This window comes from Nicotiana tomentosiformis, chromosome 3 (genome assembly GCF_000390325.3).
Source record: "Nicotiana tomentosiformis chromosome 3, ASM39032v3, whole genome shotgun sequence".
Taxonomy (NCBI): Eukaryota; Viridiplantae; Streptophyta; class Magnoliopsida; order Solanales; family Solanaceae; genus Nicotiana; species Nicotiana tomentosiformis.
The window spans coordinates 13,718,476-13,790,564 of NC_090814.1; the positions used below are offsets into that span (position 1 = coordinate 13,718,476).

The window sequence follows — 72,089 nt, forward strand, 5'->3', positions numbered from 1 at the left end:
ATTTCCTGGATCTGCACAAAAAACAATGTGCAGAAGAGTAGCATGAGCACACCACAGCAGTGCCCAGTAAGTATCAAGACTAACCTCTGTGGAGTAGTGACGAGGAACAGTCAAGACACCCACCGGTCTAATAAACTGAACAGATATAAGTACATGAACAACAGAAGTATGATGTCTACATAAAGACTATGCAATATGGCTCACAATACAGTAATGGCAATAAGGAAGGAAACAACAAGTATCAGCGGAATATCACGAAAATGGCACAGAAAGGTGAATGGAACACAACCTAAATCCGGAATCACAAATACAGCAAGGACAAATAATAACTCAGCAACTACAATCGCTTTTACATTAGGTTTTAGTCAGCAACTCCACGAGGTACCGAACCTCAGACAAATCACAACTTACGGGTCTCAATACCTGAATTCTAACACTTGGCATCATGTGCCCTCATAACATCTCATAATCGCATTGACGACTCACGTGCCAATAGAGCCATTCTCACATAGAAGGCAAGTAAACAAGGGTGAGCATCTATGCTCAGCAATATCAATAACACCTCTTATCCGATAAGAGTGCTTAACTACGCGTATGCTTGTGCAAGTGTCCTACCATAGTCCATATCAGCAAATAAGCATAAGGAAAAAGAACGGACAACACGTAGAATATTTTCTCACAGCTTTCACAAGATAAAGCTCACACAGGTACGTATACCACTTCACAAATATCAACAACAAAAATTCCCCCAGGCCACAAATCATCATAAATTAATCCCTAACACAGCCCACCTTGTCTCGCCATGTGTGCAATAATAAAGTAAGTGCCCGCCTTATCTCGCTACACGTGCATAACAATGTTCCCACCTTGTCTCGCCACATGCGCAACCCCCCCCACATATATATATATATATATATATATATATATATATATATATATATATATCCCACCTTGTCACGCCGCATGTGCAAATATCAATAGTAATAATATCACGACAGAAACTTCGTGCAACCCCATAACAACAAACGCACGGCAAAAACCTCGTGCATCACCACAACAAATACAACAACAACAATGGCAATAATACAAAGTATGACAAGTAAATCAACTCAAGAACTTTTAAATCACAAGAAAATATAGAACCAATTCACAAGGAATAACCACAGTCTGGAATTCTAGGCATAAAGAGAACAACTCAACGTAGCAGAGAGGCCTTTAGCCTTGGATGTTCAGGCCTTGGCCAACCAGTTTGTTATACTGGATGTTTTCGAGCCGAGCCGAGTTTTGGCTTGTGTGGTTTCTCAGTCTTCTCTTTATGATCGCATCAGGGAACGTCAGTATGATGACCCACATCTGCTTGTCCTTAAGGACAAAGTTCAGCATGGTGATGCCAAGGAAGTCGCAATTGGAGATAGAGGTGTATTACGGATGCAGGGCAGGCTATGCGTGCCTAATGTAGATAGTTTGCATGAATTGATTCTCCAGGAGGCTCACAGTTCGCGGTACTCCATTCATCCGAGTGCTGCGAAGATGTATCAGGACTTGAGGCAACATTACTGGTGGAGGAGGATGAAGAAAGACATAGTGGAATATGTAGCTCAGTGCCTAAATTATCAGCAGGTGAAGTATGAGTATCAGCGGCCAGGTGGGTTATTTAAGAAGTTAGAGATTCCAGAGTGGAAATGGGAGCGAATCACTATGGACTTCATTGTTGGACTTCCACGGACTCAGCAAAAGTTTGATGCCGTTTGGATGATTGTGGATAGGCTGACCAAGTCAGCTCATTTCGTTCCTGTGATGACTACCTACTCTTCCGAGCAGTTGGCTCGAATCTATATTCGTGAGACTGTCAGACTTCATGGTGTACCGGTATCTATCATCTCTCACCGGGGTACACAGTTTACCTCACGGTTTTGGAAGGTTGTACAGCGAGAGTTGGGTACTCTTGTGGCGTTAAGTACAATATTTCACCATCAGACAGACGGACAGTCCGAATGCACTATTCAGATATTGGAGGATATGCTCCGTGCGTGTATGATAGATTTTGGGGGTGCTTGGGACCAGTTCTTACCACTTACTGAGTTTGCTTACAACAACAGTTACCAGTCGAGCATTCAGATGGCTCCGTATGAGGCCTTGTATGGTAGGCGGTGCCGGTCTCCAGTGGGTTGGTTCGAATCGGGCGAGGCTAGGCTATTGGGTATAGACTTGGTTCAGGATGCCTTGGAAAAAGCTAAGTTGATTCAGGATTGACTTCGTACAGCCCAATCTAGACAGAAGAGTTATGCGGATCGGAAGGTTCGTGATGTTGCATTCATGGTTGGTGAGCGGGTATTGCTCTAGGTTTCGCCTATGAAGGGTGTGATGAGGTTGGGGAAGAAGGGCAAGTTGAGCCCTAGGTATATTGGACCTTTTGCGATTCTTGAGAGAGTTGGAGAGGTGGCTTACAGACTTGCACTACCACCTAGTCTCTCTGCAGTTCATCCGGTATTCCATGTTTCTATGCTTCGGAAATATCACGGCGTTCCGTCTCATGTGTTAGACTTCATTTCGGTTCAGTTGGATAGGGATCTATCTTATGTTGAGGAACCAGTGGCTATTTTAGATAGGCAGGTTCGAAAGCTGAGGTCAAAGAAAATTGCTTCCGTGAAGGTTCAATGGAGGGGTCAGCTGGTCGAGGAGGCAACTTGGGAGACCGAGCATGATATGCGCAGCTGTTATCCACACTTATTCACCAGCTCAGGTACTTTTTCTAACTCCGTTCGAGGACGAACGTTTGTTTTAGAGGTGGAGAATGTGATGACCCAAAATGTCATCTTTAAAGTTAATAATTAATTATGTATTCTAAGACCTCCAAAAGTACTATTTATCATTACTCGTCTTGCGTGCGCAGTCCGTAAAATTTTTCGAAAAGTTTTTATGTGAAAAATGGATTAAAATATGAATTAGAGCTTTAAAACTCAATCAATCCCACAATATACACTTCAACAACAGGGTAGCTAACACGAATCAAATAATGCCAAATAAAACAAGTCGACTAAGATATAGGATATCTAAACTTCTTTTAAGGTTGAGAAAATTACGAAGGATATTCAACAATTCAATTAAGGATAAGCAGCGAAAAAATAATCATAACCTCAATTAAGACTGAACAATTATAGGATGAAATAATATAAATTCCAAATAAAGATAAACAGTTATGAAAAGATAGCATGGCTATAAAAGAGATAATAGTTTCAGTTAAGGCACATATGAATCAAGTAAAAATAATAGTGGATCATGAAGCAATTGATTCTAATTAAGAAGGTAGATGTGAGTCTAGTAATTAAGATATATAATCATAACAAGAACAACTGCATATTCAATGAATACAAGGATCTAAGAATCCTAAAAGGCTAACATCCCACAAATAAGTTCGTGCACGCACTCGTCACCTCGTGTACACGGACTACAATCAACATAAAAGACTCAAATCCTAAGGGGAAGTCCCCCACACAAGGTTAGGCAAGATACTTATCTCGAACCAAGCTCAATCAGTCCGTAAGAATGCCCTTTCCTCGATTATCAGACTCTGAATGGCCCAAATCTAGCCAAACGCAATTTGCATATCATGAATACAACCATAATAGACTCATCTAATTAGTGAAATCAATATTTTCACAAAAATTCCGAAATCCGCCCTAACAAGTCGACCCGGGCCCACGTCTCGGAATTGGATAAAAGTCACAAAATACGAACACCTATTCACTCACGAGTCCAACCATATAAGAATTACTCAGATCCGACCACAAATCTCCCTTCAAAACTCAAAATCTTTATTGAAGAAGTTCTTCCAAATTTTTTCCCAATTTCAACCCCAAAAATCCGAAATTAAATGGAGAAACAACTATAGATAAATGCAATAAACCAAATTCGAGTAAGAAATCGTTACCCACAGGATTCCTCTGAAAGCCCCTCAAAGAATCGCCTTCTCCCAAGCTAAAAATAAAAAATAGAGTGAAAATGAACTAACCCTCGATTCCAACCCCTTTTTGCCCAGCGATCCTCGCACCTGTGCCTACCGCACCTGCGGTCTAACCAGTCGCACCTGCGGAAGTAACTAACTCCCACAGTCTCCGCACCTGCGAGCCTTTTGCGCACCCGCGGGCATCGCAAATGCGAAACTTCCTCGCACCTGCGACCGAAGGCCAACTCTCAATTCTCGCATTTGCACTTCCATCTCCGAACATGCGAGTTCGCTGATGCGCATAAATTCTCCGCACCTGCGGATAGGGGTGTCAATGGTTCGGTTCGGACAGTTATTTTCTAACATTTGTACCATACTAATTTTTTGGTTATTCTATTATATATAACCAAAATTAGACTTTTCGAAACCGTCCCAATCATGTCGGTTTCTCTTTGGTATCGGTACAGTTCGATTAATTTTCGGTATTTTTTTAAAATGTCATGTAAAAGGCACTAGTAGAAGTAGAATGCAATAACATACATATTTTGTAGAACTTAGCAAACTCTCTAGATATTTTTAATCTTTAAAGGGTGATGAATTAAGAAAATATTAAAGATGGCCAGAGTATAGATCCATCAAAGCGTAAAAGAAACTAAACAAAGATATTAACCGAGTGAAAAGATATTAACCAAGTTGGAACTCAAGAATAAAGTCTATAGAAGATTAAATATTCGAAAAGATAAATCTAAAATCATATGAAAGAAAATATATTCAATACATTATAGTTTGCTACTAATCGCTAGAATAGCTTGTGTCTTGCTAGTGAATATGTTGAAAATAATTTAGTTTCAATAGAGTAGCATTATAGGTTTGTGAATTAAGATTTTGAGTCTAATTACTTATTTGCTTGTAACCGTTTTCACAATTCCAAGGTCCAAAGAAAATTTTAATACATTATTATTCTAAACTTAATATATAAATATATTTTTCACATGTAAATTTATTCGAGATGGTTCGGTATTTTTTCGGTTTATTTTTATAAAATAAAAAACCTACCCTAATTATCGGTACAGTTAAAGATTTATATAAAAACCTACGGTTTTATTAAAAGAAACCTAGAAATCGGTATGGTTCGGCCGGTTTAGTCGGTTTTTAAATATCCATTGACACCCCTACCTGCGGAGACTGCCAAGTCCAGCTCTTCTCGCACTTGCGCCTCCATCTTCGCACCTGCGACCATCGCACCTGCGACCATCGCACCTGCGCCCAAGGTCCGCAGGTGCGATTACACCAGAACTCAAACCTCCCCAAAACCATGGAAATCATCCGCAACTTGTCCGAAACACACCCGAGCCCCCCCAGGACCTCGTCCAAGCATACCAACAAGTTCCATACCCTAATACGGATTCGCTCGAGGTCTCAAATCACATCAAACAATATCGAAACTACGAATCGCACCATGAATCGAACTTATAAATTTTTAAATCTTTCAACTTCTAAAACCCGTGCCGAAACCTATCAAATCAACCCGGAATGACGTCAAATTTTGTAGGCAAGTCCCAAATAACATAACGGAGCTGTTCCAACTCTCGAAATCGCATTCCGATCCCGATATCAAAAAGTCCACTTCCGGTCCAAATCTCCAAAAATTCGACTTTTGCCATTTCAAGCCTAAATCAGCTACACACCTCGGATTTACAGTCCGGAAACGCTCCTAAGTTCAAAATCACCCAACAGAGCTAATGGAACCGACGGAACTCCATTCCAGAGTCGCCTTCACATAGTTCTGACTACGGTCAAAATCCTAAGACTTAAGCTTCCGTTTTAGGGACTAAGTATCCCAAATCACTCTAAAACATTCGATAACTGAATTTAGCCATGCACGTAAATCAATACACATAATATGAAGTTGCTAAGGGCCTTATGCCGCCGAACGAGACTTAAATTCTCAAAACGATCGGCCGGGTCGTTACAACTTGCCCGACCCAATTCATTAATTTCAAGGCCTGCATTGACTGGGCCATATTGGATGGGTCAGGCCCATATGTTAGCAATAGTTATGGGATTAAATTTATACCGTGTTTGGTTGACGGTATAAATTTATCCTATTTATCCAGGATAAATTTATACCGCCAACCAAACACGATATACATTTAATTCCAGACTTAATTCAGGATATCCCATCTTATCCCACTTTATCCCACCTCCATGTGGGATAATTTAGTCCAGAGATTACAATCCCAGGATTATAATCCCGAGACTAAATTATCTCGGGATTATAATCCATGACTAGATTATATCATATGGGAGGTGAGATAAAATAATCTAAGTTTAATGGGATAAGATAAGATATTTTAAATTAAGTTTGAGATTAAATTTATCTTAATGTCCAAACAAATATAATATAAATTTAATCCACATGTTATCTCACCTTATGAATGGTACCAAACGAACCCTAAAGAATTAATCCAAGCCATTGGTCAAGGACTCCTTTCTCTCTCTCTCCCTTTTTTTCAAACTGTCATCAAAAGGCTCCCACTGCCAGTGTCGGTGAGTCTTGACAGCCATATTATTTTATTATATAGTTAAAAGTTACAACTTCTCCCACCACCACCACCATTATCATCATCATCACCACCACCATCAATATTCCACCATTATTTTAGTGTTCCCAACTGTTTTGCCCAATTAACTCCGTTCACTAATATTTTCACCTTCATAGCAATTTCTCTCATCGATTGTGTTCTGAGGCTTATTGCGAATTTTAATTTAACGAAGTTCAGCTTTGAGCTCATTGTAGTGTTAAAAATTTTGGGTTCAGATCTAATACATATTGAGACTTTAGTAGGTTTTACATATATATTCATATTCCGTTTCGAAATTCTGAGTTACCTTTAGCCAAAAAGGCTACATTCGCCTCTGAATTAGTGTTGGGCTTCTTTGCTTCCCATTTTTTAGACTAAAACAAGATCAACAACCACTGATCTGACTTCTGAGCTCAGGCTATGTGGTTTTGAAGAAATTCCCAATCGTAAGATATTGTAGTTGGAAATTGCGTCCACAAATATGCACGGCCTAAGCAGGCTAGGGAATGGTGTGTCTCCGCCATCGTCCCCTCGTTTGCGTCATGGGCGGAATAAGAACAGTGCTGCCTTTGGAGTTGGAGGTGGAGGAGGTATTTCACTAAAACTGCAGGAAAAGTTAGGTTTTATGATAGTATCTGCTGTATATAGACGAAGAGGAGTCTTACTTTTTGCTCCTTTATTGTATATATCTGGAATGTTGTTATATATGGGTACTTTAGGCTTTTTTGATGCATCTGCTGCTACAACTGAGGTGTCTCCACCTGGATCACTTTACCGTAGCCCACAGGTTTTTGATAAGCTCTGGCCATTCATGGATTCCCACAACAATGGATCCTCCAATTTGTTAACAAATGTGTGGAATCCCAAGTTGCATCAAGTTTGGAAGCCTTGTACTGTTTCTCAAGAAGGTTTCATTGATCAACTCCCAAAGTCGAATGGCTACCTCATAATCGAGGCGAATGGTGGACTGAACCAACAAAGGTTATCGATATGTGATGCTGTAGCAGTTGCAGGATTACTGAATGCTACTCTTGTGATTCCAATTTTTCATTTAAACAGTGTTTGGCGAGATTCTAGCAAGTTCGGCGACATATTTGATGAGGATTTCTTCATATATGCACTAAGAAATCATGTGAAAGTGATCAGTCAACTCCCTGAAGATGTACTGCTTCAGTTTGATAATAATATAAGTAGCATTGTTAACTTGAGAGTAAAGGCATGGTCCAGTCCAACCTATTATCTTCAAAAGGTCCTGCCTAAGCTGAAGGAGTTGGGGGCTGTTCGCATTGCGCCTTTTTCAAACAGATTGGCCCACTCGGTTCCTCCAAATATACAAGGGCTGCGATGTTTGTGCAATTTTGAAGCGCTTAGGTTTTCAGAGCCCATACGCATGCTTGCAGCAAAGATGGTTGATCGAATGGTAAAAAGGAGCTTGAAAACGAGTGGGAGGTATGTCTCGGTGCACCTCCGCTTTGAAGAGGACATGGTTGCATTTTCGTGCTGTATATATGATGGTGGGGAAGAAGAAAAACATGAGATGGATATTGCCCGTGAAAGAAGTTGGAGAGGAAAATTCAGGCGAAGGGGAAGAGTTATTAGGCCAGGTGCAAACCGAATAGATGGGAAGTGCCCGTTAACTCCACTTGAGGTAGGCATGATGCTTAGAGGCATGGGGTTTGACAATAACACCTCACTTTATGTTGCCGCGGGGAAAATTTACAAAGCTGAGAAATATATGACCCCACTCAAACAGATATTCCCGCGTCTGGAATCAAAAGATACATTAGCTTCCCGAGAAGAACTCGCTCCATTTGAGGGACACTCATCTAGGTTGGCAGCACTTGATTATACAGTTTGTCTTTATAGTGAAGCCTTTGTCACAACTCAGGGTGGCAACTTTCCCCACTTCTTAGTGGGTCACAGAAGATATCTGAATGAAGGACATGCAAAGACAATCAAACCAGATAAAAGGAAATTGGCTCTTTTGTTTGACAGCCCGGATATTAGATGGAACGAATTCAAACGCCAATTGCAAGACATGCTTCATCATAGTGATTTAAAGGGGGTCGAGTTAAAGAAAAGTAGTAGTTCCCTCTACACATTCCCAATGCCAGATTGCATGTGTAAGCAAGTAGATGTTAAGAGTGCAAGTGGTAACAAGACAAGGATACTATGATACTTTAGGATATACAAATAGCTATAAAAAAGGTTATATATATTTGCAAAGGGAATACTCAGTAGCTATAGTAAACGTTCTATACTTGTAATTTTTGTGCCTTTCAGTAATCCATTCTTTTGGACCTGAGTGCAGTGTCCTATAATTCATTAGATATTTCGGAAGTCTATTGGCTGTGCTATTTATACTGAAATTCTCAAGTTCATTGTAAACAGATGCAATGCATAGGAAAATGAAGAGAAAAATCATGGAGGCGGAAGACAGACTTAGTGATTTGCCAGAAATTTCATGTTGTGCTATCAAAATTCATTCTATGATTAGGGCAATTTTTCTGTCGTCCTTTTGTAATTGTAGGAAAAAGATGTTTAAAACGGAAGTAGGCGACCATCTTGTTGTTTGCACGCATCAACTTGTAAAATTTGCTAAGCACTTGACATGTTCCATGAATCTATATATTCATCATATTCTTATTTTATCCACAATCATCTCCTTGATTCTCTTAACTTCTTTATAAGGAGAATAACTGGTTATAGCAGATTCTTTTCCTGCAGTACCTGTTCTCAGGTTTCACAATTGAAGATGGATACAATAGGAGGATTCGGAGACATAATTTTAACTGCTCGTTGCTAAATCTGGCCGTCAAGATCATTCACTTACATGGACCACTAAGTGCAAGTAAGTTTGTATGACCATTGGTACCATATTTGCTCTAGAATGCTAAAGTGCTAGAGAAGTTGGTCATTGTTGCCAGGTCCGAAGGGAGTGATGTGTCCCGGAATTATGTCGAAATGGCACAGGATTTCCTAAGCTTCAAATCCACTCTGCATGCTGCAGTTGTCTTTTCTTATTGATAAAATCTACGGCCCCTCTCATATGTAGTGATTGCAACACACTTAGGTGTTGTTACTTTATGTTTGAAGCCGGTTTTTGGCTGATAGACAAGGTTAGAATTGTAGTACTTTGTTAGTAGCCAAAGAGTTGCCCTATAGAGCCTATGAATAGTATTTCAAGGCGTTTTACTGCAATAGACTTGTCTATAGAGTCTATGAATAGTATGTCACGGTTTGGTGAGTTTTGCAGCAAGCTTTGAATGCCAAGAATTCCAGCTCGTGCATGTACTAATCCAGCCATGAAGCTATAGAAGTAAGACATAGCTAACTATTGAGTACTTTTACTAAAAAAGTTTGCTGCTATATATCAGTCTTCAGGAGTAGATGAGATGGTACAAAGCTTTTGGATTTCATCCTTGCCAAAAAGCTCGAGATGTTGAAACTCAAATTAAGCAATGGAATGCTTATTCATTTGGGACAGTGTGATGGAAGAAAGAGATCTGGCTGAAAGATGAACTCAAATCTGTTGGGAGACAAAACTCCAGGTGCCTTTGGTTGAAACAAGGTGATAAGAAAACCAACTTTTAGAAAATGGCTAATGCTCACAGATGAAAGACTGGAAATGAATGGTGAGATGAAAACTCTGAGGCAATCAAGAGGAACATTAGGAATTTCTACAGCAAACTATATACCAAAATAAAGGAATGGAGACCAACTTTGAACATGGATAGAGGTGCTTAGTTGCATGACTAGTGATCTTCCAACAACATACCTAGGATTACCATTGGGAGCAAAACATAAAGCACAAGGTAGATGACAAGGAGTTGCAGAAAAATGCAAAAAAAGATTAGCCTATTTTATTGCTCGGGGGAAGATTAATTCTCATCAATGAGTGTGTAGGATACTCTTCCGACCTATTTCATGTCACCATTTCCCCTGCCTATCACGGTGGAAAACAAATTGGACAAAATGAGAAGAAATTTTTTATGGCATGTCGACAAAAAGAGGAAAGCCATACCTACTTGGTAAAATCGAACACAGTAATAGCTAGCAAAAAATATGGGATGTTGGATGATTGATAAGCTTTAAAGCTGGAAATGGTTTGTAGATCTCCTGTTGGAAATTGGAATGGACACTCTCCTCTTAAGAGAACTATTCTGATCTTTACTTATTGGGCAGAGATTCAAGTCTAAAGTTTTCACTTTTCACTTTTCACAGAGCAGATCTGATACTGGCTGGAGCATAAGTTTTAATTTAGAAGGAACTTAAACGATTGGGAATTGGTCAGAATCCTAGAATATTTTACCTTCGTTAGAGCCCCACTGGAACTCAACTCTGAAGCTGATACAATGGTATATTTGATTTCTAATTAACTGTGTTAAATCAAAAGATCAGAATTCACTCGTTAATTGTAATACGATTTTTGTGCAACGCTACTATTAATGAAGTAAGGGGAAATCATAATATCCGTCACATGTAATTGTCATTTTCTGACCTTTTATTATAACATATAGGTTCAGTGAGAGGGTGGATAACAATCATTGCACATGGTATCTATTACACTATTTATTTATCAATTCCGAATATTATTTTAGTTATATGGTCAGTTTCACAAAAGGTTGCTAGAATATAACATGTGAAATGGGTAAATAAAACATATGAAATCTTTGAAGATTATTTTTTTCAAAAATTGAACCCCTTAAATTTAAATTTTGAATCCACCTCGACTTAGCACAGAACTTATTGTGTTTTTAAATTATGAGTTCAAACTTAGTATATATTGAAATCTAAGTGAATTTTTTCACGCAGTTGAAAATACTAAGTTCAGATGAACTAAGAGCTGCATGCGCCAGTCTCAGTGACCCTTTCTCTGATCTTCTCTAACCATATGTAAGTTTAACTGTTTTATATGCAAGCTCGCCCATTAATATGGTTACAAATGTAACATTAGATAATTTATTACTCCACTTTTGCTGATTGCAGTATGGTTTTGATTGAAGTGAAGTTTTGACAATAAATTCCTATGATAAGCCACATCAATTCTTCTTTTCTTTTTATTTCCTACAAATTTTGATTCGAAGAAAAGAAAGAGAAGGAGATATTAATCCAATGAGCCCCTACTCAAATTTTCCTTTTGCATGAATGAAGGCCATGTAAAATAATATGGCAGCAAATACCAGTAATCAAAAAAGGTATAAATCTCAACTTCAAGCAGTCTGTGAATCAGCATTAGGTTCAGCTTCTATAAAGAACTTCTTCACTCTCTGCTGAGCAATTAATACCTGCAGGAGACAATTTGTACGTCGAATGAAAAATAACTTCATCATTATTTTATGAGTTTAGTTCTAATATATATATATATATATATATATATATATATATATATATATGGGGCAGCTCGGGGCACAAAGCATCCCGCATTCACGGAGGGTCCAGGGAAGGACCGCATCCAAAGTTGTGATGTAGACGGTCTAACCTAATGCAATTATTAATGACTGCTTTCACGGCTCAAACCCGTAACCTTAGTAGTCAAGCTAGTGCACAGACTAAAATGAAGAAATACCTGCTTATCCCAATCAGTTTTTAGAGTGATTACAAGTAGTACTGTAGTTTGCGTCAGTACACCAAACAGCATTCCAACCCAAACACCCTACAAAAAAATATAAGATAAAATAACCATCAGCCAAAATGAGAAAAGTTTAAAAAGAAAAAAAATAAGAAATGAACAACTTACTTTAACTTGCATATTGAAAACATAACCAAGCACAACTCCAACTGGAATTCCAACCAAGTAGTAACAGCCAATGTTAACATATGCTACTATGCTCTGCCATCCAGCTCCAACAGCTACACCTGTAACATGAAATCTTAAAGTTGTGACATCAAATATTGGAAATTATGTTCATATTATGTTTACAATTTCATACATTTAACATATGAATCAAGTAACTTACCAGAAAGAACTGGTTGGACACTGTTCAAAAGTATAGAAAATGCTAATAGAGGAGATAAGTGATCCACTTCTTCAGCTACATCTTCACTTTCAGTGAATATATAAGCCAGGCGTCCGCGCAAGAACAGGAAGAACAGAAACAGGACGAAGCCAATGACAAACGAGGTTGCCACTATTGTCAAGATTGAAAATCTTGCTGCTTTTGCGCTCCCTCTTCCCAGCTCGTTTGATACTCGTACACTATATGTTCGTGAACATGAATGAGATATCGTCGCATAAAAAAAAAGAATCTAAAGTTTCTAGGACTGTGGTTATAGTACCATGCTGCAGCTAAGAATCCAAGAGAAATCATCATTTCCCAACCATTGATGTTAAGACTGCAAAAGAGGGGGAAAACTTGATCAATAAGATGACTGATGTAAGGGAATGTCTAAATGATTGAGAGAGGTGGAATACAACAAGATTACCATATAGAAAGAGCATCAATCTGAACCATAGCATTTTTCAGGTTTCCGGTAAGAAGAATCAGTATAGTGTTGTACCAGAGTTCAAGGCTGCCAAAACAAGTCCAAAAGATTCAAGATTTTCATCACATAAAACGACTCGTTCATAGTCCTTTTGTAATATCGTCAAGGATATAAAAAGAGTTGGTATTGTTGGTAAACTGTGTTCAAAACCAGAAAATTGGAGAAGCAAAGAAATGTTAGTTCAATAAACAAAATAGAAAGCGTTGCTGCCCAAGGTTTTGGATTAATTCCTCCCAGGATAGAATGAAATAACTATTCTGTGATAGCGACACTACAAATTGCAGAATTTCGGCAAACTCAACAAACAGAGTAAATCACACTTGACACTTATGTTTATTTGGAAAAATAATGCGAAGTTTTCAGATTTCCATATATGAAAACTTAGGCCCAGCCTCTAAATATATAGACAATGAAAGGGTAAGATGAAGAGTTGCAATCCAAGAGGTGCCTCTTCCATTTCTCATTCATACCCTTTAGAAAAAATCCAAGGGGTATCGATAAGGAAAAAGTGATACGCCGGTAGTTTCTATTTAGATTCTGATTTAACATGAAGAGTGTGAAACAACTTGCAAACAATGAAACAATAGAGTGAAATCTCACCAGAGCATTGCACCTGAAGAGAAAGAGAGCTTGATAACAGGCCAGAGATCTTTAAAGGCCAACGAAGTAAAACCTTTCCATGTTTCTTTGCATCCTCCACAAGTAACATACATTAACTGACCAATATTCGGAAGCCAGTATGCCAAAAGTGTCGATATCATGGCGCCAGTAATTCCAAATTTGAACTTCACGGTTAAAAGCCACGATAGAAATATATGGATCACAAGAGTACATGCTGCTAAGTATGAAATGATCATGTTCTTGCTCTGTGCTTGTAAGAACATTTGGCATGTAAAAGATGCAATGAAGGCATAAATCACTGGTATTAACCATAACGAAATGACTCCGGCCTCTTTAGCTATCGCTTCATCCTGGCCTAAAGCTTTTAATATTGGCGCTGTGAAAATAAAGATCGGTAAAAGCAGAGTCGCTGTTACTGTCAAGACAATCCAAGATCTTTGGAGATATATGCCTAACATGTGATATTGTTTAGCACCATAGGCCTGTCCACATAACGTTTCCAATCCACTTGCCATTCCTAACTGCACATTTGGATGAAAGTTATCGCTTATACATGGAGAAAAACAAATACAATCGACGAATCAAGTGAACTATACATCTCCATTCTTGCTCGACGAAGAGCTTTAATTTCTATACACTGATAGTAAATGTCACACTTATCAAGTAAGATAAAAGATTAGCAAGTAAGCAATCCTCCATACAAGTTTGATTAGTAACTTCAGAACTGTTACAACATGTTAAAATACACTGATAGTGTAAAAACTTTTCACACTGTCAGCGTATATAAGTTAAATTCATACAAAAAAGCCATGCTTGAATCTCAAGAGGACATTGATGCCTAGGCATATGCTACTAGTTAAATGGATCCAATGTGAGACGTTTAAAGAGAGATAAAGGACAATTAAACTTTTTTCTTTAAAGGACATGCAAAAAGACAGATAATATGGACCGGAAGGAGTACCAGAATGCCATTCCCGAATCTGAGGAGGACAGTGATGACAAGCGCGTAAGCTGCTAGTTCGATAGATCCAATGTGACCGATGAATGCTTGGCTAATGACATTTACACCAAACGTTGAGAATCTAGTAAAAATAGCAGGAGCAGCAATTACCCACATTTTCTTCCACTCGTTCCATATCTTGTCCTTAAGTTTCAATCCATTATCACCCTCTTGGACTTGTACTTTACTTAACAGCTTCTCACTAATATCATCAGCTGCCATTTTGGTCAATTACAAGCTGCCCTTCTCTCACTGCAACATATATATAATGAAGATACATCATATGGTGTTACATAAAAATTAGTCCAGCGAACCAAATTTTTGCAGACTCAATTCATATCAAAGTGTTTGAACAACCTTGACTTATATATATATATATATATTGTGGTGTCCAGGGGAGTACGGGAAGAATTTTTGTAAGTGGTGGCGAAATTTATAGAAGAACGAGAATAATAATTTTAATAGTCTTAATCTATTGGTTTTGTTGATTCTTAAGTAGAAAAGGTCCCGAGTTAAATTCTAGTTCATCACAATTAACCACATAGGCTCTCTCAAATATTTGCAAAAAAAAAAAGGTGCTATTTAAGGTTCGAACCTTTGACCTCTTAGAGCAAAATCAAACACATAACAAACACACAAAGAGATAATTTATATCGCGTGACACCACTTCGTTAAGCATGCATCCGCCCCTGACAGCAACTTGCATGTAACTCGACTATTCTACAAGGTATATGCTATCTCCAAGCAACACAATAGTATACACAATAGTATCCGATTAACTTTGCCCACCCGGTACCTCCTAGCTGCACAAGTATCCGATTAACTTTGCTCACCAAAGCTCAGGCAAAAAAAATAAACATTAACTTTTATTTCCATGGGATTTGAACACTGGTATCCCAAGGTTTTTCACCCACAAACATAAACATTAACTTTTCTTGTGATTTCATATATTAAAATCACATTCCTTATTTTGTTTTGGTTGTAATAAACTAATTCAGATGATTATTATTCCAAAGTTACCCGTCTGGTTTCTATCGTTGAATGTAAAATTGTGAAGAAACAAACCTCTACCACTGTTTATGCTATATGATTGGTGTGATTTGTTTTTAATCAAAAACATAACACGTGTCAATTCAGCTTAACACACTAATTACTTAGTTTTGGCAATTAATAATATTTGTTTCTAGGAGGAGGTAAAAACTTTGAATGCTTAAATTATTTCAGTTTGGAGTTTGAACCGATTCAAGCTTCTTTCTCTTAACTTGCTTGATTCTCTCAAAGATGGTTCCGAGGAACATTATAGTTGTATTGTTTAATACCTTATATCGGCTTTTAAACAAAAGATTACAAGAAATAGCATTTAATTATTAACACCACAAAAGGGCAGTTCTGGGATATTGCAGAAAGTTGATCATTTGCCAAAAGATCCATATAAGATAGGAGAATATAATATCGCAAATCCCAAGAAACTTATTGTTATATATTTGGAGAGGAGTGTATGGAATTATCCAAAAACGAAAATTATCGAATCTGAACTGCTACTACTATTACGGGTTACAAAAAGCTATCTTTTCTTTCTCAGTAATTTGTCTTTTCTGTTGGAATTAGAAGTTTTATATACCTCTATCATATATTTATGAAAAATGAGATATGTAATCTTTTAAATAAAGTAAAATATGACATGATAGAGAAGAGAGTTGATACCTATGCATACAAATTAAACTCAAAGTAAAATATCCGTTTTAATTTATGAGAACCTATTTAACTTGATACAGAATTTAAGAAAATAGAGAAGATTTTTAAACTTGTGGTATAATATGAGACCTATATATTTTGTGTGGTTATAAAACATTGCATAAAATTAATTTTTTTTTAAATAAGTAAATGAGTCATTACTTTTGATACGAATTAGGTTCACAAGACGGAAAGTATAAAATATGATGTTTATAAGTTAAACTAGAAGCAAAAATAAAAACGCTAGTACTAAAACATTAAAAGCGACATGTGACAGTAGGCAGACAGATATAACAGCTTTTAGTTGAAAGACCACGTGGATCGATTACTTACACAAATCTATAAAAATCAGCGCGATAGAACAGACACCTCTTTTTGTTTTCTTTTTTTCTTCCTTTTTTCCCTCCCCTTCCTCAAACGGCCAAACCCTACTTTTCCATTGTTGTTTTTAATGATTAATTAAGATGGTTGATGAACAACAAACTAACAAGTTTATTTTCATAAAAAAAAAAATTAGTACATAACGAGCTAAACCTAAAACTGAATCTCACTTTTAAAGTTTCTATATATCTAGTATTTAAATCATGGAGGAAAGCATAATTTCTAACTAAATGATACAAAGATCATGGAGCTACTGAACCTATTATTTTCAACACGAAAATATATATATATATATATATATATATATATATATATATATATATATATATTTCGTGTTGAAAATAATAGGTTTAAAAATATTAAAACTTTAACGAATATTAATTTGAAACCATATTTTCCAAAGTATAATGAGCTAACTGATAAAAATTACATCAAAGGTTAAACCTATCAAATACCCGAAGAAGAAGATAGTATATAATTGTGTTCCAGGCAGGTGTGTATGTGTTTGGGAGAGGGGAGATAACGTGCATATAAACAAGAAACTGAAAAGGCTAATTAGAGCCAAAGATAAAAGCAACACTTACAGTTTAAGATTCAAGAAAATCTAAGAGCCAAAATGGATCGGAGTAGAAGTTTTCTTAATACTCTTTTTGTTTGTTGTATATAACAAAGACAGGAGGAGCAGTTTGAGTTGAGGTAATATGAAAGCAAGAACAAGCTTTGCAGGTTTTGAAATACAACTTCCAATTTGCTTCTTCTTACTCGGTATGTAGTAGTATATATCAAATGATAATTGGCTTTCTATATTTGTCTTTTTCTCTATTACCCCTGCTAGATTCTCATATTCTACTGAAAATTATGGTACGTCACTTTTTATTTTTCAAATAAATATTACTTATAAAAATTAAACTTGAAGTAGTCGACAATTTCAACATTTGAAAATATAGAAAATAATTGGTAATAAAAACAATATCTCGTTTATGATTAACTTTAATACTTTTAGGAGAAATTAATTTAAATCAAAACTTTCTTTTTCTTTTTTGCTCATAAGGTAGAAGGTTGGGAAGGTAGAGTAGAGAAATGTAATATATTTTTAGTTGCTCTAAATAGCCGATATATATATATATATATATATATATATATATAGTATATTTTATTAAAGTGATAAGCTAGTAAAAAATCACATATCAAAAATATTTGATATAGAGCCCATTTGGATGAGCGAGTTGTATGTGACTTTTAAGCCAAAAGTCATAAGTTAAGAATTTTAGTTTTTGGCTTTGGACTTATTTTTGTTATTTTTACTTAAAAACAAGTGCTTAAAAATAATTTTTTATATATTTAAATACTACAAAATAACTTAAAAATTATTTTGACTTAAAATTATTTAAAATAAACTAATCCAAACGTGCTCATAGCTGTCAGTATCACAGGCTAACGCCAAGAGAACGGTGAACCTACGTAACTGATTATGCCTTAATCATTATTGGCAAAAAGCTAAAATTCCCCTCTTTTTCACAATTTCTTTGAGACTTCAACAACTTTTCACGAAAGCACTTAGAGATGACAACCTTACGGGCGGTGCGGGTTGGGGGCGGGTCCTATCTTAACTTGCAAAAATTCAACTCGCCCTATCCCGCCCCGTATTGTATTTTCATCCGCATTCATTCACCCCGCATCCACACTCGGCGTTACCCGCCCTGCCCCGCAGAATTTATTGTTCAGTTATGAGTAATTAATTAATAGGTCCTTTCCAATTTCTTTGAAGAAAACTTTGCATGCGAAGATGACAACGTGCGTAGAAATTTTGGGAAAGAAAATGTCTAGCTTCTTCGCTTTAAGAAAATAATTGATGCTTTTTTTTTGTCGTCCCATTCGAACAAGTTTACACGCACCTCAATTATTTTACCAAATATCGTACTTATTATTTCCCAACATATGTATCGAGTAACTCTATTTATCAACACTAAAATATATAAAAATAAATCAATTACGAGTAGTATTTTTTATCTCATTTGTAATTTAAACTTGAAACATCCTGATTCTCTACTCATTTCATTGATTAATAGGTTACATGTGTGCTAAAATAATTATCAATTTGACTAATCAAGTTATAAAAAATGACAGAAAAACAAAGAAAGAGTGCGTGTTTCTTCCGGTGAGCCCACAAATTGATTCAATGCTAATAACATCACTTCCTCCATATTTCTTACTATTTATTTATTCTGATAGTTCTCATGCAATCAACTTTTCATCTAATTTAGTGGGCGTTTGGACATAAGAATTGTAAAATTTCGAAAAAATATCAAAACAAATTTCAGTTGAAAATGGTATTTGAAAAGTAGAGTTGTGTTTGGACATGAATATAATTTTAGGCTGTTTTTGAATTTTTGTGAGTAATCTGCATGAAAATTTTGATAAACAGCTTTTTGGAGTTTTTCAAATTTTCAAAAAGTTTCAAAATTCATCTTCAAGTGAAGATTGAAAAATTTATGGCCAAACACTGATTTTAATTTTTTTTTTTAAAAATACGAAAAAGTGAAAAACATTTCATGACCAAACGGGCTCTTAATTTAAAATAAAATTTTCAGAAACCACTATTGTTTAGCAGTTATTAACTTCCTGTAGCTACCATATACATAATTACTTGATATAGCTACTATTTAGTTGTTACGCGACTGTATTTGTTGTATTCGCGCTGCTATATTCATGAATACAGTAGCGAAATTCGCCTAAAAAATAGGGGAGTCCAGCCGTTTAATAACGAATTGAGTTTATTCAAATTCGTAGGCGGACTACTAGCTCCATTCGTGTTTGTGAGCCCAATGTTGTTATTGATGTTTTTCTTGTACCAAATAACTTGAACAAATATATAGCACGTTTTCCAGTTCAACTCATAGCATATTTTCCCAAGATTGAGAAAAATTCTTTCGCATTATTTAAGTAATTGAATTTCAATCGTTGTCTTTTTGATATTTTTCATAAGTAATTGATATATATATATATATATATCAAAAATAATAATAGTTATTATTATAAAAGCACGAATAATTTATACTAAATGTTGAACGACAAAAATATCGCCGAAACATTAATCGACTTTTATGTCCTAAAATATTTGTATAATTTAAGGATCTAATTGTAAATTACCTAATGATGGAATCCATTTCCGATTTAAACTGCACATATACTACAAAATTGATCCTACTTTGATTAGGAAGACACGTCCATAATTTTCTTTTAAAAAAAAGTTATTGTTCCTAATTACAAACAAATATGTAATTATGTGAGAATAGAAGATTTACGTAGTATATGAGTTTTATTTGAAAAAAGGAATAGTTAAATATCTTTATATTCTGAAAATATTAACCGATAATAGTCTTTTGCACTCTATCTAATAAGTAGGATTTTAAATCAGCTAAAAAAAACTTTGAAGTGGTAAATCATGACCGCTGCAAACATTGCCAAGTTTGTAAAGGACTCTAATCTAAACACCAATCTATCTATCTCTCTCTCTCTATATATATATATATTAAAGGAATAAAGTTTGCATTGTGGTTAAGCCAATTGGCAAATTATTAACAAGCCACTTGGTAATTTTAGGATAAAATAATAAAATAATATATATATATATATATATATATATATATATATATATATATATATATATATATATATATATATATAGTTTGCATTGTGGTTAAGCCAATTGGCAAGTTATTAACAAGCCACTTGACAATTTTAGGACAAAGTAATAAAATAATATAATTAAATTAGTTAGTTTATAATTAGAGTGTGGTTAATTTTGCCTAGAAATCTTTATTCATCAAAATTTGAATTAAAAGAAATCAGCCACGCCACAAAGGCTCCTAATTGCTAGACGTAGATTTGTTAAGGAATCTTTAAATCGTCTTCCTTAATTAGTGGGACATTCAAATAGATAATCATGAACTTTTATTTTAATTTAGCATTCAGATGTTTGCTCATTGCTATTTGGTCTAAATAAATACTTTTATTTCTTAAGTTGCTTTTAGCAATAAATAGATTAAAGTTCTATTTCTTGATCTTCCTTACTTAAATTTATTTATGTTATATTAAAAGAAGGATAGTCAAGCTTGATATTAAGCTAACTAGCAATTTTTAGAAAAAAGACAATTGGTATTTTAGTATAAAATATAAAAATATTTTAGACAAATCCAATCTATATATCTATATATATAGGTCTCATTAATTCTTCTATTATATTCACTAGAAATATGGAGGTGAAGATTTAGTAAAAAGTCATAATAGAAGGAAAAATAAAAAAATACAGAAAGATGTAGATTTGATGACTTTGGAAATTAAAAAAATTACAAAATAAAATACAATACAATATATATATATATATATATATATAAGGTACTTTGCAATGTAGTTAAGCCAAATGGCAAGCTAAAAATAAACCACTTAGCAATTTTATGATAAAACTATTACTTAAGACTTAGAGAAAGGAAACAAGTTTACTCACAAAAAAATCTAAGAAAATCATTATAAAATATAGAGATAAGAGTATTTTAGATGAGAAAGTATCTTTTGAATTATGATGAGAAAATTCATACAATGGATAATAAGCAAAGTGTAACAATCAATTAAATTTCAGGAGTAAGAAATTCATATTTATCTATGTTTTTATAAGGAGGTAATAAGCAAGAATATTAAGTCTAAAAATAAATTAATAAAAACTCACATGACAATACAACAATATTGAGCGACGAATAAAGCAATAACGATAATATACCAACGCATGGCGTATCATACAAATATACCAATAATTAAAAAACCGATAGCTTTAAACCAAAAAAAGAACTTCAGTTTATACTTTGGATGATTCAAAATCACAATTTAGTATTAAATAAATATTATTTTGATTATATATGTAGTAGAATGCTAAGAAAAAAATAATTAAAATATCACAATAGAAAAATATACAAAAGGCGGATATAAATAGAGTGAGGATATCTATGATTTGATTTGATCTTAAAATAAAATAAAGTAACTAGAGAATACTTAAAAATATTATTGATAAATTTAGACTATTTTAAGAACAGTGATCAATTAAATTTCAGCAGTAAGATAAATATATTTCTATTTACATTATAAATAAAAATAATAAACAAGAATACTAAGTCAAGTGGCAAGTTAATAAAAAATTACATCACAATGTAATAATTCTAAGTATGAATATTGCAATAATGATAAACAATGAACTAAAAGGAGGAATTTTTTTTATAAATAAATAGGTTGTAAAAATATAAAAGGATAAGTCTTATTTAAATTTGAGATGAGAAAGCAAAAAGTCGTACATGCAATGGACAATACTACGTAACTAAAATCTCAGTAGATAAAGTAAAAACTATCCGATAATAAAAAAAATTCAAGCAAAAAAATAAATACTAAATAAAATATAAGAATTAAATAAATTTTAAAATCAAATTTTAAATTTTATGTTGCAAGTGAGTTAAATTCTTGTTACATATAATACAAAAATTTTAATATTCAAAATATTCGTAGACTTTTTAACTTGATAGTAAAGGTATTCAAGTTCGTAATTTCGTATTGAATATTGATATTGTCTAAATTATAGATGAAACACTAAATGAGGATAACCAATCAATTAAAAATTATACAAAGTGAGGGATAGAGATAATGTGTGGATATTTATAATTTGAATTAGTTTAAAAATAAATAATAAGTTTAAATGTAATATTGATACATTTAGACAAATGGAATAAATTCTTCAAGAAAAAAACTTTAGGAGTAAGAAAAAAAAAAAATATATACACACACACATTATATTACAAAAAGAGCAATTGACAAAAATATAAGTCAAGTGACGAGCTAATAAAATATTATATAGCAAATAAAATAATATTAAATACAGTAGATTATGTAATAAAGAAAAATGAAGAACTAAAAAAATAATTCGATAATTGTAAGAATCTTTTTGTCACGACCCGAAATTTTCACCTTCGGGACCGTGATGACGCCTAACATTTCACTTGCAAGGCAAGCCAATGTTAGAATATAATTAGCCATTTTAAATAAAATTTAAAATTAATTAATAACAAGAAAATAAAAGCGAAAATAAAGTCTGAAATAAAGTGAATATTCCATAATAATCGCGATACCAAAATACCATCCCAGAACTGGAGTCACAAGTGCACGAGCTTCTAGAATAATACAAATAAAGGTTCGAATAAAATTCAAGCTGTTTGAAGTATAATACACAGCTGAGATAAGATAGAAGGTGACTTCAGAACTGCAAACGCTGTGCAGTTATACCTCAAGTCTCCACTGGTAGCTGTATCCGAGCAAATCTACAGTACGCTGCTGGGACCAACTCCGAAATCTGCACAAGAAGTGCAGAGTGTAGTATCAGTACAGCCAACCCCATGTACTGGTAAGTGCTGAGCCTAACTTCGACGAAGTAGTGACGAGGCTAAGGAAGGTCTCTTACATTAACCTGTACGCAATAATAATAATATAAATAAATCAGGTAACTCATTTTAACAGTTGAAGCCAACTCGGCAGTCATAACCAATTATTATTTCAATCAGTTTTTATTGTGGCGTGCAACCCGATCCCACAATATATTATTTCAATCAATTATGTTGCATCGTGCAACCCGTTCCTCCAATATATTCATTTCAGTCAATACTGTTGCGGCGTGCAACCCGTTGCTCCAATATATTTCTTCAATAAATTTTCATTGCGGCGCGCAACCCGATCCCCCAATATAAACTTTAAATAACTCTGTTGCGGCGTGCAACCCGATCCCCCAATATATTTATTTTCGTTTCCGTTGCGGCGTGCAACCCGCTCCTCCAATAATATGATTTACCAATTCTTATAAAGAAAATTACTCCAATAAATGCAACAATTATTATTAAATTATAAGATAACAAGCATACAATAATTATAATTTAATTATGAACAAACAATGACAAGTAGCAATTAATTATGGAAATTAAGGATGTAATAGATATTTTAATAATTAGTATGCTAAACTTCAAGTGGCAATTAAGTCACATAAATCAAATAAGCATGTAGCAATAATAGCATGGATTCAAGGCATGATATTGAGCAAAGAACACGAGAGAAACAATTAATACAATAATTAATTCATGATTTAAAACGATTTATGATTTTTCAAGTAATTCTGCAAACAATTAATTTGACGACGTATAGACACTCGTCACCTCGCCTATACGTTGTTCACATGCATTTCACATAACAAATAATTTAAGGGTTCTATTCCCTCAAGTCAAGGTTAACCACGATACTTACTTCGCTTTGCTACCAAATTTTAAGAATCCAATAAACCCTTGCCTCGCGAATTCGTATCCGAAATCCTCAAATCTAGTCATAAATAATTCAGTATACTCAGTACAAATCGTAGGAATTTTCCGACAACCTATTCAATTACGAGTCCAACCATACTAGTTTCACTCAAATCCGACTTCGAATCGGCATTCAAATCTCAAAAATTCATTTTATGAAATTTCTACCATTTTACCCAAATTTCCATCTCAAAATACTAATTGGATGATGAAAACAATGATATATTCATGTATGTTAACCAAATCTGAGTTAGAATCACTTACCCCGATGAATTTCTTGAAAAACATACGGAAAATCATCACAAACCGAGCTCCCAAAATCCAAATGTGAAATAATACCCAACTCTGCTGAGGCCATATGATATGGTGGAATAGAATTAGGTTGAGTGCCGGGTAACAAATCAATACCAAAGTCAATATCCCTGTCGGGTGGCATACCCGAAAGATCCGCTGGAAATACATCAGGAAAATCCCTTACTACAGGAACTGACTCCACGGTAGGAGTATCAATACTAACATCTCTCACATAGGCCAAATACGCATCACACCCCTTCTCAACCATTCGTTGAGCCTTAAGAAATGAAATAACCCTGCTGGGAACATGATTCAAGGTACCTCTCCACTCTAGCCGCGGTAGACCTGGCATATCCAACGTCACCGTCATGGCGTAACAATCAAGGATAGCGTGATAGAGCGACAACTAGTCCATGCCCAAAATAATAGCGAAATCCACCATACTGAGCAATAATAAATCAGCTCTAGTCTCAAAATCACTGATAACAATTAAACACGACCGATACACGCGGTCCCCAATAATAGATTCACCCACGGGTATAAATACGTAAACAGAAAAACTCAAGGAATCACAGGATACGCCCAAATACGAGGCAAAATAAGATGACACATAAGAATAAATAGAGCCTGGATCAAATAAAACTGATGCATCTTTATGAAAGACCGGAATAATACCTATGATAACAGAATCGGATGTAACAGCCTCTGTCCTAGCAGGAAGGGCATAATATCTGGCCTGGCCTCCCCCTTTAGAGCGACCTCTACCTGTCCGACCTCTACCTCTAGCTGGCTATGTAGGTGGAGTGGCAATTGGTGCAGTAATCATGGCCTGAGAAGCCTGAGGGCCCTGTGGAATAGGTAGGGCTTGAGAAATCTGTGGAGGTGTACCCTCCTAAGTCTGGGGCGATCCCTCATGATATGACGAGTGTCACCACACTCAAAATAAGCCCTCGGAGGACGTGGCTGCTGGGACTGGCTCGAGCCTGATCGACTAGACTGCCTGCTGAAAGCACCCCGTACAGAAGGTACAGTAGACACTGGTGGCGCATAGTATGGAATCTGAGGTCTGGGAGTAGCCGGAATACCACTGGAAGCTGAAAGTGCTAAATGAATAGGACGGCTCACATAACCTCTACCATGACGGGCTGCAGCTAGGGCACAAGAATTATTATATGTGCCAGAATCTCGGGGTCTCTTAGCTTCCCTCTCTTCTCTCTCTCGAGTCCGCATACCTTCCAATCTCTTAGCAATTCACACCACCTGTTAGTATGTGATGTCCATCTCTAGCTCTCGGGCCATACTGAATCTGATACTAGGGTGGAGACCCTCAATAAATCTTCGAACCCGCTCTCGAACAGTAGCAACTAAGGCTGGTGCATGCCTAGCCAAATCACTGAATCAGATCGCATATTCTGACAAGGTCATAGAACCCTGGCGCAGCTACTCAAACTCTGCGCGCCATGAATCTCTAAGACTCTGAGGAACATACTCCCTTAAGAACATATCTGAAAATTGAGTCTAAGTAAGTGAAGCTGCCTCAATCGGACTATCCATCTCATATGCCCGCCACCACTGGTAGGCCGCTCCTCTAAGCTGGAATACCGTGAAAGAAACCCTACTGAAATCCATAATACCGATAGTATGAAGGATAAAGTGACATTCCTCCAGAAAACCTTGAGCATCCTCTGAAGCTAAACCGCTGAAAGTGGGAGGGTGGTACTTCTTGTAACTCTCGAGCCTGAGCTGCTCCCCCCTCTCAAACTGTTGTCCTAACCTCAGGCCGAACTGGGACAACTGGCTGCACTGGTATAATCTTTGGGGCATGGTCAACTTGGGCCCGTGGCTCGGGAGTAGGGGTGGCAGGAGTCTGTTCTCCTCCCCCGGCCTGAGATGTGGCAAGAGCAAGTAGAATTAACCCTGCCTGAGCTAGAGTGCCAAACATGCTCAAAAACTGGGCAAGGGTCTCCTGAAGTGCAGGAATAGTAAATGCCTCTCAGGTTCCTGCTCTCCAACTGGAGCTACTTGTGGCTCTGATGCAACAACTCGTGCAGGTGCTCTAGCTGCATTGTGTGGTCTTCCTCGGCCTCTGCCCCGACCCCGGCCTCTTGCGGCTCTAAAAAGGGGCGCGGGTGTCTGATCATCGGATCTAGTTGTGCGTGTCCTCACCATCTAACAGGGGGCGCGGGTGTTTAGAACTTTGAAGTCAACAGTTCGCACGATAAGGAATCAAAGAAGCGAATATTTTCCTAATAGTTCCATAGCCTCCCGAAGATAAGTACAGACGTCTCCGTACCGATCCGCGAAACTCTACTAAACCTGCTTGTGACTCATAAAACCTGCTGAGGCCATATGATATGGTGGAATAGAAATGGGTTGAGTGCCCGGTAACAAATCAATGCCAAAGTCAATATCCCTGTCGGGTGGCATACCCGGAAGATCCGCTGGAAATACATCAGAAAAATCCTTTACTATAGAAACTGACTCCACAGTAGGAGTATAAATACTAACATCTCTCACATAGGCCAAATACGCATCACACCCCTTCTCAAAACATTCCACAAAACAGAGAAACAACAGATTGAGGAATTTAATGAAAGCATGCCATTAAGCAAAACAATAAAATAGAGAGAGAAATAGACGTGAGTGTGCAAAACCTTTGATTAACTTTTCTTGCAATCAAATATAGAAGGATCCGGCGATGAAAATTTGAAGTAACAATAGCTAAGAGGCAAAAACCGCAAACCAAATTGGAACCACGAACCTCGGACGGAAACCCGGATCAAATACCTCAAACCAACTCTATCTTTGAAATCAAAATCAAAAGAAGAAACCAAAGTTTTTTTGTATTTTTTGATTGTGAATCTTAATAGAACTGATTTGTTCTTTTTATATCGAAACTAGAACACTAAATCAAAAGAGGAAAGCAAACCCTAGAACTCCATTTTTTCTCTCCGAAATTCTATCTCTCCCCCCTCTAAAAATTTGAAAATCCTCCTTATATATCCCATTCTCGAACCTTCTCTCCTCCTTTTCCAAGAATCCTAAAATCACATAAACCACCTGTCTCGAACGAACTCAGGACAAATGGAGGGCGAGGATTGATTTGCAATCAATCCACGGTCCCCATTTATCCGAAATCGCCCACACAAAATCAAAGAAAATGCGTGAGGTAAGGGGGGAGGGGGAATATTTGGTTGTCAGAAGTTGTTATGGATCGGGTGACTTGGAGGAGGGATAGATAAGCGGACCATGGAGGACTCGGACGAGTTGACTCCTCCGAGTTTGGGTTGAGTCGCGGCGGCAGAGGGTTTGGAGGAGTGGTGCGGCTGCTGTGGGAATTTGGGGCTAAGGTTTGGGATGTTAGGGATTAGGTTAAAATTTGGTTTATATCTGGGGTAAAGGGAATTAATTGGGGCTGTTGGATCAAAGAAGGTGAACGACTGAGATCTAAGTCCAAAGATGGGGTGGGTCGGCAAGGTTAAGTAGATATGGGTAATGGACTGCCAATTTTGGGCCTCCTCTTGCCCGAATTGGGCCAACCTTTGTCCAAAAATGGCCCTATCTTGGATTTCCTTTTGATTTTGAATCAAGACCAATGTCCAACTTAAAATTAATTTGCTTTTCCCTAAAAAAATAAGAAGAAAACAAATACAACTATTACTGATTCATTAAGTAAATAATTCTAATGCAAAACACTAGGATTATATATTGAGGTAACAAATAAGACTATATTTTGTATCTTTCCAAATATTAAACTAAAGCAAAAACAGAGAAAAATATGTTAAACTATAATATAACTAAAATAATACTAATGACCTTAAGTTAAAAAAAAATAAAAATGCATAATAAGATGACACTATTTTTGTGGTTTTCAAATTTTTATGTTTTTAAACTAGAATTAAAAACAATGACAGAGTGAAATCCTATTGAAATAAACTAAAATAGATATTTTAAAATACTAAAAATATTAAAGATAATTTTAACGTGTGGGTCAAAAATTTCGTGCTTACACTGGGTTTCCACCTCTAGAACGCCTTCTACCCGCCTGTCCTCCACCCCTAACTGGTCGTGTGGGTGGTGTAGTAACTGCAATGGGGCATGCCTGAGTGCTTTGATGAAATATGTCTCTCCCAAGTTTGGGACAATTTTCTCATGATGTGCCTAGTATCACTGTATTCATAACAACCCCTTTGCGGGTTTGACTGCTCATATTGAGTCTGTGCCAGATATCTGGAATAACCATTGTAGGAAACTCATGTTGGTGGTGCATTAAAAGAACTTACTGGAGCACCCCTAGTAATCCAATGAGCGGACTGGGCTGGCCAACTGCCCGAGCCCCCGCCAAAATGATTTATACTCGCAAAGTAGAATCCACTGAATCCCCCAGAACCTCGAGACGTCTTGGTCTCCTTAGTTTCCTTTTTCCCTACCCGAACACGTTCTAATATCTTGGCAATTTCTACCACTAGCGGAAATGAAGTATCGGCCTGTAGCTCCCAAGTCGTACAAAATTTTACGATCATAACTGAGTCCTTTAATGAGTCTGTGGACTCGCTCTATGGCTGTAGGAAGCAAAGTAGGAATATGGCGGGTTAACTTATTGAACCTGATGGCATATTCTGACACCGTTGCGCCATGCATTACGGAGAGTCCGGGATACCAACTCTTTCAAAAGCGTTTCTGAGAACTGAACCAAGTGGGTGGTGTTGCATTGGCTGGTCTGCCCTCTTTATAGGCTTTTCACGAACACCTGTGGAGAATTATCTCTCCCAAGGCCAATTTCTTCTTTTGTTATGTTGACGCAACACTGCTGAGCTGACCCATTTCTTAACATACTCTTCGATTCTTCTTTGGGGTAACCCTTACCCCTATTTATACACAACGATCATAAAAGTATAGCTCAATACAGACAAATCTTGGCACAAACCATATAGTCTAGAATCTCGTCAACCACTGTACTTCCTCCGAAGCACCCCAAAATCTGCAACTGTGACGTCCACGCTAGGTAGACCTTCTGTAAATTTAAAATTGTTTCTCTAACTCCTTTGGTACTGAAGTATAGGATTATTAAGGAGGCGGACATACCGCAAGTCCCAACCTTATCCTCTACAAAATCTCAAGCCTTAAACATGTGTACATTTTGGGGAACCTTTCAGTACCACATATATACATTTCAGCCAAACCTGATATAACACATGACCCCGCAATCCATCCATTGATAGTGGACTTCCCCACTTGGCGCGAAGTCATAGGTCACAACGTACGATGATCCATAATATTAACCTTTACAAATAGTATAAATCAACCAGATGCCAAGGTCCATTGACCCCCACATGATTCACTGGATAATCTCTCAATACGTCCGAATCTTTAATCGGAAACACACGTTGAGGCAATGTTTGAGCATCTCCGGATCCTTCGTAGTCCATCTGCGGCATCATGAACCGTCGACGCATAACTGATACCGAGTGCGCAATGTCATACACAAGTGGATACGAAGGAATATGAGATATATGTTTCAAGCTAAATCAATATCGCACGATAAGGAATGAAAGAAGTGAAATTATTCCTAAACTCTGTAGCTTCTGGAAGATAAGTATAGAAGTCTCTATACCGATCCTTCAGACTCTACTAAGCTTGCTCGTGACTCGTGAGACCTATGTAACCTAGTGATCTGATACCAATTGTCACGACTAGAAATTTTTACCTTCGGGACCGTGATGGCGCCTAACATTTCACTTGCAAGGCAAACCAACGTTAAAATATAATTAGTCATTTTTAACAGTATTTTAAATTAATTAATAATAAGAAAACAAAAGCGAAAATAAAGTGAATATTTCATAATAATCGCGATACCGAAATACTATCCCAGAACTGGAGTCACAAGTGCACGAGCTTCTAGAATAATACAAAAAAAGGTCTGAATAAAATTTAAGATATTTGAAATATAATACACAGCTGCGATAAGATAGAAGGTGACTTCAGAACTGCAAACACTGTGCAGTTATACCTCAAGTCTTCACTGGTAACTGTATCCGAGCAAATCTACAGTACGCTGCTGGGACCAACTCTGAAATCTGCACAAAAAGTGCAGAGTGTAGTATCAGTACAACCAACCCCATGTATTGGTAAGTGCCGAGCCTAACCTCGACGAAGTAGTGACGAGGCTAATGAAGGTCTCTTACATTAACCTGTACGCAATAATAATATAAATAAATCAGGTAACTCGTTTTAACAGTTGAAGCCAACTCGGCAGTCATAACCAATTATCATTTCAATCAGTTTTCGTTGTGGCGTGCAACCCGATCTCACAATATATTCATTTCAATCAATTCTGTTGCGGCGTACAACCCGTTCTTCCAATATATTTTCTCAATAAATTTTCGTTACGGCGTGCAACCCGATCCCCCAATATAAACTTTAAATGACTCTGTTGCGGCGTGCAACCTGATCCCCCAATATATTTATTTTCATTTTCATTATGGCATACAACCCGCTCCTCCAATAATATGATTTACCAATTCTTATAAAAGAAATTACTCCAATAAATGCAATAATTAATATGAAATTATAAGATAACAAGCATACAATAATTATAATTTAATTATGAACAAACAATGATAAGTAGCAATTAATTATAGAAATTAAGGATGTAATAGGCATTTTAATAATTAGTATGCTAAACGTCAAGTGGCAATTAATTCACATAAATCAAATAAGTATGTAGTAATTATAGCATGGATTCAAGGCATGACATTGAGCAAAGAACACGAGAGAAACAATTAATATAATAATTAATTCATGATTTAAAATGATTTATAATTTTTTAAGTAATTATGCAAACAATTAATTTGATGACGTATAGACACTCGTCACCTCGCCTATACGTCGTTCACATGCATTTCACATAACAAATAATTTAAGGGTTCTATTCACTCAAGTCAAGGTTAACCACGACACTTAACTCGCTTTGCTACCAAATTTCAAGAATCCAATAAACCCTTGCCACGCAAATTCGTGTCCGAAATCCTCAAATCTAGTCATAAACAATTCAATATACTCAATACAAATCGCAAGAATTAATTCCATATGAATTTACTAATTTTCCAGATTAAAATCCGAAATTTATTTAAAAATAAATCAATAGTGGGACCCACATCTCGAATCCGATGAAACCCACAAAATCCGACAACCCATTCAATTACGAATCCAACCATACTAGTTGCACTCAAATTCGACTTCGAATCGACATTCAAATCTCAAATTTTTTTTTAATAAAATTTCTACCATTTCCCCCAAATTTTCATCTTAAAATACCAATTGGATGATGAAAACAATGATATATTCATGTATGTTAACCAAATCTGAGTTAGAATCACTTACCCCGATGAATTTATTGAAAAACCCACGAAAAATTGTCACAAACCGAGCTCCCAAAGTCCAAATGTAAAATAATACCCAAAATCACGATTTTATAATACACAATCTGACCCCTCATTGTGCTGACAACACCATTTTTGTGCGGTCCGCACATTCCAGGTTCTGCAGTCGCACTCCAAATTGTGCGGCCGCACTTCAACACTCTGCACTACCAGACTTCAGTAGAATACCCATAACTTTCTGTACAAATATCCAAATAATTAATGCTAAACCTTTCTGAAAATTAGATTCAAATGGTTACAACTTTCGATTTTTAATCATCTCCAAATTCGTTGTGGATTAAACGATATAAGCCTCCAAAATCAGACCAGCGAACCTGCAGAACCCCTGATGTGCGGCCGCACAAATTGCGGCCGCACACAAAAATGTGCGTCCGCACTTGTCCTCTGCGGTCTGCACTTTTCCTATGAAGTGCGGCCACACATAAAATTGTGCGGTCCGCACTTTTCCTCTGCAGTCCGCACCTTTCCAAAAGTTCCAAAACAACATTAGAGTGCCGAAATGCTCAGACATCTCTCAAAACTCACCCTGAAACTCACCGATCCACTCGGGATCCCGTTGAAATATACCAACAAGTTTTATACCATAACACGGACCTACTCGAGGCCTCAAAACGATATCAAAATGACGAATCGCACCTCAAATCAAAATCTATGAACTTTGAACTTTAAAATTCTATATCTTGTGCCGAAACACATAAAATTAATTCGGAATGACTTCAAATTTTACACAGAAGTCATAAATAACATAACGGAGCTATTTCAATTTTCGAAATCGGAATCTGAACCTCGATATCAAAAAGTCAAATCCGTGGTCAACTTTGGAAATCTTTAGCCTTTAAATTTCTTGTTTCCGTTAAATGGTCATAACTTGAGTTAGGGACCTCCAAATTAAATTTTGGGCATACACCCAAGTCCCAAATTACGATACGGACCTACTGGAATTGTCAAAATATTGATTCGGGTTCGTTTGCTCAAAATATTGACCAAAGTCAACTTAGTTGAGTCTTAAAGCTCTATTTCACATTTTAATTAAATTTTCATATAAATACTTTCCGAAAAGTTATACGGACAGCGCACGCAAGTCGATGAATGATAAATAGTACTTTTCGAGATCTTAGAACATATAATTAATTATTAAATTTAAAGATGACCTTTTGGGTCAACACACCTTTTCTAATTTCTTAAGATTCTTAGGTATGTTTCATTGGATAACAAAAAGGTAGTTAGAATCTAATTCAAGCAAAATGATATAATATGCTCAAACAAGTTAGCTCACATAATATGATTAATATTCTTCGTGCAACGCGCGGGTACCAATACTAGTATCCATTAAAAGTTGAATATCACCTTATGCGTATTTATTTGATTCCGAAAGCTTCTTTTGAAGTATTTAATATATTGTATCAATAATACTTTTCATGGCACTCCATCTATCTTCGAGTGACCTAAATTCACCGTCGGCTTAATGCAGGTTCAATTTTTCTTTTTGTTTTTATTGTAAGCCTTTTAATTTCGTGCTATATTTGTGAAAGATAGAAACTTTAATTAACTGTGTATCTTCTGTAGTTCAAGATAAAGTAATGAAAGTCATATGTTCCTTCTTTCAATTTTCGTCTTCTTTATCCTGAATTCCTTTCTTTGCGTAAGTCAAACATTATATTAACTCTTAATTATTAATGTATTGCAGATAAAGATACAAATTTACACTGATTTATTTATTATTGCTTCGTTTTACCTTCTCTTTTATTGTGGGAAGATAGAAACTTGAAAGGGAACTATCAATCGCTTACTATTCAGAAGATTTTTTGTCTTCAAAATACAATTTATTGATGGATAAAATTTCCCGATTGCTTATTCTTCCAAGAATATTTTATGTCATCAAGATAAAATTCCATGATATATGAATAAAATAATAATAGTTAATCGGGCAGGTCATAATAAGTTAAGTTAATAAATGAGCGGGATATTAATTTGCCAAAACTTGAATGGGTTAGACATGTCATATTTTCATGAGCTAGTTTCACCAATATATGCACTGGTAATGAATATTGATTGGCCTGCCAGGATAGTAGTAAATCGTTCTCCCATGGTTGCATAAACAAAACTCAATCATGTAACGATGATGGATTTTCCTTAATAAGCATTGGAGGATACTCATAGGAGAAGAGAATGATATGTCTAAAAGTCAAACTTTACGCTTATAGAATACAAAATAGTAAGCAAAAAGAATTTAATCTCAAAAGATATCACAAATTAAAATTCATACCGTTCTGTTCCTAATCACGTACTAATAGAATCTAACTTGAGTTAAAAAAGCACATATGTAAAAGAAAAGTTCTACGGAAGAAAGAGGACCTGTAAAAATAATTTCTGGAATTTAGAGAGGTTGAACCATTGATGACCTAAGTGATTATTGATTGGTACATATATAAAGAATTAAAGACTAATTGTAAGCTATCTAGAATTTAAATAGAACATAACAAATTCACATTGAATAACAACATAATAATAAAAAAAATATTCGATTAGGTATTAATGGTTCAACCTCTGTATTATAGTAGCAGTCATCTAAAGTATTTTTTGTATGTTGGTCCAAATTATGGTACAAGCGCTATTTATTTTATGTTTGGTATTTTATAAATTTTTGAGCACAACATAGATTTGCAGAAGATTGACTAGTTATAGCTTTCTATGCTGATTAGTTCAAAATTATTTTCTTCTATTATGTTAGTATTAGTATTAAATTCTTCTTAAGTTTTGAAAAATTTGTTACAAAGGTTGATGGAATTAATGAATCGCCAACACTTTTAGCTCTAGATATTGACATGCAAATCCCCGCCTACATTTTAGGGCAAAATAAAAAATTGGTTGGTCGACTGAAACTAATTACATTCACTAGCCAAAAAGTATATATATATATATATATATATATATATATATATATATATATATATATATATATATATATATATATATTTGTCACGACCCTAATTTTCCTCCGTAGGATGTCGTGATAGCACCTAGTCTTAGGGACTAGGTAAGCCTAACACTTAATTAATAGCAAAATTCAACCAACAATAGTTGAATATGAAATAGAAATATCTATAAAAAACTTACAACTCCAAAACCGATAGTACAAGTCATAAGCTCTACAGAGTTTACTAAACAATTACTAGATGCAATTGTTTTCGGAATGGAAATAAACAGTATAAAATAAAATTTCAGAAGGTGACTCTGAGGCCTGCGAACGCAACAACAGGTTTACCTTGAGTCTCGATTGGCTAGCTAATGATCAACTATCTCCGAAATACCTGGATCTGCACAAAAATGTACAGCAACGTAGCACGAGTATACCACAACGGTACCCAATAAGTATCAAGACTAACCTCGATGGAGTAGTGACGAGGGACAATCAAGACATCTACTGGACTAAACAATCTGAACAAGTATAAATGTAGAACTGACAATGGACAATATCAATATAAGCTAGGCGTGAGGACAATAATAAAACATTGCTTGTAATAGGAAACTAAAAGCAACAATTAGCAACGAGGCACAACAGGTAACAACACTGTAGAAAATCTGAACACAGTCTTATTCCGGTGAAATCAATTAAAGGAAAACAAGTAACAACTCAATAAGAACAACCGCTTTTACACCACATTTATTCAAGAATTTCTAAGAGGTACCAAACCTCGTAATCACAAATCACGGGTCCCAATTCATGAACCCTAGTCACTTGACATCTTGTGCCCACATTAAAATTCATAACTAATAAGTGGGGATTTTGACTACTTATTAGCGCCTTTTAACTTTTGTTTTAGTATAAAAGTATTGAATTGTGCTCCCGGAACTAATGAAATTGTGCAAAAATTACAGGAATGCTGGAAGTTGGGCTCCTGAGATGAAATCCGACTAAAAAAGGAGCAGTCTAAGCACAAGGCAATAAAGGGGCACAGAAGCACAAAATGTGCGGTCCGCACAAGAAATTACAGACCGCAAAATTCCATCTGCAGCTGCAACCAAAGAGAGGCAAATCTGCAGACAATTCTGCAAATTGCGGACCGCACATGAATTGTGCGGCTGCAAAAGCTGGGCTAGGATTCAAGATCAGAGAGTATGCAAATGTTCAAATCCAGGACCTCAGTGAATTGTGGACCGCACAATATTTGTGCGGCCACAACCCTGAAGATTTTTTTGCGGTCGCAGTTCTAAATCTACGGACCAAAAAAAGTTGCTTCGTGGCTGCAGTCCAGAATTGTGCGGCCGCAGGATTCCTGTTCCTGTCAGATGAAGAAATCTGTGGACCGCACATGGAATTGTGCGGCCGCAGAACCTGCCGAAGGGTATTTTCGTCTGAGATTTTTAGCCTTGTATAAATAGACGAGTTTCAAAAAATTAGGTCAAGTTTGAACATCAGCAATTACTGTAGCTATTTTTCTTTGCCATTTTTGGAAGTTTACTTTGCTTTGGTGTATTTTACAATAGATTTAATCATTTTAAGCTTTTATTATGAGTTTAATTAGCTTCTTCATTTTCTTCAAATCCAAGTATGAGTAGCTAAATTTTTTACTAGGGTTGTAACCCAACCCTAGTGTGTAAACCTTATGAGTATTTAATTTAGTGCTTGTTTATGATTGGCTGTTTATTATTTAATTTAGTTCATGCTTTAATTTGAGGAATTAATGGTTGCAAATATTAGTTCATGCCTATTTGACTTAGTCTCTTCTTGAGAAAGAGAGACTTAGCCTATGATGACTTTACTAACAAGGAATTGGGTCAATTGAGAGATTGATTTACCCAATTAAAGGGTTCAATCTAGAGATAGTAATAGCCCGACTTGAGCTTTTATCAACTGTTTTGTGTGACACTCATTTGTTCTTGAGAAAGCCAAATTGGGCAAAATCACTCTCTAACCGAGAGGTATTGAGTGGGTAATTTAGAGTGGACAACTATAATACACCCCAATCAACAGAACAAGCATTAAGATCTTTATCCCATTAGGCAAACACCTAGGTAATGGTCACAATACTAGATTTTTATCAATTTGGAAAAAAACCCAAAAATAATTATCTCTAGTCTTCTTTCTTTATTTTGCAATCAATAGAGTAAAATTAGAAATAGAAAATCAATCTTTTTATGGAAGTGAAATCTCGATAATTCAATCACGCACATTGAAATATATACCCCTAACTCCCATCTTAGCTCCACGTGGATTTGACCCCGACTCTTAGTTGGGTTTCTATAATTGTAAACGACTGTTACATACCTCTTTTGAGGTGTGCATTTGGATGCAATCAATTTTTGGCGCCGTTGCCGGGTAGTTAAAAATAGTTTTAGCTATATATTTGGGTGTGTTTTTGGAGTATCTTCTTTTCCTTCCGTGTTACTAACTTGTTTGAGAATTCGTAGGTACAACCATGACAAATAATGATCTCGGAAATATTTTTTTGGGGGATGTGGACGTTAAAGATGACCAAGTGGATGAGGTTCCTCTTGAACCTCAAGCCAATAGAAGAGGCCGAGTGCCTCATAACAATGTGTCCGTTCCACCCCCACCTCCACCACGAGCGGCTCTACACCGGGTGTTACCCAATGAAGGATATGCAAGTGCAATAGTCCCTCGCCATATTAGGGTGGGCAACTTTCAAATCACCAATGTGATGCTCACTTTGCTAGAGCAATGAGGTTTCTTCACCGGTGCTCCAAGTCAAAATGCATACAAATATTTGAAGGAGTTTGCAGACACTTGTTGGGGGAGCAAACAAACAAATGTCTCCGAGGATATATTGAGGCTAAGGCTTTTTCCCTTCTCTCTATGGGGAAAAGCTTTAGATTGGTTGGAACGTTTGCCGAACCATTCCATTCACACTTGGGATGAGTTGGCGGAAATGGTTTTTTATAAGTTTTTCTCTCCAGGGCACATGGCTACACTTCGGGATGAGATTTTTGCATTTAAGCAAGAGACAAATGAACCACTACACGAGATATGGAAACGCTATCGAAAAATGGTTAAGGAATGTCCCAATAATGATATGACGGAGAACATGATTCAACAAACTTTCTATCGTGGGATTAACACAACCAACCAATGTGTAGTGAATCAACTTGCCGGTGGAAACTTCATGACTACGTCTTATGTAGAGGTGTGTGAGATTTTAGATGAAATGGCGGAAACATCATCGGCATGGCAATCCCGGGCTAATGTTCCACAAGGTGATCCCAATGTAATCCACCTTCACAAAAGGTTGCATGACCATGGACAAGCCATTGCCGAATTGACTACCACCATGAATCAACTAGCAAAGGTTCAACTTCAACAAGTGCAAAATCCTAAGCAAGTCAATTCCATGGAGGGAGTGAACATGATGATGAACAAAAGAAGAACAAAGGGTCCATAGGTGCAACATCGAGTGGATAATATTGCAGGAGGATAGTAGTTTTGATCGAGATGACTCTTACTATGACCAAGAAGAGGAGGTGCAATATGTGAACAACTTTCAAGGGCAACGTAACAACTTCCAAGGCCCAAACCAACAAAAATGGCGACCTCAAAACAATCAAGGCAATTGGAATTCTAACAACTAAGGAAACTGGAATAGTGGAAACAATCAAGGGTATTGCATAATAACAATCAAGAAAATTGGGGGGCAACAATCAAGGCAGATGGAATAATAATCAAGGCAATCGGGGGTTGGGTTTTCAAAGGCGCCCAATGTATCAACAATCGAACAACCTGCCTATTTATCCTTCCCATAGTCCTAGTTCTTTAACCAATGAGATGTGGCATATTCAGAACAAGTTCAAGCAAATGATGGAAAAGAATGCCGATTCGGATGCCCAACTTGCCTCACACAACACATCGATCCACAATTTTGAAGTTCAAATGGGGAAAATCTCTCAAACTCTAAATTCTCATCCTAAGGGGGCACTACAAAGTGACACAGTGGTAAATGCAAAGGGTGGGAACAACACGGGGCATGCCACTGCCATTACCACAAGAAGTGAAAGAGGTGGAAATGCATCCACCTTAAGTCAAATGCAAATTATGGATGATGAGCAAGTGGTACAAGAAGAGGAGGTCCCAAACAATGTGGTGCAACCAAATGATGAAGTTCGGATTGATGTTGATGATAATGTGGAAGAGACTCAAGAGCATGTGAACCCGTCTAGGGATCACATTATTGACATACTGGAACCGGTAATGCAAAAGGCTAAGTCACCATTGCCTAAGACTCTACCTCCATATCCTCAAAGACTTGCCAAACAAAATGGCAAGAATCAATTCAAAAAGTTTATTCAAATGATGAAGAGTCTCTCAATCAACGTGCCACTAGTTGAAGCTTTGGAACAAATTCCCAATTATGCAAAGTTTATGAAGGATCTTATGACAAAGAAGCGGTTAATGAATTTTGAAACTATCAAAGTCACTCATCAAGTGAGTGCAATTGTACATTCAATGGATCATAAGTTGGAAGATCCCAATTCTTTCACAATTCCTTGTACAATTTGAAGTGCTGAGTTTGCTAAAGCTCTTTGTGATCTTGGGGCAAGTATCAATTTGATGCCCAATTCATTTTTTAAGACCTTGGGAATTGGGAAACCAAGACTCACCTCTATGAGATTGCAAATGGCCGATCAGACCATGAAGAGACCTTTGGGAGTGATTGGAGATGCCTTGGTTCGTGTTGATAAATTTATTCTTCCGGCGGATTTTGTCATTCTTGATTGTGAAGTTGATTATGGGGTGCCGATTATTCTTGGAAGACCTTTCCTTGCTACGGGAAAGGCTCTTTGTGATGTTGAAGTCGGAGAACTCACTTTCCGGGTGGGAGATGAAAAAGTGGTATTCCATGTGTGCAAGTCCATGCGGCAACCAAATAACAACGGGGTGTGTTCTTTTGTGGACTTGGTGACCGATGTTATTGTTTATGATATAAGTGCCACAATCAATGTTGGTGATATGTTGGAGGCCATATTTCTCAAATTTAATGATGACGAGATGGATGGCTTCATGGAATGTGTGAACTCTTTGCAAGGAATGGGATCGTATAATTACGCACCCCGAAAACTATCTATGGATCTTGAAAATAGGAAAACTACTCCTACAAAGCCTTCCATTGAAGAGAATCCTACCTTGGAGTTGAGGCCATTGCCTCCACATATTCTGTATGAATTTCTTGACCCTTGTTCTACTTTACCAGTTATTCTTTCCTCTTGTTTGACTAACGTGCATGTAGATTCTACATTGGCGGTGCTACAAAAGAGGAAGAAGGCTATTGGGTGGACATTGGCTGATATTCGGGGGATAAGCCCCGCATTTTGCATGCATAAGATCAACTTGGAGAAAGGTGCAAAAGCATATATTGAACATCAAAGGAGACTCAATGAGGCTATGCAAAAAGTTGTCAAAAAGGAGATTATCAAGTGGTTGGATGCCGGGGTTGTCTACCCCATTTCCGATAGTTCGTGGACTTCTCCGGTTCAATGTGTCCTGAAGAAGGGGGCATGACGGTGGTCACCAATGACAAGAATGAGTTGATTCCTACAAGAACGGTGACCGGTTGGAGAGTGTGTATGGACTATCGTATGCTCAACAAAGTCATAAGGAAGGATCATTTTCCACTTCCCTTCATAGACCAAATGCTTGATAGGTTGGCCGACCGTGCTTTCTATTGCTTTCTTGATGGATATTAGGGCTACAACCAAATCCTTATTGCTCTGGAGGATCAAGAGAAAACAACCTTTATATGTCCCTATGGTACTTTCACCTTCAAGCTGATGCCATTTGGTTTGTGCAATGCACCGATGACTTTTCAAAGGTGTGTGATGGCTATCTTCACGGACATGTTGGAGGACTATCTTGAAGTTTTCATGGATGACTTCTCAGTGGTTGGAGATTCTTTTGATGATTGTCTTGCAAATTTAGATAAAGTGATGGCAAGATGTGAAGAAACGGATTTGGAGCTCAATTGGGAGAAGTGTCATTTCATGGTCGAGGAAGGCATTGTCCTTGGCCACAAAATCTCAAAGAATGGAATTGAAGCTAACAAGGAAAAGATTGAGGTGATTTCTAAACTTCCACCTCCAACTTTGGTAAAAGGTGTGCGAAGTTTCTTAGGCCATACGCGATTTTACCGGTGTTTCATCAAAGATTTCTCTAAGGTGGTGAAACCGTTGTACAAGCTTCTTGAGAAAGATGCTAAGTTTAACTTCAATGATGATTGCATGAGAGCCTTTGAATTATTAAATTTTAAGTTGACAACCACTCCCATCATCATCGCTCCAAATTGGAGTGTCCCCTTTGAACTCATGTGTGACGCTAGTGACGTAGCGGTTGGGGATGTTTTGGGGAAACGCATCAATAAGATTTTTCATCTGGTCTACTATTCTAGTAAGACCATGAATGGTGCCCAAGTCAACTATACCATTATGGAGAAAGAGCTCCTTGCCATTATGTTTGCAATTGAGAAGTTTCACCCGTACTTGATGGGTGCGAAAGGTATTGTCCATACGAATCATGCGACACTTCATTATCTTATCAGTAAGAAAGATTCCAATGCTCGATTGATGATATGAGTGATTTTGTTGCAAGAGTTTGATATTTACATCCAAGATAGAAAAGGGAGTAAAAATCAAGTAGCAGACCACTTGTCTCGTTTGGAGGAGGAGGGGAGACCACATGATGGCCTTGAAATCAATGACTCCTTCCCTGATGATCAACTCTTGGCTATTTCAATGAAGGAGGTTTCATGGTTCACGGATCTAGAAAATTTCCTTGTGTGTGGAATCTTCCTGGATGAGTTCTCTTCGAACCAAAGAAAGAAGCTCAAACGGGATTGTCAAGGTTATTATTGGGATGAACCATACCTTTTCAGGATTTGCACGGATGGGGTGATTAGAATATGTGTACTGGAAGAGGAACAAGGTGAAATTCTTGGGGCTTGTCATTCTTCACCATATGGTGGTCACCATAGTGGAGCAAGAACGGCAGCCAAAGTGCTAAGTTGCGGTTTCTATTGGCCCACTCTTTACAAGTATAGTAATGTAGTGAAAAGATGTGATGAATGTCAACGGGCTAGTGGAATCTCGAAAAAAATAAAATGCCTCTCACTACTATTTTGGAGATTGATATCTTTGATGTGTGGGGTATTGACTTAATGGGTCCTTTTGTGAGTTCTTGTGGAAATACCTACATCTTGGTCACAGTTGATTATGTGTCTAAATGGGTTGAAGCCATTGCTCTACCCAACAATGAGGCGAGAAGTGTGGTTGTATTCTTGAAGAAGAATATTTTCACAAGGTTTAGTACTCCGCGGGCTATCATAAGCGATGGGGGGTCACATTTTTGCAACAAGGCTTTCGACACTTTACTTAGCAAGTATGGTATTACTTATAAAGTCACGACTCCCTATCATCCATAAGCTAACGGTCAAGTAGAAGTATACAACCAGTGGATAAAGAGTATTTTGTCCAAAGCAGTGAATGCTAACCGGGCGAATTGGTCCAAGAAGCTTGATGATGCATTATGGGCTTATCGGACGGCTTACAAAACACCTATCAGAATGTCTCCATACCGGTTGGTGTTCGGCAAAGCCTGTCATCATCCGGTGGAACTTGAGCACAAAGCCATGTGGGCGCTAAAGAAGTTGAATCTTGATTGGGATGTAGTCGCTAACTTGAGGGTTGCATATTTGAATGAATTGGATTATTTCTGGTATCATGCTTGTGCAAGTTTGTCCTTGTAGAAAGAAAAGATGAAATATCTTCATGACAGATACTTTTGGAACAAAGAGTTCAAGGTGGGCGATCTCGTGTTGTTGTTCAACTCGAGGTTGAGGATGTTTCCTAGAAAGCTAAAGTCTAAATGGAGTGGTCCTTTTGAAATTGTGGTTGTGACGCCTTTTGGTGCATTGGACTTGAAGAACAAAAGCAATGAGGTATTCCGAGTCAATAGTCACCAGGTGAAGCCCTATTTGGGAAAAGTTAGAGATGGCCACGTCGTGGCGGTGATTCATTTCAACTAATGGTATTCTGCGTCGTGCTGCGGCATTAAATCAAGCACTTCTTGGGAGGCAATCCATGTTTCTTTTTCTTTTCTTTTCTTCTTTTGTAGTTAGGTGTTATTTTTGTACTAACTGGATTTGAAGTATGCTACAAGGATGAGCTTACATGAACGGTGGACAGAAATCTGGTTAAGTGTACAAAATTGTGCGGTCCGCACATTTACAGTTGCTGCAGCATAAGCGCTTTGCGGCCGCACAATTAACTTGCGGACCACAGAAATGAAAGGTAGAAAATGCCAACTCTCTGAAGTTGGTCTGTTAGAAAAATGGCCGATCTGCTGCTGCAACAAGGAATCTGCAGCCGCAAACAAAATTCTGCGGACCGCTGATGGACACCACAATTGAAGCACCAGGTAACAGAGTGCGACACACAATTGAAATTCTGCGGCCGCACTTGCTCTTCTCTCCCTTAAGAACATTAAACATATAAATAGAGGGCTAGGATTACTATTACCCTTTTCCCTCTTTGAGCTAAAATCTCATAATATTTTGAAGTTTCTTTCTGAGTCTACTTGTGCTTTCATACAACATCTTTGATCAATCACTCATTACACTAACTCATTTGGTATTCTTCATAATCTTGTTAATTTCTTCCTTTTAACTTTTTGATTTTTAGTCAAATTTTAGGCCATTTGTCAATAGAATTCAATTGCATATAATTGTGGGGGTATATCTATAGTGGGTCAACTAATACTTGCTTATTAGGGACTGGGAAAACGTGTTTTCATGCTTTTATGTTGTTGCCATGTCAAAAATTGCAAAACCTAGTTAGTCATACTGGCATGTTCGTATTTGTTTGAATTTTGTGGCAGCAAGAAATTTGTGTAGTCCGCAGAAGTTGACTCTAGGGCAACTTTAGTAATGAATGGGTCTGCGGCCGCAAGGAACATTGTGCAGACCGCAGAATTTCCATTGCGGCCGCAAAACAACTATTTCACTATCTTCAGAGAAGTGTACATATTTGTGATTCAATGTGCGGCCGCAAGACAAATTGTGCGGACCGCAGAAAATATGTTGCAGCCGCACATCAACCAATTCTCTGTCATCAGAGATTTGGCATATTTTTGGTTCATGAGTTGCGACCGCAATGAAAAATTCACGAACTGCACTACACAGCTGCGACCGCAAGAGAGAATTGTGCGGTCCGCAAGGCCCAATCTGCGGTCGCAAGGAAAAATGTGTGGATCGTAGATCCCTATCCTGCAAGCATGTTTCAACTGTGTTCGTCATTGTGTCTTCTAGTGTGTCCTTACATATCTCATTGTATGTGTGAACTTGAATTGCAACTAACGATCGCCTTTGCTTGGTACAGAAAATGGTTCAATCTAGAGGCAGAGGTGACACTTCGAAAGGAAGGGGTGAACCTTCTCGAGGACGAGTCAAGAGACCCTTACCTAGTGCCCAACAACATAAAATTAGAAAAAGACAGCATTCGGGAGAGAGAGGTGCAGATCTCTCCGAGACGAGTTCATACGCCCCTTCTAGGGACGTATCAGAGGGCAACTCAGCCTCCGTTCAGGGACAACCAACAATACAGTCCAGGTCATCATGGAGATACCAACTGAGGGACAAGCCATTATCATCCTACAACACTTCCAAGGATTCAGAAAGTGCTAGTCAGTCTTTTGAGCCATCTACTACACCTGCCCATGAGTTACAAGAGACATCAGTTCAGGATATCCCCGATGATGGTAGAGTTGGAGATGTTACAGTTACCGGCCTTGAAAGGACGAAGAAGAAAGAGGTTTGGGAGGGCTGGTTTGTCAGTTTAGCTGCCTTCACCAGCTTCCGTCAATGGTGGCCAGTGAGGTCACTTATTCTTGAGCGGCAATTTTGGAGACATATAACCTGGCAGTGCTAAGACAGTTCAAAAAATGCAAGGGGTGGATGTGGTTTACCTAGAGTGTGGTGGATGCCAAGGAACATCTTCTCCGGGAATTCTACACCAATGTGGCGCATATCAAGAAGGGGACAAAGGTAACCAAAATGCATAACCTTAAAGTGAGATTTGATCAAGATACTCTCAACACGTACTTGGGTTTCGAAGATGTTGATCCGACATAATATTTAGAGAAGTATGTAATGGGAGATGAGGCCCGACCTTTGTTAGCAGAGATTCTAGCAGCTCCTGGGACACCACCGCCATGGATCACAACAGGGGTTCCTATTCACAGGAGCACTTTGAGCTTTGAGGAAAAGGGGTTGCAAACCTTTGTCTGCAGCAGACTGGACCCGAGCCAGAATGAGACCTATCTCCCGATTCCTCGGGCGGTTCTAGTTGCTTCTATCATGGCCGGGTAACCCATCAATGTGGGTGCCGTGATGTTGGCCAACATCTCTGTGATCGCCCGGTAGAATGATTCTTCCTACCCATATCCCAACACCATCACAGAGTATCTCACAAATGCGCGGGTGGAGCCAAGGGATTTTGATACAAAAGTGAGGCTGAAGAAGCTTATCTCCTGGTACTCACCTATGGATGCTAACAACCCGAATAAAAAAGGCCGATCGTTGACGAGCCTAAAAACACACACCTAAATTATGCTCGCTAGTCGAATATAGTATAGAAAATATCGTATCCATATGGATTGGATTTAAACAGTGTTTTCGTAGCTTCTAGTTTTAATTGCTATCCAAGATGATCAATAATTTAGATTTGTGTGAATTAAAACTAAAATTTACTAAAAGTCTAAACTATTGTCTAATGACAATCGCAACAAAAGTAAGCAAGATGATATCAAAGGGAGAAAATAAGGGTTGATTGGATAGGTGCAAGATAATTGTCTGGATTTAACTCTCGTTAATTGACTTCTAATGTTCAATTGAGTCTCTCAAATTCACTCAATTATTAGTTCAAACGTTTAGTAGAAACTCCTCTCTCGATTAAGTCTCAACCTAACAATATGAACCAATTTATGCTTGATGAAGATATGCACAAATTCGTAGTGGACTGGTCTTTAGGAGAACATCTTTCAATTATCCTCCTAACTAGGTCTAAACAATAATTCAACTAGACTTTTTCGATTACTAAGAAGAATCAATGAATTCAACCAACAAGATGATGCAAAAACATCACAAGTTATGCCTCTCTCAATTATATGAACATGTGAATATAGATACAATAATTAAATCACCCAAAACAATTCAATACAAAAACACTAGAGTTAATATCCACAAACAATCATCAAAACACCAAACCCATCAGTCCCTAAAGAGAACTACTCCATAAATATGGAGTAATTCATCACAAATATAAAGAAAAGCATTAAACGATCAAAACTCTTGTCTTGAGTGAGGATTGAATTATGAATTCCTAGTGCTTTGGCTTCTCCATCTTCTCTCTAGCCTCCTTAGGTCTTAGATGTGTCAAAAGTCCAGAAAATACCGTTTTTCTATGTATTTATACCAAATAGGGTTGGGCCCAAATGAAATTACCCTTTCCTAGCCGAAATAGGAAAACTTGCAAACTTATTGTATTTCATGCGTCGCACTGTGCTTCGTAGGGTGCGTCGCATTAGCGCTTTTTCCTGACTGATCCCAAAAACCCAGTCTATGAAGTTTGACATTTTCTGTAGATTTTTAAACTGATGTGTCGCTATCACGACCTAATTTCTCCTACCGGTTATGATGGAGCCCAACATTATCGCTAGGCAAGACTACAGTGAACTAACCCCGTGATCCTTTCTTTTAAAGATTTAAAATTTGTTGATCTTTTAGCCCAAAACCCTCAAGTGTCTACTAGCATGAATCACCAAGACCTGGTATCACAAGTGTATGAGCTACTAGTAGAATATACAAAAGAATACTACACTACTATCTGAAATGAAATAGATAGAAAAATAAAGCAAAAGGAAGACTTCGGCTGCTGCAGAACGGGCTCAGAAGGCAGATCACCGCAAAGTCTTGGAGTAGTCAAGGATACGTGCCTGACTGATATCCAGATGCACCTGCCTCAGATCCTGCACATTCAGTGCATAAGTGTAGCGTGAGTACATAAATAAGGTATACCCAGTAAGTATCTAATCTAACCTTGAAGAGGTAGTGACGATGGGTCGACTTCGACACTTACTATGGGCAAACAATAAAATATGTGTAATTCTAATTAAACATGATATATGTAAATGACAATAGAACTCGAAGCAGGAAATAAATAAACAATCCTTTCATCGTTAGTAAATACCAAATCATTTCCCTCATTTAACCATTTAGCCTCCCAAGCCAATGAAACAATATCAAATATAATAGGGCTTCCAGTATTATTACGCATGAATTATGTCGAGGACGTACGACCCGATCCGAATATACATATACATATAATGTGTGCACTGCCGAGGGTCAAACGACACGAACCATAGATGCATCTATTAACCTACTGAGGCGAACGACCCGCTCCCATGAGAGTAGTGGAAATTCTTACCTCGCTCGCGGAATATACTTGCGACGCAGTTGAACATAGAATTTCTCAAGTTATCATAATATCCCTCAAATCTTTCCAACATAAGAAATTTAACTAGAACCCTTAAAAAATTGAAAAATCCTCAACCTCAGCTCTTTTCAAAGCAATTAGTAAACATAATCAAATAACGGTGCCAACAAAGCATGGTGTAAACCTAAAACTACCCGGACATAAGCATAAATAGTAGCTACGTACGGACTCTCGTCACCTCTTGTGTACGTATCCTTCACAAATAAAAGCACATTTTAATTAAGTTCACCTATGGGGTTAATTCCCTCTTACAAGGTTAGAAAAGAGAGTTACCTTGTCTCAAAGCCTACTTTCCGGTCCAAGATTGTGCTCGAACTCTCAATTTGGTGCCATACGACTCGAAAATAGTCAAATGTTATATAAAATGATCAATACATGTTCAAAAGTGCATATTCTAGTTATTAAAGTGACTACCCCAACCCCAAATTTAGGATTCCTAAAATTCACCCCTGGGCCCACGTGCCCGGATTCCGAGAATTTTTGAAGAAAGTTGTTACCCATAACCTCATGAGCTCAAGTACATGATTTTCACTAAATACCCTAACAAATTTCGTGGTTAAATCCCATTTTTATCAAAAACCTAGGTTTTCATGTAAACCCGTGATTTTCACTAATTTACATGTTATAATCTACCAATGAACTATGTATTTAACTCACTTTAGGTAGAAATTTCTCACCTCAATTGGTTGATGAAAATCCCTCTATAACCAGCTCCAAAATCGCCCCCAAGAAGTATAAGAAATGAGCAAAAGTGCTCAAACCCTGATTTGAAATAACCTACTGCCTTCAGCAATTTTTCGCACCTGCGGTGCCTTAGCAGCATTTTTGGTACCACATCTGCGGTGCTTAGCCCACTTCTGCTGAGTTCCTCAAGCTTCCAAGGGTCGCTTTTGTGGACGGGATTGCCGCTTCTATGGCAAGTGTGTCGCTCCTGCAGCTTGATCCGCTCCTGCGCCCTTCGCAACCGCACATGCGCCTTCGCAGGTGCGCACCTAGACTCGTACCTGCAGTTCATGGCCATACGTTCCCAAACCGCTTCTGTGACCTAACCAATGCACCTGCGGGCTCACACATGCTGCCCAAAGCTCGCAGGTGCCGGCACACCAGAACTGGTGCACCAACAGCCACTCAATCCGCGCATCGTGCGAATGGCACCTGAGGCCCCATCCAAACGTACCAACAAGTTTGAAATCATAAAACGGACTCGTTCGCAACCTCAGAATGCATAAAACAACAAAACCAAGAATCACACCCCAAACCAAATTGAATCAAAATATGAATTTCAAGTTTACAAATTGCTCCGAATGTGCCGAATCATGCTTAGACTACTCGGAATGACATCAAATTTTGCGTGCAAGTATTTAATGACATTACAAAACTATTCCTGGTCTAGGAATCATGTTTGGACCTCGATATCATAGAAACCTACTCCAAACCAAATTTAAAGAACTCTAAAACCTTCAAAGAAGGAACTTTCACTATTAGGCACTGAAACGCTCCCGGTTTATCCAAAACCCGATCCGAACATACGCCCAAGCCCGAAATCATCATACAAACCTATTGGAACCATCAAATCCCAATTCTGAGGTCGTTTACTCAAAGGTCAACTTTAGCCTTTTTAACCAACCTTAAGGAACCAAGTATTCTGATTTCAACCCGAACCCTTCTAAATCCTTAACTAACCATCCCCGCATGTCATAAAACAGTAAAAGCATGTACAGGGAGCCTTATTTAGGGTAACGGGATTCTAGAAGGCAAAACGACCGATCGGGTCATTATATTCTCCACATCTTAAACAAACGTTCGTCCTCGAACGGGTCTAGAATCATACCTGGAGTGGTGAATAAGTGTCGATATATGATTCGCATGTCCTCCTCGGACTCCCAAGTCGCCTCCTCGACTGGTTGGCCCTTCCACTATACCTTTACCACAGAAATCCTCTTGGATCTCAACTGGCAACCCCGCCTATCAACAATGGCAACTGGCTGCTCCTCATAGCCCAGGCTCCCATCTAACTGAATCGTGCTGAAGTCTAACACATGTGATAGGCCGGCATGATACCTCCGGAGCATAGACACGTGGAAAACTGGATGAACTCCCGATAGACTGGGAGGCAAAGCAAGCTCATAAGCAACCTCTCTAATTCGTCTCAACACCTCAAATAGGCCTATAAACCTTGGGCTCAACTTGCCCTTCTTCCCGAACCTCATAATCCCCTTCATCGACGAGACTTTCAAGAGAACTTTCTCGCCCACCATAAATGGTACACACGCCTTCTGATCCGTGTAGCTCTTCTATCTAGACTGTGCTGTGCGGAGTCGCTCTTGAATCAACTTTACTTTATCCAAGGCATCCTTTACCAAATCAGTGCCATATAACTTAGCCTCGCCGGGCTCAAACCACCCAATGGGAGAACGATATCGCCGACTATATAAAGACTCAAATGGAGCCATCTCGATGCTAGACTGATAACTATTGTTGTAAGCACACTCAGCCAAAGGCAAGAATCAATCCCACTATCCTCAGAAGGCAATCACACATGCTCTAAGCATGTCCTCCAAGATCTGAACTATCCACTCCGACTGCCGTCGAGCTGTGGATGAAATGCTGTGCTGAGCTCTACACGGGTCCCTAACTGACTCTGTACTGCTCTCCAAAAATGAAAAGTGAACTAAGGGCCTCTATCTGATATGATACAAACAGGCACACCATGCAACCGGACTAACTCTTGAATATAAATCTGGGCCAACCTCTCTGAAGTATACGTAGTCACAACCGAAATGAAGTGTGCCGACTTGGTTAACCTATCAACAATGATCCAAACTGCATCAAACTTCCGCAAAGTCTGCGGCAAACCAACTACGAAGTCTATAGTAATGCGCTCCCACTTCCACACAGGTATAGTCATCTCCTGAAGTAGGCCACCTGGCCTCTGGTGCTCGTACTTAACCTACTGGCAATTTAGGCATCTAGATACATACTCGACTATGTCTTTCTTCATCCGCCGCCACCAATAATGCAGCCTCAGGTCGCGATACATCTTTGTAGCACCTGGATGAATGGAATACCGAGAACTGTGTGCCTCCTCTAGAATCCTCTCCCTTAAGCTATCGACATTAGGACCATATAGACGGCCTTGGAGTCGCAGAACACCATCCTCGCCGATAGAAACGTCCTTGGCACTACCCTATAGTACAGTCTCTCTGAGAACCATCAACTATGGATCATCAAACTGTGGAGCCTTGATCTGCTCCAATATTGAAGACTGGGCAATGACACATGCAAGAACTCAACTGAGCTCTAAAATATCCAACCTCACGAGTCTGTTAGCCAAGGATTGAATGTCCAAAGCTAGTGGCCTCTCCTCTGCTGAAATGAATACCAAGCTACCCATACTCTCTGTCTTTCTGCTCAAGGCATCCACGACTACATTCGCCTTGCCAAGATGATAAAGAATGGTGATATCATAATCTTTCAGTAACTCGAAACATATGCGCTGCCTCAAATTGAGATCCCTTTGCTTGAACAATTGCTGCAAGCTATGATGATCCATGTAAACCTCACAGGACACCCCATAAATATAATTCCTCCAGATCTTAAGAGCATGAACAATCGCGGCTAACGCTAAATCATGGACAGGGTAATTCTTCTCATGGATCTTCAGCTGACGTAAAGCATATGCAATAACTCGCCCCTCCTGCATCAATACACAACCCAAGCCAACGCGTGAAGAGTCGCAATACACCGTATACATCCCCGAACCAGAAGGCAACACTAGAACTGGTACTGTAGTCCAAGCTGTCTTGAGCTTCTAAAAGCTCGCCTCGCAATCATCGGACCAATGGAATGGAACACCCTTCTGGGTCAATCTAGTCAAAGGTGCTTCAATAGATGAGAAGCCCTCCACAAACCAGTGATAATAACCTGCTAACCCTAAGAAGCTCCTGATCTTAGTCGCCATAGTAGGACGAGGCCAACTCTGAACTGCCTCAATCTTCTTGGGATCTACCTTAATACCATCGCTTGATACAACATTCCCCAAGAATGCTACAAAATCTAGCCAAAACTCACACTTGGAGAACTTAGCATATAGCTTCTATTCCCGCAAGGTCTGAAGCACCACTCTCAAATGCTGCTCATGCTCCTCCATACTGCACGAGTAGATCAAAATGTCATCAATGAAGACAATGACGAATGAATCAATATATGGCCGGAACACCCTGTTCATCAAATCCATAAATTCCACTGGGGCGTTAGTCAAACCGAAGGACATCACTAGAAATTCATAATGGCCAGATCTAGTACGAAAAGTAGTCTTCGGAACATCTGAGTCGCGAATCTTCAACTAATGATACCCCGATCTCAAGTCGATCTTAGAAAACACCCTAGCACCCTGCAACTGGACAAACAAATCATCAATAAGCAGCAACAGGTACTTGTTCTTAATGGTGACTTTGTTCAACTGGCGGTAATCAATGCACATCCGCATAGTTCCATCTTTCTTCTTCACAAAGCCATGATGTTGGCCAACATCTCTGTGATTGCCCGGCAGAATGATTCTTCCTACCCGTATCCCAACACCATCACAGAGTATCTCACAAATGCGCGGGTGGAGCCAAGGGATTTTGATACAAAAGTGAGGCTGAAGAAGCTTATCTCCTGGTACTCACCTATGGATGCTAACAACCCGAATAAAAAAGGCCGATCGTTGACGAGCCTAAAAACACACACCTAAATTATGCTCGCTAGTCGAATATAGTATAGAAAATATCGTATCCATATGGATTGGATTTAAACAGTGTTTTCGTAGCTTCTAGTTTTAATTGCTATCCAAGATGATCAATAATTTAGATTTGTGTGAATTAAAACTAAAATTTACTAAAAGTCTAAACTATTGTCTAATGACAATCGCAACAAAAGTAAGCAAGATGATATCAAAGGGAGAAAATAAGGGTTGATTGGATAGGTGCAAGATAATTGTCTGGATTTAACTCTCGTTAATTGACTTCTAATGTTCAATTGAGTCTCTCAAATTCACTCAATTATTAGTTCAAACGTTTAGTAGAAACTCCTCTCTCGATTAAGTCTCAACCTAACAATATGAACCAATTTATGCTCGATGAAGATATGCACAAATTCGTAGTGGACTGGTCTTTAGGAGAACATCTTTCAATTATCCTCCTAACTAGGTCTAAACAATAATTCAACTAGACTTTTTCGATTACTAAGAAGAATCAATGAATTCAACCAACGAGATGATGCAAAAACATCACAAGTTATGCCTCTCTCAATTATATGAACATGTGAATATAGATGCAATAATTAAATCACCCAAAACAATTCAATACAAAAACACTAGAGTTAATATCCACAAACAATCATCAAAACACCAAACCCATCAGTCCCTAAAGAGAACTACTCCATAAATATGGAGTAATTCATCACAAATATAAAGAAAAGCATTAAACGATCAAAACTCTTGTCTTGAGTGAGGATTGAATTATGAATTCCTAGTGCTTTGGCTTCTCCATCTTCTCTCTAGCCTCCTTAGGTCTTAGATGTGTCAAAAGTCCAGAAAATACCGTTTTTCTATGTATTTATACCAAATAGGGTCGGGCCCAAATGAAATTACCCTTTCCTAGCCGAAATAGGAAAACTTGCAAACTTATTGTATTTCATGCGTCGCACTGTGCTTCGTAGGGTGCGTCGCATTAGCGCTTTTTCCTGACTGATCCCAAAAACCCAGTCTATGAAGTTTGACATTTTCTGTAGATTTTTAAACTGAGTGTCGCTATCACGACCTAATTTCTCCTACCGGTTATGATGGAGCCCAACATTACCGCTAGGCAAGACTACAGTGAACTAACCCCGTGATCCTTTCTTTTAAAGATTTAAAATTTGTTGATATTTAGCCCAAAACCCTCAAGTGTCTACTAGCATGAATCACCAAGACCTGGTATCACAAGTGTATGAGCTACTAGTAGAATATATAAAAGAATACTACACTACTATCTGAAATGAAATAGATAGAAAAATAAAGCAAAAGGAAGACTTCGGCTGCTGCAGAACGGGCTCAGAAGGCAGATCACCGCAAAGTCTTGGAGTAGTCAAGGATACGTGCCTGACTGATATCCAGATGCACCTGCCTCAGATCCTGCACATTCAGTGCATAAGTGTAGCGTGAGTACATAAATAAGGTATACCCAGTAAGTATCTAATCTAACCTTGAAGAGGTAGTGACGATGGGTCGACTTCGACACTTACTATGGGCAAACAATAAAATATGTGTAATTCTAATTAAACATGATATATGTAAATGACAATAGAACTCGAAGCAGGAAATAAATAAACAATCCTTTCATCGTTAGTAAATACCAAATCATTTCCCTCATTTAACCATTTAGCCTCCCAAGCCAATGAAACAATATCAAATATAATAGGGCTTCCAGTATTATTACGCATGAATTATGTCGAGGACGTACGACCCGATCCGAATATACATATACATATAATGTGTGCACTGCCGAGGGTCAAACGACACGAACCATAGATGCATCTATTAACCTACTGAGGCGAACGACCCGCTCCCATGAGAGTAGTGGAAATTCTTACCCCGCTCGCGGAATATACTTGCGACGCAGTTGAACATAGAATTTCTCAAGTTATCATAATATCCCTCAAATCTTTCCAACATAAGAAATTTAACTAGAACCCTTAAAAAATTGAAAAATCCTCAACCTCAGCTCTTTTCAAAGCAATTAGTAAACATAATCAAATAACGGTGCCAACAAAGCATGGTGTAAACCTAAAACTACCCGGACATAAGCATAAATAGTAGCTACGTACGGACTCTCGTCACCTCTTGTGTACGTATCCTTCACAAATAAAAGCACATTTTAATTAAGTTCACCTATGGGGTTAATTCCCTCTTACAAGGTTAGAAAAGAGAGTTACCTTGTCTCAAAGCCTACTTTCCGGTCCAAGATTGTGCTCGAACTCTCAATTTGGTGCCATACGACTCGAAAATAGTCAAATGTTATATAAAATGATCAATACATGTTCAAAAGTGCATATTCTAGTTATTAAAGTGACTACCCCAACCCCAAATTTAGGATTCCTAAAATTCACCCCTGGGCCCACGTGCCCGGATTCCGAGAATTTTTGAAGAAAGTTGTTACCCATAACCTCATGAGCTCAAGTACATGATTTTCACTAAATACCCTACCAAATTTCGTGGTTAAATCCCATTTTTATCAAAAACCTAGGTTTTCATGTAAACCCGTGATTTTCACTAATTTACATGTTATAATCTACCAATGAACTATGTATTTAACTCACTTTAGGTAGAAATTTCTCACCTCAATTGGTTGATGAAAATCCCTCTATAACCAGCTCCAAAATCGCCCCCAAGAAGTATAAGAAATGAGCAAAAGTGCTCAAACCCTGATTTGAAATAACCTACTGCCTTCAGCAATTTTTCGCACCTGCGGTGCCTTAGCCACATTTTTGGTACCACATCTGCGGTGCTTAGCCCACTTCTGCTGAGTTCCTCAAGCTTCCAAGGGTCGCTTTTGTGGACGGGATTGCCGCTTCTATGGCAAGTGTGTCGCTCCTGCAGCTTGATCCGCTCCTGCGCCCTTCGCAACCGCACATGCGCCTTCGCAGGTGCGCACCTAGACTCGTACCTGCAGTTCATGGCCATACGTTCCCAAACCGCTTCTGTGACCTAACCAATGCACCTGCGGGCTCACACATGCTGCCCAAAGCTCGCAGGTGCCGGCACACCAGAACTGGTGCACCAACAGCCACTCAATCCGCGCATCGTGCGAATGGCACCTGAGGCCCCATCCAAACGTACCAACAAGTTTGAAATCATAAAACGGACTCGTTCGCAACCTCAGAATGCATAAAACAACAAAACCAAGAATCACACCCCAAACCAAATTGAATCAAAATATGAACTTCAAGTTTACAAATTGCTCCGAACGTGCCGAATCATGCTTAGACTACTCGGAATGACATCAAATTTTGCGTGCAAGTATTTAATGACATTACAAAACTATTCCTGGTCTAGGAATCATGTTTGGACCTCGATATCACAGAAACCTACTCCAAACCAAATTTAAAGAACTCTAAAACCTTCAAAGAAGGAACTTTCACTATTAGGCACCGAAACCCTCCCGGTTTATCCAAAACCCGATCCGAACATACGCCCAAGCCCGAAATCATCATACAAACCTATTGGAACCATCAAATCCCAATTCTGAGGTCGTTTACTCAAAGGTCAACTTTAGCCTTTTTAACTAACCTTAAGGAACCAAGTATTCTGATTTCAACCCGAACCCTTCTAAATCCTTAACTAACCATCCCCGCATGTCATAAAACAGTAAAAGCATGTACAGGGAGCCTTATTTAGGGTAACGGGATTCTAGAAGGCAAAACGACCGATCGGGTCGTTATATTCTCCACATCTTAAACAAACGTTCGTCCTCGAACGGGTCTAGAATCATACCTGGAGTGGTGAATAAGTGTGGATATATGATTCGCATGTCCTCCTCGGACTCCCAAGTCGCCTCCTCGACTGGTTGGCCCTTCCACTATACCTTTACCACAGAAATCCTCTTGGATCTCAACTGGCGACCCCGCCTATCAACAATGGCAACTGGCTGCTCCTCATAGCCCAGGCTCCCATCTAACTGAATCGTGCTGAAGTCTAACACATGTGATAGGCCGGCATGATACCTCCGGAGCATAGACACGTGGAAAACTGGATGAACTCCCGATAGACTGGGAGGCAAAGCAAGCTCATAAGCAACCTCTCTAATTCGTCTCAACACCTCAAATGGGCCTATAAACCTTGGGCTCAACTTGCCCTTCTTCCCGAACCTCATAATCCCCTTCATCGACGAGACTTTCAAGAGAACTTTCTCACCCACCATAAATGGTACACACGCCTTCTGATCCGCGTAGCTCTTCTGTCTAGACTGTGCTGTGCGGAGTCGCTCTTGAATCAACTTTACTTTATCCAAGGCATCCTTTACCAAATCAGTGCCATATAACTTAGCCTCGCCGGGCTCAAACCACCCGATGGGAGAACGATATCGCCGACTATATAAAGACTCAAATGGAGCCATCTCGATGCTAGACTGATAACTGTTGTTGTAAGCACACTCAGCCAAAGGCAAGAATCAATCCCACTGTCCTCAAAAGGCAATCACACATGCTCTAAGCATGTCCTCCAAGATCTGAACTATCCACTCCGACTGCCGTCGGGCTGTGGATGAAATGCTGTGCTGAGCTCTACACGGGTACCTAACTGACTCTGTACTGCTCTCCAAAAACGCAAAGTGAACTAAGGGCCTCTATCTGATATGATACAAACAGGCACACCATGCAACCGGACTAACTCTTGAATATAAATCTGGGCCAACCTCTCTGAAGTATACGTAGTCACAACCGAAATGAAGTGTGCCAACTTGGTTAACCTGTCAACAATGATCCAAACTGCATCAAACTTCCGCAAAGTCCGCGGCAAACCAACTACGAAGTCTATAGTAATGCGCTCCCACTTCCACACAGGTATAGTCATCTCCTGAAGTAGGCCACCTGGCCTCTGGTGCTCGTACTTAACCTACTGGCAATTTAGGCATCTAGATACATACTCGACTATGTCTTTCTTCATCCGCCGCCACCAATAATGCAGCCTCAGGTCGCGATACATCTTTGTAGCACCTGGATGAATGGAATACCGAGAATTGTGTGCCTCCTCTAGAATCCTCTCCCTTAAGCTATCGACATTAGGACCATATAGACGGCCTTGGAGTCGCAGAACACCATCCTCGCCGATAGAAACGTCCTTGGCACTACCCTATAGTACAGTCTCTCTGAGAACCATCAACTATGGATCATCAAACTGTGGAGCCTTGATCTGCTCCAATATTGAAGACTGGGCAATGACACATGCAAGAACTCAACTGAGCTCTAAAATATCCAACCTCACGAGTCTGTTAGCCAAGGATTGAATGTCCAAAGCTAGTGGCCTCTCCTCTGCTGAAATGAATACCAAGCTACCCATACTCTCTGTCTTTCTGCTCAAGGCATCCACGACTACATTCGCCTTGCCAGGATGATAAAGAATGGTGATATCATAATCTTTCAGTAACTCGAAACATATGCGCTGCCTCAAATTGAGATCCCTTTGCTTGAACAATTGCTGCAAGCTATGATGATCCATGTAAACCTCACAGGACATCCCATAAATATAATTCCTCCAGATCTTAAGAGCATGAACAATCACGGCTAACTCTAAATCATGGACAGGGTAATTCTTCTCATGGATCTTCAGCTGACGTAAAGCATATGCAATAACTCGCCCCTCCTGCATCAATACACAACCCAAGCCAACGCGTGAAGAGTCGCAATACACCGTATACATCCCCGAACCAGAAGGCAACACTAGAACTGGTGCTGTAGTCCAAGCTGTCTTGAGCTTCTAAAAGCTCGTCTCGCAATCATCGGACCAACGGAATGGAACACCCTTCTGGGTCAATCTAGTCAAAGGTGCTTCAATAGATGAGAAGCCCTCCACAAACCAGTGATAATAACCTGCTAACCCTAAGAAGCTCCTGATCTTAGTCGCCATAGTAGGACGAGGCCAACTCTGAACTGCCTCAATCTTCTTGGGATCTACCTTAATACCATCGCTTGATACAACATTCCCTAAGAATGCTACAAAATCTAGCCAAAACTCACACTTGGAGAACTTAGCATATAGCTTCTGTTCCCGCAAGGTCTGAAGCACCACTCTCAAATGCTGCTCATGCTCCTCCATACTGCACGAGTAGATCAAAATGTCATCAGTGAAGACAATGACGAATGAATCAATATATGGCCGGAACACCCTGTTCATCAAATCCATAAATTCCACTGGGGCGTTAGTCAAACCGAAGGACATCACTAGAAACTCATAATGGCCAGATCTAGTACGAAAAGTAGTCTTCGGAACATCTGAGTCCCGAATCTTCAACTAATGATACCCCGATCTCAAGTCGATCTTAGAAAACACCCTAGCACCCTGCAACTGGACAAACAAATCATCAATAAGCAGCAACAGGTACTTGTTCTTAATGGTGACTTTGTTCAACTGGCGGTAATCAATGCACATCCGCATAGTTCCATCTTTCTTCTTCACAAACAGCACTGGCACACCCTAATGCAACACACTCGGCCTGACAAACCCCTTTGCTAGCAGCTCCTCAAGCTACTCCTTTAACTCCTTCAACTCTTTCGGATCCATACGGTATGGTGGCATGCCTGGAAGATCAGAAAGAAACACATCGTAGAACTCCCGAACTACTAGTACTGAATTAATCGTCGGAGTCTCTGTGGTAGTATCCCAAACATAGGCTAGATAAGCCAAACAATTCTTCTCGACCATATGTCGAGCCTTCAGAAAAGAGATAACCCAACTAGATGCACTGACAGACAAACCCTTCCACTCCAATCTAGGCAAATGTGGCATCACTAAGGTAACAGTCTTAGTATGGCAATCAAAGATGGCGTGATATGGGGATAACCAATCCATGCCTAGGATAACCTCGAATTCGGTCATATTGAGCAACAAGAGGTCCCCTCTAGTGTCTTAACCATAGAATTTGACCACACAGGACCGATAGATCCGAACCACAATAATAGAATCGCCCACAGGAGTGGACACATAAACAAGAGTACCCAAGGACTCACGAGTAACATCCATGAAATGAGCAAACATATATGACACATATGAATAGGTAGACCCCGGATCAAATAATACTAAAGCATCCCTACTGCAGACATAAATAATACCCGTGATCACGACATCTGAGGCCACTACATCTGGTCTGGCTAGAAAAGCATAGAACCTAGCTGGAGCGCCGATTGGCTGGCCTCCGCCTGTCTAAAAAGTAACTGGCTGACCTCCCCCTGCCTGGCCTCTACCTTTAGGACGGCCCCTACCCGCCTGCCCTCAGCCTCTGGGCGGTCGGATGGCTGATGCTGTAATCATGGGCTGATGGCCATGCTGTACTACCTTGCCCGAAGTCTAGGACAAAACCTTTTCATGTGGCCCGGATCCCCACACTCGTAGCAACCTCTCAGCACAATAGACTACTTCCCTGAAGTCTGACCCCGATGGTCTGAATACCCACTGGAAGAACCATGAATAGCTGGTGGGAAGTAAGAACTCTCTGTCATGGCACTGAAATAGGGTCGCACTGGAGCATCCCGAGGAGGTGGTAGTGCTGGATATGTGGGCATGCTAGGCTGACCCCTCTGAAGCTGACCTCTGCCCCTGGATGGGGCACCACTGAATCCTCCCGAATGACGGAACTGCTTATCCCGCGACATCTGCTCTCGATCCCCCTGACGATAACCCTCAATCCTCCGAGCTATCTCCACAACTAGCTGGTAAGAGTTTCCTACCTCAACCTCTCGGGCAATAGTGGACCAAATACCGGAGTGCAACCCCGCAATGAACCTACATACTCTCTCTGTCTCAATAGGTAGTATCATCAATACATGGTGAGACAATTTAGAGAATCTCGCCTCATAATTAGTCACCAACATCTGGTCCTGCAGAGTTGCTCAAGTTGAGATCGCAACTCTTCCCTCTGGGAGGGTGGAATATACCTGTCCAAGAAAAGGCATGTAAACTGATCCTAAGTCAAGGGAGGAGAACCTGCTGGTCTACCAAGAAGATGTGATTGCAACCATCTACGGGCCCTGCCCTCCAGTTGGAAAGTAGTGAAATCCACCCCATGTGACTTTAATATACTCATGTTATGCAGTCTATCCCTGTACCTATCAATGAAGTCCTAGGGGTCCTCATGTCGCTCAATGAAGACAAGAGGGTGAAGCCTGGTCCATTTATCCAATAGCTTTTGCGGCTCGCTGGCCACAACTAGTCTAGGATCAGGTGTAACTGCTACAACTGGCTGTGCTCCGCCCACGGGTAGTGCACCTGGGGTCTGATATATGACAACTGTATGTCCCGGAGCCTGGGCAGTAGGGGTCTGTGCCCCCCTCCGGCTAGAGATGTGGCTGGGTTTGCTGGAAATAAACCAGCCTGGGTCATAGTATCTATGAACCGTAGCATACAACCGATGACCTTCTTAAAGCTCGGTGCTGTCACGAAATCTACTAGGGCTCGCTCTGCTGCGGGCACCTCGTTCTACTCCTGAATAATGGGATCCTATACTAGATCAGCTGGTGGTATAGTTGGGGAAACTCTGGGGCGTACTCGTGCCCGACCTCGGGCCGGTGCCCTCCCCCAGCCTCTGCCTCGGCCTCTAGTCATATGGGAAGCAGCTTCTCCCGGATATGGAACATCCAATGTGCGTTTTCTCACCATCTGTGAGAGAATAAGAGAAAGAAACTTAGTACACGATCAACTGCACGATAGGAGATGAAGAAAGAGTAGTTTCCTAACACCCTATAGCCTCTCGAAGATAAGTACGGGCGTCTCCACACCGATCCGCAAGACTCTATTAGGCCTGCCCATAACTTGTGAGACCTACGTGAACCTAGTGCTCTGATACCTTGTTGTCATGACCCAATTTCTCCTACTGGTCATGATGTCACCCAACGTTACCGCTAGGCAAGCCTACAGTGAACTAAACCCCATGATCCTTTCTTTTAAAGATTTAAAATTTGTTGATCTTTTAGTTTGTGCATAAATAAGGAGTAAGAATTTAAATAAAATGAGAGATAGATAAAATAGCCCAAAAACCCTCAAGTGTCTACTAGCATGAATTGCCAAGACCTGGTGTCACAAGTGTATGAGCTACTAGTAGAATATACAAAAGAAAACTACACTACTATCTTAAAATGAAATAGACAGAAAAATAAAGCAAAAGGAAGACTTCGGCTGCTGCAGAACGGGCTCAGAAGGCAGCTCACCGTAAAGTCTCAAAGTAGTCAACGATTCGCACCGGACTGATATCCAGATGCACCTACCTCAGATCTTGCACATTCAGTGTAGAAGTGTAGAGTGAGTACATAAACAACGTGTATCTAGTAAGTATCTAGTCTAACCTCGAAGAGGTAGTGACGAGGGGTCGACTTCGACACTTACTATGGGACAATAATAAAATATGTGGAATTCTAATTAAACATGATATATGTAAATGACAATAGAACTCGAAGCAGGAAACAAATAAACAATCCTTTCACCGTTAGTAAATACCAAATCATTTCCCTCATTTAACCATTTAACCTCCCAAGCCAATGAAACAATATCAAATATAATAGGGCTTCCAGTATTATTTCGCATGAATTATGCCGAAGACGTATGACCCGATCCGAATATACATATACATATATTGTGAGCACTGCCAAGGGTTGTATAACATGAACTGTAGAAGCATCTATTAACCTGCTGAGGCGAACGGCCCGCTTCCATGAGAGTAGTGAAAATTCTTACACCGCTCACGGAATATACTTGCGATGCAGTTGAACATAGAATTTCTCAAGTTTTCATAATATCCCTCAATTCTTTCCAACATAAGAAATTTAACTAGAACCCTTAAAAACTTTGAAAAATCCTCAACCTCAGCTCTATTCAAAGCATATAGTAAACATAATCAAATAATGGTGCCAACAAAGCATGGTGCAAACCTAAAACTACCCGGACATAAGCATAAATAGTAGCTACGTACGGACTCTCGCCACCTCGTGCGTACGTATCCCCCCCAAATAGAAGCACATTTTAATTAAGTTCACCTATGTGGTTAATTCCCTCTTAAAAGGTTAGAAAAGAGACTTACCTTGTCTCAAAGCCTACTTTACGGTCCAAGATTATGCTCGAACCCTCAATTCAGTGCCAAACGACTCGAAACAAGTCAAAACGACCGATCGGGTCATTATAGTCGCACTGTGCGTCGCCCAGTGCGCCGCACCAGTGCATTTGTTCAGCAGTTTATTTTTCCTTGAAATTTGACACACAAAAGTGATCCTCGACCCCCGACCACGATTCCATCTTATTTATTTGGGATTTTACTCAGACTTCAAAGCTCCAATTAGCTCGAATTAGTTCCATAATATCTACAAATCTCGAAATCACTCCTACAAGGCATAAAATACACAATTAGTGCAAAATACTAGAAATTAATGCTCAAACGCAATTAAAGTACAGTAAATTAGAATGTAATAAGCAAGTAAAATATGAGATTATAGCCTACTATCAACTGTCTACCACCACATGCCAGTCTGATGAGTCAGCTGTGGTAGTTACGGAGGGAATTGATGTCCCATATACTTCGGCCGAGCCTTCCTCTAGATTCGCAGTTATGCCACCACCATCATCCACAACCTATTCTGTAGTTCCTCTCACAGGTTTCACCTCGGCTTTGATGTCAGTGCCCATGCCTACTTTCCCACTTTCTGCGCTGCGAGTCTCCCAGATATTGGCGAGCCTCCACAACTAGATGCAGACAACCACTGTAAAGCTGCCTGACCTATCCAGCACTGTTACAGCATAGTCTTCAATTCAGGCACCTCAGATTCCCCCGGTAGTTCAGGAGACATTGAAGAAGCTCCTAGAGAACCAGAACACCATCATGACTACCTTGGTACAACATGGGTCAGTGATCGAAGAGCTGGGCAAAGAAGTAAAGAAGATGAGAAAGTCCTAGGTCAGTAAGAATTCAGTGGACAAGCTCCGGAAGCAAGTGACCAAGTTTGCTGCAGCCGGAGACATCCCTTTTGACATGCTGATTGACCCACACCCTTCAGGACCAGATCCTGCAGCACCATAAGCACCGATGGCACTAGCTGGCCAGTCTGAGGAGCCATACTTTGCCACCGACATTGGATGATGAGATCCAATTGGATGAGACTGAGGGTGGTGACCTTGCTGTGGACACAGATATGTCCAAGGAACCATAGGGAGTTTTTTTCACTTTTTCCTCTCTTTTACTCTTATTTTGTTAAGCACTGGGGACAATGTTTATTTTTATTTAGAGGGATGAGGTGTATTTTGATGATATTTGGTACATTCTAAGATAATTGGCCTGTAATAACTTGACATTATTTTCTTTCTCTTTCTTATTCTGTATATATTCTCTCTTTTTCTCTCATAATGTATATTCAGTAGTTTTTATGTAATTAGCTTCTTTAATTTTGGTTCCATTATTAGTTCGTAATTTGAGTTAGTAGATTCTTTGTTTGTCTTAGTAGCTTCTTTCTATATTTTTGTAGATAATAAGCCTTTGGTTTTATTAATGCCACGGTTCTTTCCAAAGGTAGTTGTTGTGTGAACCGGGTGACTCATCCCAATGATGGATGGCATGACAACCTTCTTAACGGAATGAGTCCGTTTTGGTGTTTAGGTAATAATAGTAGTAGTAGTAGTGAATAAAAAGACCTAATTAAATCATGCTCGAAGAGTCAAACATGCTTCATTTGGTACCAACACACTTAACGACGTGCTTATGGTAAGAAACAAGATTTTTAAAAGAAATAACTCTAGTTAGTAACTTTGTGACTCTTGTGTTGACTTTGGAAACTATCGAGTGGTATTATTGAACCATGGTGATTGTCAATCTTAAATGTGGTCGTTGTGGGCCCTCGACTCTATCCTATTTAGCAATCCAGTTTTATGAGGTGTGAGACACTTTGTTGCTAGTCCAAGTACCCGTGCGAAAGGTCTAGAACTTGCCCCGAATGTATTTCTAGGCGAAATCCTAAGTTTTGCTTGGCTTGAAAAATGATTGTAGGCTTTCCTTGGCCCTTTTGAATTTTCTATTGCCTACCAATGTTGTTATACGTAGTAAACCCATTTGAGTCACGAGCCTTTCTCATTTGATAACCATGTTACAAGCCCTTACCCGTGTTGTCATGACCCTTTCTTGGCACCCGAGCTTTCCTTAACACTCCTGTGAAACAAATGGCTAAAAACGTAAGTTTGAGGGAGAGACGAGGAAATTGAAAAGGGTATCAAGGCACAAAAAGAGAAAATAAATGATGAGAAGGAAAGACAAGAAAATAAAAGAACAAACAAAAAATTGCAAAAAAAAAAGTGAATAAGTGGAAGAGTTGAAGGGATTCAAAGAGAGGTAATGATCCCAGACATGGAGAAATCAAAGAGGGAGAAAATAAATGTAATGATCAAGAAAGAGTAATGTTAATTCTCTCTAGTTCCCCAAGGAAAAGAAAGTTCCTCAAAGAATTGGAAAAATGTTAGCCGAGAATCAAAAATGTAGTGCTTAAGGAAAGGTGTAACCACTCAACCATATTGTATCCAATCCTAATCCAAAAACCTTCATTACATCATGAAAGAAGTCCTACCTGATTTCAAGCCGAGTGAGCTTACATTAGTGGCGATCTACATAAGGGGCAAGCCTATGGTACTTGAAGCCGTACTTGCGATGTTCTCTTGGGAGAGATGAGTGAACCTTTCCTAAATCTTTGGATTGAGTGCTAAATTTCTTAAGTGAGCCAGGCAACCAGAGAGTATAGGAGGATAAGTTTGGAATCCACAATGACCTACATGATAGAAAAAGAGTCCTTGATGTGTAAAGTCAATTTTTGATGCTCAAATGTCACTTTAGAACTATATATGCATAGATTTTTAACTTGTCGCCTTGTTGATAATACACAAGTAGTGTGGGCAATTTTGGTCCCAACTGATGTGTGGATGGCTCACCTTTGACTCGCTGAAATGACCCTTAACCTTTGGAGGTGGGAACTAAATTGTTTGCTTAAGGACAGGCAAAGACTTAAGTTTGGGGGAGTTGATAAATGGAGATTTTGACTCCTTATTAGCCCCTTTTAACTTTTGTTTTAGTCTAAAAGCATTGAATTGTGCTCCTGGAACTAATGAAATAGTGCAAATATTGCAGGAATACTGAAAGTTGGGCTCCCGAGATGAAATCCGACTAAAAAAAGGAGCAGTCTAAGCACAAGGAAATAAAGGGGCACAGAAGCACAAAATGTGCGGTCTGCAGAAGAAATTGCAGACTGCAAAATTCCATCTGCGGCCGCAACCAAAGAGAGACAAATCTCTAGACAATTGTGCAAATTGTGGAACGCACATGAATTGTGCGGCCGAAATGCTGGGCTAGGATTCAGGATCACAGAGTATGCATATTTCCAAGTCCAGAACCTCAGTGAATTACGGACCGCACCATATTTCCAACCCTAACATTGCGGACCACAGAATATTGTTTTGCGGCCGCAGTTCTATATATGCAGACCGCAGAAAAGCTGCTTCGTGGCCGCAGTCCAGAGTTGTGCTGCCGCAGAACTCCTGCTCTTGTCATATGAAGAAATCTATGGACTGGTTTCACAAAATTAGGTCAAGTTTGAACATTAACAATTACTGTAGCCGTTTTTCTTTGGCATTTTTTGAAGTTTACTTTGCTTTGGTGTATTTTACAATAGATTTAATCATTTTAAGCTTTTATTATGAGTTTAATTAGTCTTTCTTCTTCATTTTCTTCAAACCCAAGTATAAGTAGCTAGATGTTTACTAGGGTTGTGACCCAACCATAGTGTGTAAACCTTAAGGGTATTTAATTTAGTGTATGTTTATGATTGAGTGTTTATTATTTTGCTTAGTTCATGCTTTAATTTGAGGACTTAATAGTTGCAAACATTAGTTCATGCCTATTTGACTTAGTCTCTTCTTGAGAAAGAGAGACCTAGTCTAGGATAACTTGGCTAACAAGGAATTGGGTCAATTGAGAGATTGATTTACCCAATTAAAGGGTTCAACCTAGAGATAGTAATAACCCGACTTGAGATTTTATCAACTGTTTTGTGTGACACCTATTTGGTCTTGAGAAAACCAAATTGGTCAAACCCACTCTCTAACCGAGCGATATTGAGTGGGTAATTTAGAGTGGATAGCTATAATACACCCCAATCAACAGAACAAGAATTAAAGTCTTTATCCCATTAGGCAAACATCTAGGTAATGGTCACAACCCTTGGCTTTTTATCAATTTGGAAAACCCCCCAAAATAATTATCTCTAGTCTTCTTTCTTTATTTCGCAATCAATAGAGTAAAATTAAGGCTAGTCAATTACGGAAGAGATAACATGAATCAATGACCCCAAATAAGAATACGTCAACAATAAACGGGATAATAAACTTCAATTAAGGCTAGTCAATTACGGAAGAGATAATAGAAATTTCAATTAAGTTTAAGCAATTGCGGAAAGGATAGCATGACAATAAAAGAGGCAACAACTTCAGTTAAGTCACATAGAGTTTAATCGTCAATAAGGGTAGAGCATGAATCAATTAATTCCAAATAATACACGTAAGGGTGGAGTTAGTAAATGGAGGATTTAACATGACAAAACAACCTCATATCTAATGAACATAAGAACCTAAGATCCCTAAATAGTCAAATTTCCACAATTTAGTCCGAGTACGTACTCGTCACCACGCGTACACAACCTTCATATGACACAATTAGCACAAATGACTCAAATTCTAAGGGGTACTTCCCCCCACAAAGTTAGGCAAGATACTTACCTCAAAGAAGCTAGACCGATACTCTAAAATGACATTCTCGAGTGAAACAACCTCCGGACGGCTAAAATCTAGCCAAAATAACTTCAAATCATAAAGAAAACTCATAGGAAACAATTTCGGATAATAAAAACTAAAAGGTCAACCTTTGGGCCCACACCTCAAAACCCGAAAAAATTCACAAAATCTGAACACCCATTCGATAACTAGTTGAACCATACCAAAATTATCAACTTCCGATATCGAATCGCCCCTCAAATCCTCATTTTACATTTTTGAAAGATTTATACAAAATTCTCATTTTATTCCATTCAATTCACTAATTTAATGATGAAAACAATTATGGAATCATGAAATATAATCAATTTCGGATAAAGAATACCTACCCCAATCAAACACGTGAAGCACCCTTCAAATATCGCCCAAATCCGAGGCCTCTAGTTCAAAAGATGAAAATGGACAAAACCCTCAATTTTAAAAATTATATTCTGCTGCCCAGGTTTAACACATCTCGATCGCAAAAATCAATATGCGATCGCGAAGAAGAAAATTACAAGTTGCCAAGAATGCACTACGCGATCGCGAATAAGGTGATGCGAACGCGGTTCAAGACTGCCTCAACGTACGCGATCATGAAGGTAGACATGCGAATGCGAAGAACAAAATGGCCAACTCTACGCTAACGCATAAGATGAAATGCGAATGCGATGCAACAACATTCACATGTTCGCGATCGCGAACCATCCGTTGCAAACGCGAAGAGAAAAAAAGACCAGTCACCAAAACAGCCTTCGCGATCGCGGCTTCACCTATGCGATCGCATAGAAGGACACCAGACACCAGAACTTCAGCATTCTAAAACACAAGAAAATTCCCCGTAGCCCATCCGAAACATACCCGAGCACCCCCGGATCCCGTCAAAATGGGCCAACAAGTTCCACAACATAACGCGGACCTACTTGAGGCCTCAAACCACATCAAATAATGTCGAAACTACGAATCGCACCACGAATCAAACTTATAAATTTAGAAATTTTCTAGCTTCCAAAACTCGTGCTGAAACATATCAAATCAACCTGGAATGACGTCAAATTTTGCATGCAAGACCCAAATGACGTCAAATTTTGCATGCAAGACCCAAATGACATAACTGAGCTAATACAACTCTCGAAATTGGATTCTGAGCCCAATAGCAACAAATTCAACTCCCGGTCAAACCTCTAAATCTTCCAAAACTTCAACTTTCCAATTTTTACCGAAATGCTTCAAATTACCTTACGGACCTCCAAATCCAAATTCGGGCACACACCTAAGTCCAAAATCACCATAGAAAGATGTTGAAATCATCAAAACTCCATTAGAGAGTCGTCTACACAAAGTCAAACACCAGTCAACTCTTACCGCTTAAGCTTCTAAAACAAGAATTCTTCTTCCAAATTGATCCCGAATCGTCTGGAATTCGAACTCGGCCACACACGCAAGTCATAACACATAATACGAAGCTACTCAAGACCTTAATCCACAGAACGAGATTCTAATTCTTAAAATGACTAGCCAGATTGTTACATCCTCCCCCTCTTAAATAAAACGTTCATCCTCGAACGTGCCACAAACCATTCCAAAGTCATCAAATCATTGAGTGCACTCACCATACATATACTCGCGAGTGATCACACATCACCCGAATCCACATAGGCCCGACGACACCATTTCGACTAAAATTTATTCCTTCCACCAATACCAGTAAGCCTTAGAACCAAATTTCTCACCATCCGATCATTTCCAAAAGAACTGATTCCTACATCAACACACGATATCAGCCTCAACCAGCTGCAAAAACTCATGCCTACACCCATCAGGTACAACCACATGACGTAACACATCACACATATGCCCATAACAACATCTATGATCACAATAGCTGCCCATAATCAAATCCAACACCGACAATTAACCTCATATCCGCTAAAACCCTGTGCTAAACCTTCACAACACTATCAACAATGCAAGAAACATGAAGACCTCATAACCATTCACTCGAATCAACAAGTCACATCTAACGCCATCTAGGCACACACCTCGCAGTATTTTTTTAACTCCTCCGAAAGGAAGGATGGCAATTTGATCATTTACCCATCTGAGTCTGATAGATTCTATTTTTCTCTTTCTTCAATAGAAAGAGGCTAGTTGGTCTAACCACAGGGGTCCCTTCCTGCTTTCTCACCCACCGTAAATTCTTACTACCTTCAATATTATCAAGAATATTTAGACCTTATAGCTCTCAATCAAACCTTTGGTCTCATGCCAAATTTTACTATTGGGATTTCCTATACAGGCCTGGTCCTCAGGTTGATGCAATATATTCCACCAGTTGACTGAAGACTTGATTATTGGTATATCGATCGCTATCGAAAAATAGCATTCTTCGTTCCGTCGTCGATCTTCTAATTTCTGCCGGTATGCCGCTCCGCCAGCAAGGAGCGAAAGAACCAAGTTTTCTGTGGTGATGTCAGAATTTGCACGACTCGGTAACAGATCTCTTCTTCCAAAGCGCGCCCCCATATTATGGGTAACGTAGGAGACATCTCTATTTTCCCCCGGGGAATCTTTAGAATTCCGGTTGCTTAACTTTGAATTTGGAATGGAATAATATCGATTCATACAGAAGAAAAGGTTCTCTATTGATTCTCTAAAACCCAATAAACACAGCACGAATATGACTAACTATACAAGGAAACACATGAGAGGACTATCGAACAAGCCCGATAGGCACAACTCCCTACCGGTAACATACTATGAATCAATCCCATAATGGAAAATTAATGTATATGATCAAATCACATGGATCTCATCCTAATATAATTCCACTACGGCCCGCAATCTGATTCAAACATATCAAATCACATGAAGACGCGAGGACCCCATCCTCAGCTCTGAATCACAAGTAGAATACACATCATACCAACCAGTGCCTCCCACTAATTCAATTTTCGCTAGCAAAGCCACAACACATATTGAACTCCTACAACGGTAGAGCATCTAAACCACAAATCGTAACCAGCCCCCTAGAAATCACATCAAAACTACCGTAGTGAGTAACAGAAAGTCACTTATAGTTGCATAGCTCTGAATAATGAATAAAGACAAAACGATAGACATGGGCTACCACTATAGAATCTCCCAACATGGGTAAGCACATAAGCAGAGTAAAAATCACTGAACTCACCCATATATGAAGCAACATAAGAGGACTCACCCCGATAAGTAGAACCGAAACAAAATATGAATGATGCACCTCTATAACAAATTGAAACCATACTTGTACGACATCATCTGCTGCAGTGGCCTCAACCCTATCATAGAAAGCACATCAACGGGTCGGGCCTCCCTTTCTTGGGCGCCCTATACTCGCCTGACCTACACCCCAAGCTCGCGGTGCAGGGATATCAGTAACTTGAGCAAAAATCATAGCGTGAATACCCCGCTATGACACATCTGCCCGGAGTCTGGGATAATATCTCACCATGTGGCTGGTATCTCTACACTCAAAGCAACCTCTCCGTCGGTGCGGTTGTGGAAGCTGTACGACACGAGCACTTTGAGACCCATGGATATTTGAAGCTCCGCACGAAGCCTGAAGTGCAAAATAAATTGGCTGACCCAAAAAACCTCTACCATGGCGTACCTTGCCTCCAAAATAGGGATTAATAGATTCTCCCGGTCCACGAGGCTTCTTAGCCTCCCTGTCTTCTCTCTCCTGACCCCGCATGTCCCCTCTCTCTTGGTCCCGTATGCCCTCTAATCGGTGAGCGATCTCTACCACCTACTGAAATAGAACATTCGTCTCCAACTCCCGAGCCATGCTAAATTAGATATCATGACTGAGCCCCTCAATGAACCTACAGACTCGCTCTCTAATTGTAGAAACCAAAGCAGGTGCATGTCTGGACAAATCACTGAATCTAACTGCATACTCTGACACTGACATAGTGTTCTGGTGCAGGTGCTCAAACTCTGTGCGCCACGCATCCCGAAGGGTCTTAGGAACAAACTCTCTGAAGAACATTTCTGAAAACTGAGTCCATGAAAGTGAAGCTGCATCGGCTGGGCTACTCAACTCGTATGCTCGGCAACACTGATATGCCGCTCCCTTAAGCTGGAACATAGTAAAAGCAACCACACTCGTCTCCACAATACCCATAGTGCAGAGAATATGGTGGTACTTCACTAGGATCCATGTGCATCCTCTGAAGCCAAACCACTAAAGGTAGGAGGGTAATACTTCTTGAACCTCGCAAGTCTAAGTTGTTCCTCCTCAGATGCTGCTGACCTAACCACCTGGAACCTGACAAACATGGACTCGCTACTCTGGAGTATGGGCAGCGAGAGTCCGAGCTCCTCCCCCAGTTTGTAAAGTATCTGGTGCAACCAGAATCAGCCCCACCTAAACCAATGTACCAAACATGCCTAGGAACTGTGCTAAGGTCTTCTGAAGTCCCGGGGCAACAACAGGTGCCTCCGGTGCCTGTCCCCCAATAGAAGCTACTGGCGGATCCTCAACTGCTGCTCTGACAGGTGCTCTAGATGTAGCACGTGCTCCTCCTCGGCCCCTGCCTTTGCCCCGGCCTCTAGCAGCACCGACTCTAGGGGCAGCTTCATTAGTAACTGCAGCTCGTGTCCTCACCATTTGTGAGAGAATAGAATGACAAAGGCTCAAACTCTAAGATTAATAAATCCGCACGATAGGAATGAGAGAAGTCAAACTGTCCTAATAGTTCTGTAGCCTCTCGAAGATAAGTACATACGTCTCCGTACCGATGCACAAGACTCTACTAAACTAGCTTATGAATCATAGAACCTATGAACCTAGAGCTCTGATACCAATTTGTCACGACCCCAGTTTTCCTCCGTAGGATGTCCTGATGACACCTAGTCTTAGGGATTAGGTAAGCCTAACACATACCGAATTAATAGCAAAATTCAACCAACAATAATTGAATATGAAATAGAAATCTCTATACAAAACTTACAACCCTAAAATTGGTAGTACAAGTCATAAGCTCTACAGAGTTTGTAAGAAAATTTCTAAATGCAACTATTTTCGTAATAACAATAACAGGTTTACCTTGAGTCTCCACAGTAATGCTCGATCG

At 39.0% G+C, this 72,089-nt stretch overlaps 2 protein-coding genes across 2 annotated transcripts; one reads left to right on the plus strand and one right to left on the minus strand.

Moving 5' to 3' along the window:
• The first annotated feature begins 6,856 nt into the window (after window positions 1-6,856).
• On the plus strand, window positions 6,857-8,871 carry LOC104091198 (O-fucosyltransferase 9). The gene has a single exon (XM_009596477.4). The coding sequence runs from the start codon at window positions 7,013-7,015 to the stop codon at window positions 8,705-8,707; it is 1,695 nt and encodes a 564-aa protein (XP_009594772.1). The 5' UTR covers window positions 6,857-7,012; the 3' UTR covers window positions 8,708-8,871.
• A 2,596-nt stretch (window positions 8,872-11,467) lies between these two features.
• Window positions 11,468-17,503, minus strand: LOC104091197 (protein DETOXIFICATION 21-like). Its single transcript, XM_009596476.4, has 9 exons — window positions 17,338-17,503; window positions 14,600-14,890; window positions 13,618-14,159; window positions 12,958-13,044; window positions 12,811-12,867; window positions 12,492-12,730; window positions 12,272-12,390; window positions 12,101-12,187; window positions 11,468-11,819 (listed from the first exon to the last, which is right to left on the minus strand). The coding sequence occupies exons 2-9, from the start codon at window positions 14,858-14,860 to the stop codon at window positions 11,745-11,747; spliced, it is 1,467 nt and encodes a 488-aa protein (XP_009594771.1). The 5' UTR covers window positions 14,861-14,890; window positions 17,338-17,503; the 3' UTR covers window positions 11,468-11,744.
• Window positions 17,504-72,089: the final 54,586 nt, after the last annotated feature.

What these genes read in the sequence shown, in the direction of transcription:
- LOC104091198 (XM_009596477.4), top strand. Translation starts at nt 7,013, where the DNA reads ATGCACGGCCTAAGCAGGCTAGGGAATGGTGTGTCTCCGCCATCGTCC.
- LOC104091197 (XM_009596476.4), bottom strand. Translation starts at nt 14,860, where the DNA reads ATGGCAGCTGATGATATTAGTGAGAAGCTGTTAAGTAAAGTACAAGTC. An exon ending in TCTTCAGGTGCAATGCTCTG is followed by an intron (nt 13,045 to 13,617) that starts GTGAGATTTCAC and finishes TTGTTTTGGCAG; the next exon opens with CCTTGAACTCTGGTACAACA. An exon ending in TGTCCAACCAGTTCTTTCTG is followed by an intron (nt 12,391 to 12,491) that starts GTAAGTTACTTG and finishes TTCATGTTACAG; the next exon opens with GTGTAGCTGTTGGAGCTGGA.